This window comes from Diabrotica virgifera, chromosome 8 (assembly GCF_917563875.1).
Source record: "Diabrotica virgifera virgifera chromosome 8, PGI_DIABVI_V3a".
NCBI lineage: Eukaryota > Metazoa > Arthropoda > Insecta > Coleoptera > Chrysomelidae > Diabrotica > Diabrotica virgifera.
The window spans coordinates 10,640,401-10,712,489 of NC_065450.1; the positions used below are offsets into that span (position 1 = coordinate 10,640,401).

Below are 72,089 nucleotides of genomic sequence, written 5' to 3' on the forward strand. Positions count from 1 at the left end.
TTATTAAAATCCGTGCACTCAAAAAATGAAATTAACTTTTCAAAGATATGTTGCGCTTAATATCTCCGGAGTTTGTTGATGGACTTTGATCATTATTTTTTTAATTTATATATACCTGTAGTTTTGTAGAGTATGTTATGTACACATATACCCACCTAACAATACAAAATGTTATGTATACATATACAAGTATATGTATACATATATAATTTCATAAAAATCGTTCAAGCGGTATCGGAGGATTATGGCAACTAACATTACGACAGGAGAATTTTATAGATGTAAATAAATAGATAACTATTAAAAAATAGGGATTGGTGGTAGAAAGGTGAAAATTAAGGGTTTTATATATTTTTAATGGTACATAATATAAAATGAAGGTAGACAATTTTCTCCAAAACAATAAAAAAGTGGCAGGGGGCAACCCCCCTTATAACGTATGGGTGTAAATAATAGATTACCACCTATTTTCAGTCCTACAGAATATACGTGTAAAATTTCATAAAAATCGGTCAAGCCGTTTCGGAGGAATATGTTAACTAACACTGTTACAGGAGAATTTTATGTACATAGAAGTAACTGTGAATTAAATAAGTAATAAAAGTGGCTAACTTTGCTCGTAATTAACCTAGGCGAAAAGTTTTTTTTTGAAAATTCGTGTAAAAATATCAGCTTTTCAAATCCCAACGCAGATTTAGTCAATATGTTAATATGGTTATTAAAATTGTTTAGAAGCCAAAAATGATTCTACTTTCGTAAAATGTTTTCAGAATGCTAAAAATGACTTCTTATTGATTTTTTAAATAAGTTAAAAATATAAGTATTCTTCTTTCCTGTGGTTTCCATAGAATTGCTGTATTATTATAATTTTCTGAACAATAACATTGCAAAAATTTTGTGATTTTTAACTCTTTGTGATAAACAAATCGAATAAAATTTAAACTAATTGACAAATCGTCTTCAAATTTATTGTGCATTATGGACTGTTTGACTCAACATTTCATGCAATATCAAAGTCTTAATTTCATTTTTATAACAATTTTTTTATAAGTTATAACAATTTTTTTATTTTCGAAATTTAGTTTTATTTTGCAATTTCCGAAGTAACAAATAATCGGATCAAAATTTAAAAAATTTTAAACCTTTGCTTATCTACTAAAAGGTGAATAATCTAAATAAGATATTTAATTACCTTATTTTTACCTGTAGCGATTTAAACGAAAAACTGTCATATTTGACCCTTATTTGTTAATTACTAAAATTCTCGTCCGAACTGTGACGGGCATTGTTGTATTTATAATGTAATAGGTATAACTCCAAAAAACCCATTTGCAACCTGGCTGGTCAAGTGTCCCGACAAAAACCTTATTTTTCTGGACTATTGCAACTAAGAGAAGAAAGAAAGAAACTTAAAAAAAATGTTACAAAAGAAGCAACCGAAGAAGGAAAAAGCAGTAGAAAGGAAATACAAAGAAAAAATATAGCGGTTAAAAAGCAAGCCAGGAAAGACAAAAGATACTATGTATATGATATGGTAAAAATGTCAGAAAAAGCTGCGCAAGAAAACGACCTGAAGATACAGTACAATATCATCCGAAATTTGACAGGGAAAACACTAAACAGTAATAAACAAACCAAAGATAAACAAGGAAATATAATTAAATCAGAACATAAAATAATACAAAGATGAAAACAACACTGCGAGGAAATATACTCCAAACACCAGATATAGACGAAGATAACGTAATACAGGAAATAAACATTAGAACAATTGAAATTACGAAAGAAGAAATACAAAACACACTGAATCAACTAAAAAAATGGCAAAGCCGCTGAAAGCGACAACCTACCGATAAATTTAATAAAGGCGGGCGCAAACAAATTAGTAGAAATGTTACACAAACTCAAGATATGGGCCGACCAGGAGCTCCCACAGAAATGGAACGAGGGTGTAACCATTAAAACACCAAAAAAGGGCGATTTAAATAAATGCGAGAATTGGCGAGCAATAACACTGCTAAGTGCCACATTCAAACTAATGTCAAATATCATATTGAATAGACTGAAGCCAGAAATAGACAAGAAACTAAGACTAAGAAGCAACCAAGAAGGCTTTCGCGCAAAACGCTCCACTATCGACCACATTTGTACTCTATCAGCACCTCTGTATCTTGTACCTGTACCGCTGTATCTCCTGTACTCTATAATTATCTTGGAACAAGCTAGCGAATGGCAAAAAAATATAAACATAATGTTTACTTTGACTTTGAAAAGGCATTCGATAGTATTAACAGAGAACAAATGTGGAAGATTCTAAAACTATATGGACTACCGATAAAATACATCAACTTAATCAGACTATTTGACAAGAAATATACAGCCAGACTAGAACATGCAGGAAAAATGGTAGTAGATGTAGTTATACAAAGCGGAGTTAAGCAAGGATGTGTGCTATCCCCGACATTATTTCTAATAATAACGGACTGGATCATGCAGAAAGTAAGCAATAATAAAACAGGTATTAGATTGAAATTGCATGACTAGTTGGAGGATTTGTAGTTCCCAGATGACATTTTTCCCCTAACCGAACATAGCAGCCATAAGCAAAAGAAGCTTGCAAAATACTCCAGGGTAATGGGCCTGAAGATAAAGACAAAAAAAAACAAAACTTAAAAAACAGCAACCAAGAAACTAAAATTAAAATACAAGGAAGACAAACACAGGAGGTAGATAACTTTACATATTATCTGGGATCAACCATGGAAAAAAAGGCGCTAGTCGATCAGATGTAGAAAAAAGGATAGTAAAGGCACAATATGCACTCATTATATATTCATAATGCATTAAGGAAAATCTTGAACACACGCGATATATCAGAATTAACCAAAATCAAAATATTTACAGGAAGAGACAGGAAGAAACAACTAGCAAAAAATTAAAAACCTTTATAAATAAATCGTTGAGGAAAATCCTAAAAATATACTGGCCAGATAAAATAAAAAACATAGATCTACGGAGAAGAACAAAACAAGAGAAAATAACAGTCACGATTAAAAATAGGAAATGGAAATGAATTACACGGACTCTGAGGAAGGATCGAAATAATATAACCAAACAAGCACTCGAATACCAACCAGACGAAAGAAGAAGAAGAGCAAGACCTGATAATAGCTGGAGAAGAACTGTAATAAGTGATCATGAAAGAATTGGCCTGAGATGGAGAGAAGTCAAACAGAGAGCGAGAAACAGAGAGCAATGGAAAATACTTGTATAGCCAATTTCGAAAGAATAAAACAGATAAGGATGCGCTGGGAAGGGATTACAGGAAGAGAGAGAGAGAGAGAGAGAGAGAGAGAGAGAGAGAGAAACAGTACCGATTATTATCAAAATAAAATTTAATAATATACCTAACCTAATTATCGAAAGGCTCATCAAACAATTATTAACTTTAAAAAATAAAAATTTGTCAAGGGTATATAGTGGTATTGTTAAGTATATTACAATATAACTTATTCCATCGAAATCTTCCGAAATCCATAATCTTCTTCCATCGAAATAAAATAGAAAATCTAAAAGTTTAGAAAATACATCATTCATAACTACACCCAAGAAATAAGTTTTTCTAACCTGATTTAAGAGTATAAAAAAACGAAAACAAACAATGTACAGCAAATCCTTATCGTATATCCGAGCAAAACCACCTAATTGGCAAAAGTTATAAATAGAATTTGTCTGGGTTCTACAACTAAATTTGCACTTAAACACGACCAAGGTTAAATATTTTACTTGATATTATAAGTACGTTGTTGCCAGTATAACGGATGCCAAAGCGAGCGCTAACTGTATGAAATTATTCTTGTTAATATACACGCTGTATATTGATCGGAAGTCACGAAGAGTCAAAACTATACAGAAGCCACGAGGGACGCAAATACAATATATATATATATATATATATATATATATATATATATATATATATATATATATATATATATATATATATAGTTGAATAAAAATCAATTTTATGTTCGCATATTTTTTATTTGTTCCACAGCAAGTTTACATAAATGGCAAGATGCTTGAGAGCCGGCTGGTCCATCACAATGAGTCCTCCAATCTGGCCTGTTGTAATGTACGAAGCACGGAAGTAGTATCTGCAAGTTCCATTCTCCTCGATATTCCCCCGGCAACTTATGCCATATATATAACAATTCTATAGGTTCTACAGTTCGTATAATATAATCTAGCGGTATTAATTGTAGTTCTTCTTTACTGAATTCCTCAAAACGTTTTTTATGAAACATGTGATCCATAAGCAGTTCCATGCCTTTAATATGCTCCATTATATAAAAACTTTAAGCATAAATGTCCACAAATGATTTGATTATAAGTTTGATACTGATGATTATTGTAGAAAATTCTGGCACGTGCACCCAAATATTTCACAAGTTCTTTGGTCGGCTTCAGATTACCAAATGAATCGAAATACTCTACATCATCGTTTATCTTTCTATATGCTACCCAATGTGTTCCGTTATGTGTTGACACATCCAAGTTAACTATTGCACATTCTCGCTGTCGAGGACCGTCTCTAGGCAGAGTGTCATTCATGAAAACTCCTCGAAAATGTGGTATTTTAAGCATTTTTGCGTAATGTGCAATGTCCAAGTCGTACAACGGACGATTGGGTAGCTTTATTGGAAGTTTTTTTCAAATACAAGCCAAATCCACCTCTGGGTTTCTTACGCAGGTACAGACCTGATCCGATGTGTTCCATCGCCTTGTTATGACGTATGTCTTCATCCAATTTCTTTTGAGCTTTCTTTGCGTCAACCACAGTCTTCGCCACCCCAGCTGCACCACCGGCTAAAGCCCCCAAAGCAGAAAGACCGGCAAATAGAGGTATGAGGGGTAGGAAACCTCCAGATTTTAGTGGCAATACTCGTGGGACATCAATTTCTTTGCGACCACCAAGTCTTTTAATTACCGATTTTGCTATTCGTACAGCCGTCAAAGCAGTATCTCTTAACGATGCTCCTCTCTTCATGGACTTTGTGATTTGTGAGACAACATCTCGATTGAAAGAATAACGTCCCTTTCTTCCACGATGATGAGGACATCCCATTCCCAACTTTCTTTTGGTTTTCATTCCACCGGTTACAAGTAAAGCAGCACTTTTTTCACCAAAACTAGCGTCCTTAGACTTGAATCGCTCCCAAGCCCTATCTTCCAATTCTTTATCAGCCTTGTGACGTTCTTCGAGAGATGTATGATGCGAATAAGCGATATCGTGCTGTTTACAAGCTGCGTCTAATGGATTAATTCCTGGATCTCCGCGTGCAAGACGTTTTTTTAGTTTTGTTCCAGGCCCACAATACTGATAACCACCAGGAATATGAAGCTCAATCGGCAGTTTATTAATGAGAGTGTTCAAGAGACCGCCTCCTTCGAAGACCAACATTGGACTGATGACATGCAAGTGGCGACATCTATAATATATTGCCGTACTTATTTACTACACATGTCACACGATGAAGGTCGTTCAACAAGAGCAGACGCTGCCAATTGATAATCTAGACATTGTCCAGAAAGTGACAACCCGTAAACATGGAAAATTATTACCAAACTCATTCAGAGCCATTATTTGTGGTCCAAGCGGATGTGGAAAAACTAACATCATGCTATCACTTTTATGTAATCCAAATGGCGCCAAATTCAAAAATGTCTATGTTTATTCGAAATCCCTCTTTCAACCGAAATACCAACTACTGCAAGATGTAATAGCGCAAGTTAAAGGTGTTGGGTATTTTCCATTCAAAGACAATGATGAAATTATTGATCCCAACGAAGCTCAACCAAACTCCGTGTTCTTATTTGACGATGTTGCATGTGATGGACAGCAGAAGATTCGCGAGTATTATTCCATGTGCAGACATAAAGATATCGATGCCGCCTATTTATGCCAAACATATTCAAAAATACCGAAGCAGCTAATAAGAGACAATTGTAACATGATTGTATTATTCAAGCAAGACGAGATAAATTTAAAACATATATTTGATGAACACGTATCACCAGACGTGTCATTTGATCAATTTAAAAAAATGTGTTCAGAATGTTGGCGTGACAGGTATGGCACGCTGGTAATTATGAAAGATTTTGCCCTCAACAATGGCCGATACCGCAAAGGATTTGATAAATATATAAAATTGTAAGCTAATTGTTTAGTCGTCAACAACACGTCAGATGATACGGTTGCCATTGCCATGCGCAAGAAGAAAGTCGCCGAGTTGGCTAGAGCAATTCGCAAGAAATATTTGGCATTGAAATTAGGCAAGACTGAACGAGATGAGTCACTAAATAAACTTTTTAAACCAATCTCGACACCTCTCAAGGATATTGCTCAATCATCAAAAACGTTACATCATGCTATCGATAACAAGTTTAGACAAGTTAATAAAGAAGAGGTGAAAAAGGAGGAGCAGGATGAGGAGGATGTATTTCTTGATGCACCCGATATAGCGACACCTGATGAAAACATTATTCAAGAGCCACTCTCCGGTTCTAACGAGATTCCGATGGATGCTACAGAAGAATTTATCGGCCGCTATCCTCCACTAAGTCACAAGTACATAAAAGAATATTTGAGAAAAGATGACAAAATCGATAGAAACTATGGTCCATTTTATGATGCTATTAGTGGATGGATATTGGGAAAACGTCGAATAAACTTTGACAAAACCAATGGAGACATAGTAATAATTGGAGAACGTGATTTTGAAGAACGTAGGTTAGGTGGTACGCCAGGCCTATACCACCTGTTATTTTATGCCAGCCCAGAACAGTATAATGAAGACGATTTACAAAAGTATAAAACACTGTTGATTAACACAGAAATTCATCTGGATGCCTTAGGACGTCTTAAAGGTTCAAGCGGAGAAAAATACCATGCAATTATTAAACCTCTATTCAAACCATCTGAGACAACAATGAAAAAGCATGCAACTCGATCACAAAAAGAACTTGAACCCAGAACGAAAACAGCTCGGTCAGCATCTTCATCTACGGTCACAGGAACGGGGTTGGATGACTCTCGTTTAACATACAACGCTGCACCCTTAGAGTATATTTATAGGGATGACGTCAATGAGTTAGTTGATCGGCTGAAACTCTTGGTGGCTTCAAAAGACGCCGGCAACACATCTCACGACAACGAAATCGTGGCTATCATCAATGAACTAAAAGAAGCTAATATAATAGAGTAACTGGGAATGACAACATCATTTCCATTATGAGCGTCGACAAATTCGGTCATCATTCTCGTGGTGGTGGTGGTAGCGCCCAAAAGGTGATGCGAGTTACATTTCCACATACTTCTGACGGTAATATTAATGCCGAACATGCAAAAATTTGTAATGTTAAGGACCCATCGGAAAATGGTGATGCTGCAACGAAAAAATACGTTGATGCTCAAATAAGGGAGTTGCGTAACGTACACCTGCCATTAATTCAAGCACATGGTGTGATATTGGAGCAAAAAACTGATGATATACATAATTTAGCCATCGGCCTTAATGAAGTAAGAAAAGAGCTTCATAAAACCACAGTCCCACTTCTCGAGCAAAAGTTGCAAAAAATAATCAAAGATGATTTGAATACAGTAAAAAAGGATACGGAGAATAATGTAAATAAGTTGTTGCAGCAAAAAACTAATGATATACAGGATTTAACCATCGGCCTTAATGAAGTAAGAAAAGAGCTTCATAAAACTACAATTCCCATTCTACAGACACATGACGCTTCGATGCAAATTAAAATAAACGAAATTAATGGTACTCTTGCTACAATTAAACAAGACATCATCAACAATTCGGATGATATAGATAAAAACGTTAGCATGGCTGCAGATAAAGTTGCAAAAAATTCGTTGAAAGTAGACCGGATGGAGAAGACGATAAAAGAAATGAACGCGGCATTACAGGGTGTAGTAGACAATCTTCATTCGATGAATATAGATACTCGCCTAAAAGCAATTGAAAGTCGTATATAAGAATGTCTAAAGAACAGGTGGTGAACGAATTGCATAAACATGCACGCAAAAACTATCCTCGTCGCCGAACAATAATCAAAGGACTCGATGACTTGTGGCAGATGGATTTGGCTGAAATGCGTCCTTATGCGCACCAGAATAAAAATTACAAACTAATACTAGTTGTCATTGATTGTTTTTCAAAGTTTGTTTGGACACGCCGTCTAAAGACTAAAACCGGTGAGGAAATTACTCGGACATTTTCGGATATTCTCGCCCATACTCGACGAGTGCCGAAGAACCTACAATCCGATCAGGGAACCGAATTTTACAACAAAAAATTTCAAAATTTAATGAAAAAACACGAAATTAATCATTACAGCACCTACACGATTAAAAAGGCTGCCATTTGTGAAAGAGTTATTAGAACGTTGAAAGCAAAGTTGTACAAATATTTTAGTTTACATGGATCATACAAATGGCTGGATGTCCTACCGATAATCACCGAGGAATACAACAATACGAAGCACAGTAAAACGGGATTCAAACCATCTCAGGTCAACAAATCCAACGAAAAAGCTATTTTACACAAAAGTTATAGTTACTTAAAGATTGCCGGCCCGCGAAAATTTAAAGTTGGTGATATTGTACGTGTATCAAAGGCAAAACATTTCTTTGAAAAGGCCTACACACCCAATTGGACTACAGAATTATTTAGAATTGTACAAGTGAAGATAACAAATCCTATAACGTATTTGCTAGAAGACATGCAAGGTGCGCCGATTAGCGGTGGGTTTTACGAAGAAGAATTGCAGAAAACGAAAAATCCCGACATTTACTTGGTTGAAAAAGTACTTAGACGAAAAGGCACCAAGATGTATGTTAAATGGCTAGGACTGGATAGTAAACACAACAGTTGGATCAATAGTTCAGATGTAGTTTAAGGATCTACCTTTTAATCCACCGCATAGCAATACATTTTTTTTTTTTTTGGAAAGGATTGCCCGCTGTGGTGCTATATTCTCCAGAATGTAAAGAAGCGGACCAGAGCATAATATCCCATAAAGTGGTGCTGTTGAAGAGTTTACAATTTCGCGAATACTATATAAACATTTCAACTTTCATTAAGAAAAATTTGTGTGTCAAAGACTCTTTGTATGGCCCAGTTGAAGCCTTTAACGCATATTGTGCTATTTGTCCAGATACTTTGTTAAGTTTAGCTTTAAGAGAATATGTATTTTATTATAAAATTAGAATGATTTAACAGATTGCATGTAAAACATAAATGGTATTATTATTAAATATGTTGTCTTTTATTTTTATTAAATACAACCAAAACCTGGAAAAACATAATTTTTTGCGGTTAACGAATACTGATAACAGTTTATAATACTAATATCTGTGGTTACATGTTATCATCTGACTACATCCGGTGCTGGTAACAAACACTTTGTTTAAACATATTTTTATTTAAAATATTTATATAAAAATAATTCCAAGTCTTTGATTATTAGTTTTGTACAAATATGATATATTTTTTTAAAACATTCATTTTATGTTGGTGACGTTCGGCCTAGGATATACGAAGAATGCGTTGATGCATTTCGAATGCTTCCTCTTCTTCCTCTTCGTGAGCACATTTGACAGCATCCAGACCTCCATATTTCCAGATAAATTTTATATAGATATAATGTGTATTAGTATGAGAGTAGTGAGAATTTATCGTTTTTAGTCATAAATAATGACCGTAACACACTTGGTCAGTGATTTTCTTAATATACATGAAAATACCTTTCTACTGATATTTTGCACGGAGCACTTGGTGCAAAATTGAGCGAATTAGGATTTGCTAGAGATCAAACTGCGATAAGAGATTTTTCTATGCTAATGGCTTTGTTTTAACGTCAATAACAATAAATAAGCATTTACAGTTCAACCAAGTTATCCCTTAGGCCGTTATGGCAATGTACCATGTATCTTTGGAATGGATAATCAGAAATCAATGTGTGACCCATCAAATTAAAGGATTTTGAATGATGAATTACGTTGTGGTGTCTGTTTTAACGCCATGTCATGTATAACGCCCTTTTGACACATTATCGTTTATTATTAGCATTGTATGGTGAATCTCATCGTATGACACCTCAAATTACAGGATTTTGAATGACAAATTACGTTGTGATGTCTGTTTTAACAACATGTCACGTATAACGCCTCTTTGACCCTCTATCTTATATTATTCGCATTATATGTAGAATCTTATCATGTAGCACCTCAAATTACAGGATTTTGAATGACAAATTACGTTATGACGTCTGTTTTAACAACATGTTATGTATAAGACCACTTTGGCACTCTATCATATGTTTTATGGGATTATATATAAATTGATGCTTACACAAATATAGGTTAGTCTATTTTTGTATGTAAACAATGATGGAGGTGTTTTTCATGTGTATGCTACTCCTGCGTTTTATAGCAGCAACCGACGCCTTTTCCGAAGACGATGCTATGAGGTTTTTTCATCAGTATGGGTATATAGAAAATGGTTCTCTAGCAGATTTCAATACAACGCTCCTACATTTCCAAGAACGATATAATTTATATGTTGATGGTACATTAAACGATGATACCATAGCATTAATGCAAAAACCTCGATGCCAAACTGGTGAAAACGATTACTCTCTTACTGGAAAATGGTATAAACATAATCTACGATGGTATTTTCCTCAGGCTGATCGAGCGCACCATATAATTCAAATAGTTGAACGAGCCTTTAAAATGTGGGAAGATGTTTCAAATTTGCATTTTAGCAGAGTAACTCTTCCTGTTCCGACACCAGATATCACTATAACAGCCGTTAAAGGAAAGCATTATTTTCGCTCCAACTGTATGGGTAACCGAGAGTGTGGACAGCAGTTTGATGGTCGTGGTGGAAAATTAGCACATGCATATTTTCCCCTCATTAATGATACTTGCGTAGAAATAAATACATGTAGACTTGGATGAAAAATGGAGTTATAATGTGAACGATACAGATTATGATTCTGCCAATCTCTTTATGGTTATTCTTCACGAAATTGGTCACAGTTTAGGTTTATCGCATAGTAACGATAAGAATTCTGTAATGTATCCCTGGTATTCACATAAATTACTCACTATTACTCAGGATGATATTAACGGTATGGAGGCTTTATACGGACGCAAAAGTACATATATTACTACGCAGCAAACTAGTGCATCAACCCAGGCAACACCGCGAAAAAGTACATCTTATATTCCTACACAGGCTAGTACATCAACTCGATCGCATAAATCGAGGGTGCATACTACAAGACCCCGTCCTATACCAACCGAGATTATACCTCACCAAACAACGAAAACTGCACCGCCTTTTTGTGCTATTGAATATCCTAATATTCTCTTTCTGGCATATGATCCTCAGTTTAAGAACCATCATATGTATATAATACATGACGGATTTGTATGGAAGAATGATCTAAATGGTCACATGGTACCGAATAATCCCGAACATTTGAGTACTTATTTACCTAAACAAATAAGAAATATTTCGTATGTGTTTCAGAACACGGCTGGTAACTTAATTGTTACATCAAATAATACTATGTACTCAGTATCATTTCCCAGCATAACTATTTCAAGAGATATACCTCTGTTTATATTACCACCCCATGCCGAGATAAACGTTGTATTTCAGACTCATACAGGAAAGACATATATATGGTATGACAATACATCATTCATTGAATATGACGACATAATAGACCTAGTCATTAGCAGAGGACTTATAAAGGACATATTCCCTGGAGTACCGACCACCGTTAAATCGGTATTTAAATATATAGATGGACATTTATACTTTCTAGATGGTAGCACGTATTACAAATATAATGAATTTACAAAGAAGATCATCGAAATTGGCAGATGTAATTGGAACTTATTCGGAATTCCTTGTCCAGATGACAGCCTGATTACACAGTTGAAATATTTACTGAATAAAGTTGGCTCTTTTTATACATAACTTTGTAATATATAACATGAAATAAAAACTTATGGGGATGTAGAATTGTCCAAACTAAATGAAATACTTGAAACCAAGTTGTTGTATGCCGCTGATTACATATATGTCCGAGGAGAACAAAAGGCCGAATTTTTAAGCAAGAAATGCCACATTTTTGGAGTTTTTCCCCTTCTTATTGATGTTTGCAAGTTTGATGGTACGCCTCTTGCTACTGGAAACGTTGGTCCTGCTACAAACCCCTGCCACGCTGTTGGACTATTTTCATGCACCGAAAGAAATGTGGATCGTCTACGACACTGGTTTTCTTCTACTGTAATACCGTTGTAATTTTTTTCTATGTATAAATAAATAATTTAGAGATTTTTTTTTTGTTTTTATTTAAACACCTTATTTACTGATCAAGTCTTATATTACATGAAGATTGAAATTTTCTTTTTACAATTTCAAAAATAATTTTTAAAATTAAAATAAATACAGGTGCTAATATTACACAAGACATTGTCTATTTCACTTTTCATATTCTCGCTGTTGGTGTTGTTGCTGGCTCCCATGGTGTAGGCTGAATACGTCTTAACGGATATGTAGCTTGTGGTAGTTTTCTAAAGGCGTAAAGACCTTGCTGCTGCTCTTCAGACCTCCACGTTTGCCCCTCAATATGCAGACTATCGAATTGCCTATTAATTTGTTTTAAATCCTCATATGATTTAATATCTTTATTTAACAGGCTGAGTTTACTTTGAAATTCCATTACCCTATGTATGTACTCGATGGGATTCATACTAGTACTGATCATGTTCTGCGTGAAATGTCTCAATAAATTCCAACTTTGGAGCACACCTCCTGCGTCGAACGTCGTGTAAATGTCACATCATTCACGTTCAAATGTCACGTTATTTTACGTCACGTTATTTTACGTCACGTTATTTTACGTCACGTTATTTTACGTCACGATATTTTACGTCACGTTATTTTACGTCACGTTAGGCACTGTCATGTTCTGTTAGGCATTATACGGAAAAGAAGAAGAAGAATTGACAGTTAATATTGAACGTTGACAAAAGAAGAATTGACAGTTGGCTTCTGTGTCGCCACCGCTTTCATTTGACACCCCATACGTCAAAATCGGACCATTAGCAAAGAAGATATGATAGAGTGCCGTTTTGGCAATTGCGCTGCATGTTTACATTCTCCTGGTTACGTTGTTAATTTCAGAGATAAGATTTCCATGTTTTGCAAAAACAAGACCTTGTGGTTTTAAAAATATGCGATAACATTTACACACAAATAACAACTGTGGTTACGTATTATCAGTTTCTTCATCCGGCCTTTTAGCATTGAGGTTTGTCATATCTTTAGCGGTTTCCTGTTGTTGCAAAAATAGTTTCCTGACAAACATGAAAACAAGACCTTGTGGTTTTAAAAATATGCGATAACATTTACACAAATAACAACTGTGGTTACGTATTATCATCCGACTCCATCCGGCCTTTTAGCATTGTGGCTTGTCATATCTTTAGCGGTTTCCTGTTGTTGCAAAAATAGTTTCCTGACAAACAAGAAAACAAGACCTTGTGGTTTTAAAAATATGCGATAACATTTACACAAATAACAACTGTGGTTACGTATTATCATCCGACTCCATCCGGCCTTTTAGCATTGTGGCTTGTCATATCTTTAGCGGTTTCCTGTTGTTGCAAAAATAACGTCTACATTCTTTCTTATCAACCATACGCATCCGGCATGTTAACAAACAACTTAAAATATTTTTGTAAATATTTCAAAATGTTTGATTTTTCGTAATTTTGTACAAATATTATATTTTCATCTCTATATATGATGATCGTATAGCATTTCACATTTTATACATGTTCAGAATGGCCCATTGTCATGCTCTTCATCCAAGAATGGCCCATTGTCATGTACTTCACCCGAGAATGGTCCATTGTCATGCTCTTCATCCCAGAATGGTCCATTGTCATGTACTTCACCCCAGAATGGTCCATTGTCATAATCTTCATCCCAGAATGGTCCATTGTCATGCTGATGATGATTATATTGCATTTTTATACATGTTAAGCATGGCCCATTGTTATGTACTTCACCCTAGAATGGCCCATTGTCATGATCTTCATCCCAGAATGGTCCATTGTCATGATGATGATTATACATGTTAAGCATGGCCCCATTGTTATGTACTTCACCCTAGAATGGTCCATTGTCATGATCTTCATCCCAGAATGGTCCATTGTCATGATGATGATTATATTGCATTTTTATACATGTTAAGAATGGGCCATTGTCATGATGATGATTATATAGCATTTTTATATACTTTCAGAATGGCCATTGTCATTGCCATGTTGCCTTTTCAAAATCAACAATCTTCTTACGATTCTCTGGTCATTGATGGTCTTTTACTTCTTCTCATGTTCAGAATGGGCCATTGTCATTGCCATGTTGCCTTTTCAAAATCAACAATCTTCTTACGATCCTCTGGTCATTGTTGATCTTTCACTTCTTCTCATGTTCAGAATGGTCCATCGATGCCAAGGACCCTGATGGCTCATCGTGAGCGAGAACCCGCATACCGATTCTGGCTCATCGTGAGCGAGAACCCGCATACCGATTCTGGATCATCGTGAGCGAGAATCCGCATACCGATTCTGGCTCACTTTTTTCCCACGGTGAGCGAGAATCCGCATACCGATTCTGGATCATCGTGAGCGAGAATCCGCATACCGATTCTGGCTCACTTTTTTCCCACGGTGAGCGGGAATCCGCCTTATTTATCTACTGACAAGGGTATAATTTTACAAATTTCGAAAAAATATCCACCATCACCAAAATGTGCTTATTTCGACGGGGAGTTCTTATCAGTTCGCTCAACATATCTATGGCTACTAGATCTAATTTTTGGCCAGATGTTATATTCTTAGGTATGTTTTCATTTTTTAAGTTCCTCGATTTATATTTTTGGCAAACCTCGCATCTTTTCACAATGTCTTTTGCCAACTTATGATCGCCTTTGCAAATATAATTTTCTCGGAATACCAGAAAGCTTTTCCTACTTCCAACGTGTCCATTGTTTCGGTGTATATCAATCAATATTTTGTTAGCCAGTTCGTTTGTAATCACATACAGTTTCCTCCTTTCTTTTTATATAAATTCCATTTTCTTGTATTGCTCTGTTTTTTTCCTGTTCTGCCAGATTCTCTTAGTCTCTCATGACCTCCTCTAATGAATAGATTCCGTCGTCGTCTCTTAGAATGTTCATTCCAACCTGAAATTCCATTTTTTCTTCTTTATTAAAGTATTCGTCTCTGGTGAGAGCATCGGCGACGTATTATCTTTTCCTTTGATATATTTGACTTCAAAATCATATTCTTGTAGTAATAAAATACCGCGGTGTATTCTGTTGTTTACTACTCTATTGTTCATGATGTTAACGAGAGCGGCGTGATCTGTTTCTATGGTGAACTTTGATCCCAATAAATAAAAACGTAGTTTATTCACGCAGAAAAGAATACTGGCAAATTCTAGCTCGGTCGCGCTATATCGTCTTTCGTATGTTTTTGTTACTCTGGACACAAAGCATATTGGAACTTCTATTTCTTCTTGTATTTGGGATAACACCCCTGCAAACTTATTCATCGAAGCGTCTGTTCGTAAAATAAACGGTGCTGTGTATATCGGATAGTATATCTTACTTCCACTTGCAAATTCTGTCTTAAGATTTTGAAATGCTTCTTCCTGCTCTTTGCCCCATTTCCATCTCTCATTTTTCTTTAAAAGACCTATCAATGGCAGTTCCTTTTGGCTGATGTCTGGAATGAGCTTAAAATAGTTTATCATTCCCAAAAATCCTCTCAGTGTTTTTAAATTTGTTGGACGTAAGTATTCTTTTATGATCTTGACTCTCTCTTCGTCTAGGCTTATGCCTTGCCTGTCTAGTTTGAAACCTAAGTAAATCACGTATTTTTGAAAGAACTTGCATTTTCCTATGTTTAATTTTAAACCTGCTTTATCTAGTTCTTTGAGAACTATCTTTATGTGATTCATATGGCTAGACATATCATGGGAATAAACCAACAAGTCATCGATATAATGTAAAACAAAATCACCGTGTTTATTTAAAATCGTGTGCAATGCCCTTACCAAAGCCGCGCATGCACTTTGTAAACCAAATGGCACTACCCTAAACCTATATACCACTCCGTCGATAGAAAAAGCAGTATAATCCCTACATTCATTTGCTAAAGGAATTAACCAGAAACTATGTTTTAAGTCCAATTTGGTAAAAAAACTAGATCCTGTGATTCTACCAAAAATTGAGTCTATATTCAACGGGGCCTCGTATTGGGGCACTGTACATGAATTCAAATTACGTGCAGCTAAACAAATCCTTATGTCCCCATTACTTTTTTTAACAATAACTACTGGATTTATGTATTGTGAATCACATCTTTCAATTATTTTATCCCTCAACATGTTATCTATTTCTTGACCTACATCTTTTCTATATTTAAATGGAATAGGATATGTCTTCGAGCGGAAATTAGATAAGTTTTTCATTTTAATCGTGTGTTCGTATTTTGTCGCTGCTCTATTTTCTTTGTTGATTAATCCCGTATGTCTTGCCAGTAATTTTTTTAAGTCATACGTCATTTCTTCTCCACAAACTATTGATGTCTCTTCTTCACTTTCGAAATTCCTTGTCGTTGTACACATATTGAACTCCAATTCTCTCTCTTCCTTCTCCGATTCTTCTTCTTCAAAAACTACAGCTTCTTCCTCATCCAATATTTCAACTTCCTTTTCCGTCATGTTTGTACCCACCTTTTGCGGCGCAGTATTGACATTCTGATCATCTTTTTTTCCTTTAAACCTTCTTCCATTATGTCCTCTCCAAATTTTATATATTTGTTTGCAAAATTAATTTTCGTTCCATACTTATCCAATTCATCCACTCCAATGACAATATCATACTTCATGTCCTCAATTATAAAACAATTTATCAAATATTTTTTATTTTTAAATCTCAATGTCAAAACAATAGCCTCATTCGTAGTCGAAATTTTTTTTGAATTAGCACTCACTAACCTTATTCGAGAAATAATATACCTTTGGGAATCTAGTCCTATTGTTTATTAACTAATGATACCTCTGAACCAGTGTCCAAAAGTATATCAACCTTTTTATTTTTAATATACCCCTGTACCATAACCAAATTATTGCGCACGTATTCAATCTCTTTTCCCGCTAAAGTGATAAATTCCCTAGGGTGAATATATATTCCTGAATTAAATTTTATCCCTGTTTTTAGTGAGTGCCCTCCTGAAAAGACGACCCTGCTCTATTGATTTCTACCTTCACATTGTCCATTTCTTGGTGTCTTTGTTCATTTTCTCCTTCTCTAATGAAACTTAGGCTGTTTATTTCTCTGTTCTGTTCTCTTCCTTGTCCATTGTTGTTGTTATATTGGTTTCCTCTATTAAAATTTTCCCGATCTGCATTTGGCTGATATGGTTGATTGTTATAATTTCTCCCATTGTTTTGAAATCTATTTTGATGATATCCATTTCTATTCTGTTCATATCTATTTTGGTTAAAATTGTTTGTATATCTTTGTCCCTCATTATCCTTATGTCCATTGTATCGGTAAGGATTTTCATTACGAGATTGTCTGTAGTTATTTGTGCGGTTTGTTTGGTTGTTCCCATTGTTTTCCGTTTGTCTACCGGTCCTTCTTTCTTTTCTTCGAGCCTCTCTTACAATTAAGAACTGGCATAAACTGTCCATGTCCCTATATCCTTGCAAGGTGACATAGTCTTCCATTGTATTGTCAAAATGTCTAGCTATCAATTCAACTAGCTGTTCTTCCGAATAAATATAATTTAAATATTGCCCACTGGCGTATACTTGCAATGCATATTTCTCTTCGGATATTCCTAGTTTCTCATCACATTTTGTAGTTCACTTTCACGACCATCTGTTTCTCTTTTCCCCAATAATATCTCAAAAATTTTCTTTCAAATTCTTCCCAATCTTGCAACTCATTTTGCTTACTCTCGAACCATAATGCTGCTCCATCATTCAAATGATTCCTTATCATATCCTTAGCCTCTTCAAAATCTTCATATCCTTGTTTTTTTTATTTTTAAGCATCCTAATAAACGGGACTGGGTGTTGTTTCTTTATATCCCCGCCAAATTGGACCTTATTTTCTGCTCCATTGTGTATAATTACTTGTCTTCTTTCTCCAGTATTATGTTGTGTTTTTACTTCCAATAGTTTCTTATCCAATTTTTTAAATCTATCCTCTATTTCCTCTTCTCTACCTTCTACATGTTTCTCAAAATTATGTAGTTTTTTGGTAAGTTTTTCTAAATTTTGGCTAATTTCCTTTGTTTTCTGCTCTACTTCATGTTAAACCTGCTGTAAATACATTTGTACCTCCTCTTTATGCTGTTCTACTCTCTGCTCCATTTGCTTAAAACCTAGATCTTGTCGTTTACTGTTTTCGTCTATACTTTTTTTTAATTTTTCTGCTTGTCTTCTACTGTTCTCTTCCTGCCTTTGACTGTTATCATTTAATTTTTTATTATTTCTTCTGTCTGTATCTGTAGCATTTGTAATATCCTATCCATTGTTGACATTTCTGTGCTACTCTCCTTGATTGTTGTTTCTGTAATACTAATTTCTTCGTCTACATTTTCTATTCCTTCCTCGCTATAACGTTCTTATGTTTCCTTTTGTTTTTTGTTGAGTCTTGTCTCCATTTTCTTTCCTTTTTCTGGACTTAACAATGTGAACGTACAAACTAACCGAACTATTATCTTTGCCTATTCCACAAAAATGTTGATCAAATAAAAATATCTAGTTATGTAAAAAATTGTTCCAAGATTATTTAAAGCGAAAAAGGTTTGAATAATAAAAATCAAAAATACTTGGTTGAAATTTGGCAGAGAGAAGAAATTTGAAAAATCCTGTAAGAAATTATATATTTTCCAGTACACTTTGTCTGGGTATTGGTGTTTCTGCTTTTGCCTCACACGCTTGGGCGACAATATTGTTTTGATTCTACTTATTGATATCTACTTTGATTGGGCTAGCTCAAATTAATAAATTTATCTCAAGGTTTTACATCATCCAATCGCAGAAATGCAAAACCAATACTCAGAAAAAACTCATGGAAAAATAAAAATCAAAAAAAATTAAAATATAACCGTATATTAAAGAAAAATTAATTATACCAAAAAAATATTAAAACACAAATTTTTAATAATAGAGTAAACTGAAAAAAAAACAGACAATCTATGAAATGCTTGTGCAAAATAATGAAAACAAATCTGAAAAATAACGCAAATTATTTTGAAATCGAAATTACCCAGTATGAATACAACTTGAATTATAACTACCTAGTAAACAAAAGTCCATTTAAAAATCACGAAAAAGTTTATATGAAAGTTTATGTCCTACTTCACTGGAGTCTTTACGTATAGGTCGATGCAACCAAATGAAACCAAAAGCGTGGCAAACAGAGACTATTTACGGAGAGAATAATGTATATGTTTGGATACCTTCGTACAGCTGTGTTCACTTGACACTGAATTTACTTTTGACTTTTAAAATAACATTTTACTTTGTACTTTTATATACGGGTGCCTATAAGGCTTTTTTATTAACGAAGACCGACATTCTTGTTACTTATTCTTCAACAGTACCTTCTATTTCAGCTCTCTAAAACACACCCTGACTCTCGTTCTTTTCTTGTCAAAAAAAATTAAAATTTCTGACATCCTTCAAACTATATCCTCCCTTCAGTTACATTCGTCCAAACAAATATCCTTACTACGTCATATATCAACGCCTCCAAACGCTTTTGCTGCTAATTGTTCGTAGAAACACTGTCTATTGAATGTAACCGCACTGTTAACATGATAAACGCATTTGTCCAAAATTCATAGAATTATTTTAACATTATGAAAAGAAAAACTAATACCTTACAATACAATACTGGGTAATTGAAATCGGTATCTAATTTACAGGGTGAATGAAAACATTAAATAATCAAAAAAAATTATTTTAACTTAATACAAATTATCATACAATTAGATAATTAGATTTTCTTCTTTTTCCTCTCTGCTGTTCTTTATCTATGACAATATATATATATATATATATATATATATATATATATATATATATATATATATATATACCCAAAAGAGGATAACGGGTACTAGTAAATATTCTTAGAAGGAAGAGATAACACTGGGAGATACCCTTTTTATTACTGAGGAAGCAAAATAAAACTCGGGTGCTTCGTAGGATGTGCCTTTTTATTAATGGTCTAAGCTTTCGTCTATGCTTATAGACTTCATCAGAGTAACTAAAAAATATAGAACAAACAATGACTGATGGAACTTACTATAAATTATAACAAAACTCACCCAAATAATAGCAAAATACTCAGGGATTTGGGTGGAAGACAAAGAAACTAGTAACAATGTACATGTATATACACAACATATTTTTAAAATTCATAATAGATCTAAGTATATACAAACAACACCTAACCAACAATTTTATTCGAAATACATGGTTGTTTAAAACGATATAATTAATTAGCAATTACCAACGGTGTAATGACACTAGTTCTATGAAATAGCGGGATAATTTAAAATACATATTATGAAAACGATAAATAGTACAATGTTACAAACAATTAAACGTAAATATTACAAACAAATAAATAACATTAGATTTAAAAGATTAAAAATTTCAAAACAGGTAAATAAAAACTTAAAATTATTATTAAAACAGCGCTGATAAGGCCAACAAAAATGCAGATAACAACATTTTTTAATTATAATGAAGATGTGGTATTTTTATGTTAGATTTTGTGTTTTGGAACTATATTACAATAGTTAAAAATCTAAACTATATCACTCACATATATGGCCGGCAATTTTTTGGTTCCCGAAATATTTTGTTTAAGCAGGAACGTATAGATGGTGCTTAAATTATCCACATCCTTTTTGTGATTGATGGAATTTTTGGCGTTGTAAATGTAACACATCTCAAGTATTTTTCGCTGGAAATCTTTATCAGATGCATCCAAGATGAATGCATCATTATAAAGAACTCTGTGGTCTTTACTATTGACATGAATGCTGAGACTTGTAGATTGCGGTTTAAGTTTGCAATCACTTTTATGAAGGGACAATCTTTTGTTTAATCGTTGGCCGGTTTGACCAATATACACTAAGCCACATTCACATGGGATGCCATATACTACGTTGCACCGTTGTAAGGTAGGTGTAGGATCTTTTAGTCGGCTATAAAACAAGTTGAGTGTTTTTAGGTTGTATAAAGTGGATTCAATATAAAAGTGTTTCGTGGATTTAATATAAAAATAGCTACATACAACCTAAAAACACTCAACTTGTTTTATAGCCGACTAAAAGATCCTACACCTACCTTACAACGGTGCAACGTAGTATATGGCATCCCATGTGAATGTGGCTTAGTGTATATTGGTCAAACCGGCCAACGATTAAACAAAAGATTGTCCCTTCATAAAAGTGATTGCAAACTTAAACCGCAATCTACAAGTCTCAGCATTCGTGTCAATAGTAAAGACCACAGAGTTCTTTATAATGATGCATTCATCTTGGATGCATCTGATAAAGATTTCCAGCGAAAAATACTTGAGATGTGTTACATTTACAACGCCAAAAATTCCATCAATCACAAAAAGGATGTGGATAATTTAAGCACCATCTATACGTTCCTGCTTAAACAAAATATTTCGGGAACCAAAAAATTGCCGGCCATACATGTGAGTGATATAGTTTAGATTTTTAACTATTGTAATATAGTTCCAAAACACAAAATCTAACATAAAAATACCACATCTTCATTATAATTAAAAAATGTTGTTATCTGCATTTTTGTTGGCCTTATCAGCGCTGTTTTAATAATAATTTTAAGTTTTTATTTACCTGTTTTGAAATTTTTAATCTTTTAAATCTAATGTTATTTATTTGTTTGTAATATTTACGTTTAATTGTTTGTAACATTGTACTATTTATCGTTTTCATAATATGTATTTTAAATTATCCCGCTATTTCATAGAACTAGTGTCATTACACCGTTGGTAATTGCTAATTAATTATATCGTTTTAAACAACCATGTATTTCGAATAAAATTGTTGGTTAGGTGTTGTTTGTATATACTTAGATCTATTATGAATTTTAAAAATATGTTGTGTATATACATGTACATTGTTACTAGTTTCTTTGTCTTCCACCCAAATCCCTGAGTATTTTGCTATTATTTGGGTGAGTTTTGTTATAATTTATAGTAAGTTCCATCAGTCATTGTTTGTTCTATATTTTTTAGTTACTCTGATGAAGTCTATAAGCATAGACGAAAGCTTAGACCATTAATAAAAAGGCACATCCTACGAAGCACCCGAGTTTTATTTTGCTTCCTCAGTAATAAAAAGGGTATCTCCCATTGTTATCTCTTCCTTCTAAGAATATATATATATATATATATATATATATATATATATATATATATATATATATATATATATATATATACATCCCGCTATCATTATGTCATCTTTTCATGTTGCAGTCATTTGGCATCACCAAGAAATACTATCATTTTCGAATTTTAATTCGTGTATGTTTGTTGAGCGCATTTTTTAACGCCCTGTATCGTTCTCAGTTTTCTAAAATTTTAATTTTAAAAATTTAAATTATATACAAAAATTTTTACACTTCATAACCATTTTGACTTCCACCACATAAAAATGTGTATTTCCCATCATTTTGCCGCTTTTCGACGTTGCCACGAGTTAAAAATACCGATCTTTTGAGGACAGGTAGAAAAGGTCTATTGTAAACTTAGAGGATGGAATATTTTGGTAAAATATTCCATCCTCTCAGATTATAAACTACATAAAAGGTAGGTTCTTTACCTGTTCAGCTGGATTACCAAGCAAGGGTCTAAATATTTTACGAGTTGAATTGTGTTTATTTGATTTCATCTGTTAAATTAAAATTTCTCATACCGACTTAAAATATTTGTTTGAAAAATTCATTTTATATTTTCGTTTAATTTACTTAGGGTTTTTGGTCAGAATTTTGAAGAAACGCTTGGTTTGACATAAAATTTGGGACACGTACCTATAGCTAATATGTTAAAGAAAAAAAGTGATATTGTGCCGATATGTGCTTTTGATCTGGAGGTGAGTTTCGTCGGTTATAGGGTATGAAAACAAATACGTTCAAATAAGTCCGGAATTGGATAAACTGACTAATTCTAAGCAACTTCTATTTTATAGCGTTTTTCACTAAGTTCATACTTTTAGAGATATTTGCGAGTGAATATGTTCATTTTTCAACAAAAAAAAAAACGTTTTTATACGGTTTTTCGCAAATAACTCAAAAAGTAGGTACTTTATTGAAAAAAAATTAGCAAATAGTAAATATAGCTTATAAAAAAGTGAAAAAATGGTATATGTGTCAGGTCTGTAGACCCAGTAGAAGCAGAGTTATTGCTAAGCTTTGTTTTAAAACCAAGAGGAGTAGGTAAACTAAATGGCAGATTCACACCCAAGAAAGTCACTAGAAATATCATCAGATAAATCTTCTTTTTTGGTTGATCATATCGGCCTTTGACGGTAATCTTGACTAAAAATCTAAAAATAAAAGGAAGAACGCAGAAAATACAAAAATTGCTGATAAAATAAATAAACTGACCTATGAAATGCCAATAGTGTCAAAATTTGATATGAGTAAAATTGCCTGAGGTTGTACCAATTACAAACAAGGTGTACGGCGCGGGAAATTTGAATGACTCCTCTTGTTTAAAAACAGACTATAGTGAAAAATAAGCTCTTATATCTCAAATTCCAAATCGAATATTTTAACGTGAAATAAAAAAAATGAAACACTTTTCTGGGAAAACTTATTACAACTTTCTTAAAGTGTTTAAGAAAACGTTTATTTTTATTTTTTTTTTAAGTTTCCAGCAGCAAGAGTAAGCAGGTTACGCTCAAAATACAGTTGTTCCTTTTTTTTTGGTTAAAAATATTCTAAAAACTCCCTCTAATTAACAGCCCAAATGGAATTAATCGTTACCACTTCACAAGTAACTTTATGTATTGTTTGTGTTTGTAAGTTTCATCAGTTCAAAGTGCTTATTTGTGGAAAAATTTGGTTTTAAAGTAAATTTTTTTAAATCTTTAATTTTGAAAAAAAGACTTTTGTCAAAATAACTTAAAAATTATTAGTGATACCAAATATCTTAAAGAGTAAAAAATGTAGGTGTTGCTTTTTTAAATATTTGGAATTTTTTGATTTTCTGGAAGACAAAAATTGGTTAAGATATGGCTGTTCAAAATTTGCATATACATACTCGTGACTAGTGATTCGTTCGAGGCCTTTCAACAAAACCCCTTTCAAAAATAAGCATTTTGAACCAATGCAACTTACAGATCATATACAGGGTTTCCCCGAAAATAGTGCGTTCCTTAAAGGTATAGATAGAAAGCACAATGTAGAGCAAAAAAGTCTTATAACATTTTATTCTAAATTCAGCCGTTTGACCAAAAAACGAAAATACATTTTGATATGCAAATTGATACTCAATTAGTAAATAAACAAGGGGTCCCATTAGATTAAATTTCACAGTCACAGGTTCTTCTACGCCATGTTGCCAGGTCATATAAATTTATGAAAATAAAAATTTACTCTTATGGAGAACAACGTAATTTTTGTTGAAACGGTTAACTTTAGGAAAAAATGTTACAACACCTTTTTGTTCTAAATTGTGTATTATATCCACACCTTAAAGGAACGCACTATTTTCGGAGACACCCTGTATAAACAATACATTTATCTAAAGTAACGTGTGAAGCGGTAACAATTAATTTTCATGACTTTCTTTTGCCAAAAAAAAGGGAACGATTTTATTTTCAGCGTAACTTGCTTACTTTTCACGCTAGAAACTGTTTTAAAAACACCAAAAAAAATTTTTTTTAAACACTTTAAAAGAGTTATGATGAGTGTTTCCCGAAAAGTGCTTTATTTTTTTGGTTATTTTACGTTGAAATATTCGATTTGGTATTTGACGAATAAGAACCTATTTTTCATTAGCTGCAACCCTGCTTCTACTGGGTCTACAGACCTTATACTGACACCTCTTTTTCATAAGCTATATTATTGCTAGGAATATTTTCTTCGATAAAATATGTACATACTTACTTTTTGAGTTATTTGCGAAAATCCGTCCAAAACGTGTTTTTCTATGAAAAATAAACATATTCACTCGCACATACCTCGAAAAGTATTGACCTAAAACTATTATAGAACAAAATTTGCTTAGAATTAGAATTAGTCAGTTTATCCACTTCCGGACTTATTTTGCACGTATGTTTTTTCACCTCCAAGAAGGGGTGAAAGTCACATCCAGGACAAGAGAACATATCGGCATAATCTCACTTTTTTCTTTGGCATTTTAGCTACGTGTGTGCCAAATTTTATGTCAATCCAAGCGGTTCTTTAAAATCTGGAGGTTTTGCGATATTTTATCGTGAGTGAATGGAATAATAATTATTACAACGGCAATTATTGCCGTTGTCACTTTTAGATAAGAAGTCATTATCACAATGATATAGTCAGGTTAACTGAATTGTATAATTATTGTTTTTATCATTAAATGTGAAAACCTAGAATTATCCATGTCTGTCCGTCAATAAACACAACTCGTCTATTAGTAGGACAGAAAGAATGACAAATAAGGTGTCAAATGAAAGCCTATAACCAAAATATGATATTACATGTGAGAAGTTTGACCTCGGACTGCCTGTTCCAGAGTTGCAACCGAAAGCACTGTTTTAAATTCGTCGAAATAGTACAAACTATTGGTCAACACGACTAAGAAAGACCAGAACAAATACATACTTCCGGTTTCATGCCTGTCTGTTCGTCCATATCTGTAGGTGAACAAAATTCATCCGTCATATCAGCTGACAAAAAGTTACACGAAGGGTTCAAATATCGACTGCCGGTTCAACTTCCGGTCACTTTTTGTGAAAAATTAGAACTTACGATGTCCAATTGCTTGTTACAATTTTTTTTTATAAGTGTTCTACTCTATCTATTCTGACTTTTCATTAACTTACTTAGATCACATATAATTTAATACAGTTTTGATGTCAGGGTCTTCAAAATTTATGTGGTGAGTTCCGGTATGTGATGAATGAAAAACGACTCCATAAGCAGAAGAAAAAAGTGTTCTCAAGACCTAAGACAATACATCGACTCACAAGAGCGTTGTGACAGTAGCAAAAATTCGAGTTGGGGTTCTAATTACTTTCTCATGCGGCTTACTCTCCTGACTTGGCCCCCTCCGATTATTAAGAGTTCCCAAATCTGAAGAAATGATGGGCGAGTCACAAAGTTTCACAAAAAAGCGAATATTTCGCGAAATGAACGTCAGATCGAAAAACTAAAAAATGCGTGTTCAATATTTTTCAAAAGTCTATCGAATGATACCAAAAACGAACCCCCACGGAAAGGGGTGAGGAGTAAATTAAAAATTTTAAATACGAACCCTGCGATATTTCGCGAAATGAACATCAGAGTGCCAGTGTGTGCTTTTTTTCTGGGGATGAGTACCACCCCCTTCTCGAGTGTGAAAAAATATAGGTCCAAATAAGTCCGTAAGTGGATAAACTAATTAAATTCCTTGTAACTTTTGTTTTTAGATGGTTTTTCGCAAATAAATCAAAAAGTAAGTATTTGATCGAAAAACTATTCCTAGCAAATATAAAGCTTATAAAACAGTAAAAAAATGATGTATGTATGAAGTCTGGACACACAATAAAAACAGAGTTGGAGCTAATCAAAAGTTGGTTCTTATTCGTCAAATTCCAAATCGACTAGTTCAACGTAAAATGTCCAAAAAATAACGCACTTTTCGGGGAAAACCCGCCACAAATTTTTTAAAGAGTTTAAAAAAAGTTTTATTTTTGTTATATAAAAAGTATCTATTCTATCACCATCAGCATCAAAAGTAGACCGGGCAGTATCGTCGCCCCCGCTAGCGAAATTATTCCGATTCGATTTTTTTGCACAAACTTACTCAAAAAGAGGTCCTTATAACATATCCAAAGGGTGCCGGGCGGTGCATTGGTCGAAAAATTGTTTAAAAAATTTTTTTGAAACAAATTCACAAAAACAATTTTTTCATTTCGAACAATTTTTTTTAGATAACTTGTGTCATTCTGGGCAAAAAAGGTGTCTTGCCATTTTTGTTTAAAATTGATTGTTGTCGAGTTATATGCGATTAAAAATTTGAAAAATGCGAAAATGGCCATTTTTACGTCTTAATAACTCGATTAAAAGTTATTATTATGAAATTAAAAAGTGAGCAGATCAAGTTTCAAACCCTTGCTTCAAGGTCCTTAAGAGATTTTTGTCATTATTTTATTACAAAGCTGTTATTTTTAATTATTAATAATTAGCGCTATAGTCCCGGATTTATCGTCGCCCCTGTTAGTGAAATTATTCCGATTCGATTTTTTTGCACAAACTTACTCAAAAAGAGGTCCTTATAACATATTCACAAGGTGCCGTGGTCGAAAAATTGTTTAAACAATTTTTTAAACAAATCCACAAAAATAATTTTTTCACTTTGAACAATTTTTTTTTAGATAATTTTGGACATTCTGAACAAAAAAGGTCTCTTGTCAATTTTCTGTAAAATTGATTGTTGTCGAGTTATACGCGATTTAAAACCTGAAAAATGCGAAAATGGCCATATAACTCGACAAAAATCAATTTTAGAGAAAAATCTCAAGATACCTTTTTTGCTCAGAATAACCCAACTTATCTAAAAAATCGTTCGTAATGAAAAAATTATTTTTGTGAATTTGTTTAAAAAATTTTTTAAGGTGATACAGTAGCGATCAACAGGTAGCCAAAACGCGTTCCAAGATTGCGGCTGTAATTTTGAATATTTTTTCAAGATATTTGGCACACGTATCCGTAATATAATAAAGAATGGCGGTACAGAGCCCAATTTGAAAAATATATTAGGTAATATTTGAAAATTATTCTGTAATTAAATACAATATTAAAAAAACGAGCCTGTACCGCCATTAAGAAGAACAAAAAAATACACTTTCTTCAAATAAACTTTTTTATCCGATGCCTAGATTTTGTGTCATTTTGGAACTACTAAAATGTTTTATTTCATTAGTCCAAAACAAAATTTAAATTTTTTAATTCGACAAAATATTTCCACGCACAGGCTGTGGTCTGTATTAATTCGAGAACCAAGAGAGACAGCTCATTAACCGCCTTTCATTTTTTCTTAGAAAATAAACGATCTCTACACAAAGTACTTATAGGATAATACGCCGCCGTTATGAAATGATTGTAGGATGTTAAAATGACGAAGGATGTTTTACCCGGAAATCCGAATTTTATATACTTTTGTTATATTTAATACCCTAATAGCACACGACGTTCTTTGGACGTCCAAAATAGGTCAAATTTTGGTCCTAACGTCCATGGACCATAAACGGACGTCCTTTGGACGTCCGACGCTGGACGTACTTCGGGTGTACTAAATATGTACGTCCTTTGGACGTCCGGCGTTGGACGTCCGGCGTTGGACGTCCTTCAGGTGGACTAAATATGTACGTACTTTGGACGTCCGGCGTTGGACGTCCTTCGGGTGGACTAAATATGTACGTCCTTCGGACGTCCGGTGTTGGACGTCCTTCGGGTGGAATAAATATGAACGTCCTTTGGACGTCCGTACTCGGACGAAATACGGACCTTTTCCAATCGTCCATATTGGACATATTCTACCAATAAGGGGATTAAACAGCAAAATTATTTAATAAAATATTAACTTAATTATGTTAATAAAATAGTTTAAATGGAAAAGATTATAAATCATATTTAATTCAAAACTGTATATGTAGTTTAATATCTAATACATGTTTTTGTTTTTATGTAAAGTGTGAAAATCTGATCGGTAAATTATTCGTTATGTCCACTCTACATCAACAATAAATTGAACAAGAAATTGACTAAGTTATTCAAGGCCAAATTTGACGAGTACAAAATGTATGATTTGTAAAAGAAAATGAAGGAATTTGATGAAATAGAACAATTGGATATGTTTTATTTTGTCAAATTTCTTTATTTTCTGTTTATTCACGGCAAAATTGGAAGTAGAATTGTGTTTTGTATAAGCCAAATTTGACCTTGAATAACTTGTCGTCAATTTCTTGTTCAATTATTGTTGATGTAAAGTGGACTTTATAATGTTTTATTATTCCCGTTACCAAGATGATAGAAGTTTGGTGGTTAATTCTAATAAGCAAAAATATAATTTTTATCAATGTATCCTTACTACAGATGAATATTGAGAGCATCTTTTTGAAGTTGAGCGTACGTGTGCCCAAAATAGGTCCAGTTTTAGTCCTAATGCGGATGGAATATAAATGAACGTCCTTCGGACGTCCGACGTTGGACGTACTTACGTGTTGAATAAATATGAACGTCCTTTGGACGTCCATTGGACGTCCGTGCTCGGACGTCCGTTGGACATTGACATCGATCCGTGAGCGTCATCTGCAAAGAAGAAAATCACAAGCCAGGACAACCAATCCAAATAGTGAGTGTTTCAAACTTTTGTGTTGTGTTGTCAAAAGTTTATTTAATTATTTATGTTTTTCCTTACATACTTACATATTTTTTCAAGCTTTTTGGTATATTTTTCATATTTTTTACTATATTTCGATTAAAAAATTCTTCGCAGTTTTATCCTAATCAACATCATCATCATTCTATCCAAAAAGGCAAATCGCCAAAATCGCAATTTTATCATAATATGATATGTATATTTGCATTTTACCACATTTTTTCGATGTTTTGAAACATTTTTGTATATCTTTTGTGTATCTATCTATATTTTGTATATCACCCCTCCTCGGGGTGAAACTCACCCCCCAAATTCACATACTAATTTGTAAGTACACATACTTTGTAAGTATGGAATAAAGGTTGCTTAATATTAATCAGTTTATCGAAGTCCGGACTTATTTTGAACGTTTTTCACCCCAGAGAAAGAGTGAAACTCACCCCAGGGCAATAGCACACATTGGCACAATATCACTTTTTTTCTTTGGCATGTTAGCTATGCGTATGCCAAATTTCATGTCAATCCTTTAAAATTTACAGCAAAAACCATCAAAGAATGTAGTAATACTTGTTTTCATGAAGTCGGTGATAGAGTTTGACAAATCTTTATGGTTGTTAAATATCTTTTAATTTGTGTATTCGATTTTTAAAGGTAGGTACTATATACGTCCATTTGGCACAATAAAAAATAACCTTCGACCGGTACATATTGCTTGTATCGATGCTCGGTGCATTGTTCAGTCATAAATTTTACCTGTCCCTATAGCGTCGGCCGTCGGTCGGGTCCTATTGTAAATTATTATAATAATAGTCCGTCTCGGTATTTTATTATTTCTGTCATAAGTATCTCTGTGGAAATGCAAATGCTGCTTGTAACATCCCAAAAACCAGCTCTACTATTAATTGTACTCGTATAAATAAGTGTATAATATGTACCTACCTACTTATTTATTGTATTCATTTATAGACCTGGATCCCGCGTAATAAAAAAAGTTGATTAACAGCAAGCTGAAAATTTGTTAATAGCTTCACGGTGTCTAGTCATACAAACTTTGATGTACGGGAATACTGGAACCGGGGAAGTTTTAATTGTGGAACAGGTTAAAAACTTGGAACATCAGACTACCGAAAACGTTCCATGTATTTTGTCGGACAGAACTTCCAATTGATTTGTTCCCATTTCATTAAACTCTTATGCAAAAATCAGACTGCGTACCAGTCTACTTTTATTCCCTTAATATTTTTACTTAAAAAAAGTGTACTACAATCATCTCGCTAAACTTAATATAACAGTTTTCGAGATAAACCCATTTTAAATCTGCGATATAACATAATTTTTTGCATAATATTGTAGTTAAATCCGAAAAATCAACTTAAAACCATAATAATAATTGTGCCAATTCTCATTTATGTCATTTATATTTTTGGAGATTTTTATGGTTTATAAGTTATTTTTCGAGTTTAGCGAGACGAATGTAGTATATATTTTTTAAGTAATAATATTAAGAGAATAAAAGTTTTGATTCGAAAAGTATATGTAATGTAGAGTTCCCTCAGCGATGTGATATAATATTATTACAGTATAGCTCCCCGTGCATGACAAGCTTATGGAGGTAGCCCATATAGCCTAGGCTATAATATTATTAAAAAAATCACTTAGATGGGACAATGGCTTTAGGAAATTCGAGACATCAAAAATGGCCCATTTTTAAGGTGGTGCGTTAATTTCTTGGAGAAATGTAATTATAATTTAATGTAAATAATCTAATATCCAATAATTGTAAATTAATATAAGATGTAATATAAGTTCCTTAAAAAATATATTTTTTATTTCCCACAATACATTCTCCACAGGTATAAATATCGTCTCTAGACGTCCACCGAACGTCCTCCCAGGACGTTAGATGGATGATCGGCAGCAATACATTGGACCAAACTGGGACGTCCTATGAAGGCCCAATTGACGTCCACCGAACGTCCCTTCGGACGTTAGGTGGACCTCCATTGGGCGTTTGGCAACGTGGAATTTGGACCAAAATTGGACGTCCTGTTAAGGTCCAATTCACGTCCCCTAAGACGTCCGATTAAGATCCAATTTACTCCGATTAAGGTCCAATTTACGTCCAATTAAGGTCCCATTTACGTCCGATTAAGGTCCAATTTACGTCCGATTAAAGTCCAATTTACGTCCGATTAAGGTTCAATTTACGTCCGATTAAGGTCCAATTTACGTCCGATTAGGGTCCAATTTACGTCCCCTAGGACGTCCGATTAAGGTCCAATTTACGTCCGATTAAGATCCAATATATGTCCCCTCGGACATTAGATGGACGTCCAATGGACGTTCGGTAGCGCGACATTTGGACCAAAATAGGACGTATAAAGGACGTTCCTCGGACGAAAACGGACGTCCAATGGACGTCCCTAAAGTCCGTGAAGGACGTCCATTGGACGTCCTTGTGCTATTAGGGTAGGTACCTACCTATAATTCTGGTGATTTTTTAAATCCTCTATTGTTAAGAGAATTTACATCTTTAGCCAAAGTTTTACGATTTTCTAACGGAAATTAACAAGTTATTTTAAATACGCACCAATTATCGATGTTGAAATGAGTTTTTCAAGTTATAAAAATATTTTGTCTGATCAAAGAATATGTTTCCTCGTAAAGAATTTGGAAAAACACATTGTAGTGAATTATAATCTAAGATATATTTATAGTGATATTGTTGTTTTATTTTAAATAGGTAACTATTGGTAGCAGTTTTTGTAAAAACTGTGAATAAATTGCATATATAAAAAATGATTTTATTTGAAAAATAATAAATAAGATTACTAAATAAGACAGAAAATTTGTGGTTTCCCGAAATGCGCATTTTTTGAATTTTTGTGCATATCTTGCGCATATTTCGTAATTTTTTACCGCATATATATGCGAATATTTCATCAAAATTGATCGCATATAAATCCGCTCCCTAGTCATTGTATTCTGTTGGCTGATTCCAATGATTTGAGCCGCCGTACGACACGTTGGGACCAATGGGAGTGAAGATACGTAACTAATACCTATCAAGAGGTTTACTCAAACTTCTTTTCTGTACTTATACCTACCACTCGGTATAAGTACAAAAAAGAAGTTTGTGTAAACCTTTGCACAACTGTGTAAATATTAAAGAAAAATCTAAAATATTAAAAAAAAATAGTGGAATCCGTTAATCTGTTCTCGAAAAAATTAGCTATGAAAATGAGCATAATTTTCTATATCCCTAACTTTTGACGAGCAGTTTAGCTTAAATGGGGAAAAGCGGTAAGCTTAGACCAAACACCAGTAGGAGGCATTCAATTAATTGAGGAAAAAAAATTAAATGGATAACAATATTCATTTCAGTTATAGAAAAGGCATTGCCCCGCTAGAATGGTTGAAATCACAAGTAACAATTAATAGTCCTACAAAAAAGACAGGCGCTTGAAAGTGATAAGACCATTGAACAATAAGCCTGCGAACTGCCTTTTAAACACATTCTTAAAAATAATCCATAACACAATTAAAAAAAGGTTTGTTAAGAAATTCTTTTATAGACTTCAGAAATTCAACAACTTCTCCTGATTATGTTTAAAAAACGTACGGAATGCACTAAATGAAAAAAAGAAGAAAAAGATTTATCATACCGTTATACTCTAATATATTCTTACGTTGAATATTTGATGCTTCCCTGTAGAGTATAAAACGGACAGTTGTGTTTTTCCCGTGAGCTGCCTTGTTTAGTCTTCTTTGTCGTTCTATTCGTTAAATCCTATCCTCTCAAGTCACAGCGTCAGAAAGCAGTGGGTATATGCAGTGAACGGGAGGCCTATGTCGAGCAGTGAACGTTGGGGCCCTTTCGCGTTTATCATATGTAGAGAAGTCGCTTGTCAAAAACTGGACGTATGTAATCGTATTCTATTTGTTAAATACTCTCACCTAATATGTCATACCATGTGTGTTAATCCATTTTATTTCTACAATTTTAAAGTGTTATTACATGCCGTCATTTTCATTTGTCTACACCATCTTATTCTGCCAGTTAAATCCCATCATTTCAGACGCTGTACGTCACGATTGAACCAATAGAACCGTAGATACAAGACTAAGGCCCTTTTGACATGATGCTGTAATTGATTTTCATACGTCATTGTATTATATTAGTCAAATCCAGTTATTTTAGGTGCTGTACGCCACGATTGGACCAATAGGAGCGAAGATACGTAAATAAGGCCCTTTTGACATATTGCTGTATTTGATTTTTCTGTGTCATTGTATTCTGTTCATTAAACCCTACCATTTGAGCTGCTGTACGTCACAATTGGACCAATAGGACTAGATATACATAACTAGGGCCCTTTTGACTTGTTGCTGTATTTGATTTTTCTGTGTCATTGTATTTTATTTGTCAAGTCCTATTATTTGAGATGCCGTACGTCACGATTGGTCTTATAGGACCAAAGATACGCGACTAAGGCCCTTTTGACATGAGGTTGTATTTTATTTTTCTCTCATTGTATTCTGTTTGTCAAATCCTATCATTTGAGGTGCTATACATCACGATTGGACCAACAGGACCGAAGATACATAACTAAGGCCCTTTTGACATATTGCTTGTTTGATTTTTCTTTGTCATTGTCTTCTATGATGTCTAAGGCATATCTCTGATATGCCCTATTTTTAAATTGGACTTCGTAAGTCCTAGGTTTTCACCCACAAGCTTTTATTTGACACCTCATTTGTCATTCTACCCGGTATAATGGCGGAGGAGTTATATTGGCGGTCGTACGGACCGACAGAAAGAGTACCCAGCTCAAATATCTCACCTTTAGTACCATCCTTGGATTATAAGCTTTCATTTGACACCTCATTTATTATTATAGCTGGTATAATGATAGAGGAGTTACATTCGCGGTCGGACGGACCCACCGACAGACCGCCTAGGTCAAATATCTCACCTTTAGTACCATCCTTGTATTACCAGCTTACATTTGACACCTTATTTGTCGTTCTACTTGGTATAATGACGGAGAAGTTATATTCGCGGTCGTACGGACCGACAGAAAGATTGTCTAGGCCAAATATCTCACTTTTAGTACCATCCTTGGATTATAAGCTTTCATTTGACACCTTATTTATCATTCTACTTGGTATAAAGACGCAGAAGTTATAGTCGCGGTCGTACGGACCGGCGGAAAGACAGCTTAGGTCAAATCGCTCACCTGTAGTACCATCATTGGATTATCAGCTTTCATTTGACACCTCATTTGTCATTCTACTTGGTATAAAGACGCAGAAGTTATAGTCGCGGTCGTACGGACCGGCGGAAAGACAGCCTAGGTCAAATCGCTCACCTGTAGTACTATCATTGGATTATCAGCTTTCATTTGACACCTCATTTGTCATTCTACCTGGTATAACGACGGAGAGGTTATATGCGCGGTCGTACGGACCGACGGAAAGACAGCCTGGGTCAAATATCTCACCTTTAGTACCATCCTTGGAATATAAGCTTTCATTTGACACCTCATTTGTCATTCTACCTGGTATAATGACGGAGAAGTTATATTCGCGGTCGTACGGACCGACATAAAGATTGCCTAGGCCAAATATCTCACCTTTAGTACCATCCTTGGATTATGAGCTTTCATTTGACACCTCATTTATCATTCTACCTGGTATAATGATTGAGGAGTTATACTCGCGGTCGGACGGACCGACGGACAGACCATGTAGGTCAAATATCTCACCTTTAGTACCATCCTTGGAATATCAGCCTTCATTTGACACCTCATTTCTCATTCTACATGGTATAATGACGGAGGAGTTATATTCCCGGTCGTACGGACCGTCGGAAAGACAGCCTAGGTCAAATATCTCACGTTTATTACCATCCTTGGAATATAAGCTTTCATTTGACATCTCATTTGTCATTCTACCTGGTATAATGATGGAGGAGTTATATTGGCGGTCGGAGGGACCGGCGCACAGATCGCCTAAGTTAAATATCTCACCTTTAGTACCATCCTTGTATTATAAGCTTTCTTTTGACACCTCATTTGTCATTCTACCTGGTATAATGACGGAGGAGTTATATTTGCGGTCGGAGGGACCGACGGAAAGACAGCCTAGGTCAAATATCTCACCGTTAGTACCATCCTTGGATTATATGCTTTCATTTGACACCTCATTTGTCATTCTACCTGGTATAATGATGGAGGAGTTATATTCGCGGTCGTAAAGACCGACAGACAGACCGCCAAGGTCAAATATCTCACGTTTATTACCATCCTTGGAATATAAGCTTTCATTTGACATCTCATTTGTCATTCTACCTGGTATAATGATGGAGGAGTTATATTGGCGGTCGGAGGGACCGGCGCACAGATCGCCTAAGTTAATTATCTCACCTTTAGTACCATCCTTGTATTATAAGCTTTCTTTTGACACCTCATTTGTCATTCTACCTGGTATAATGACGGAGGAGTTATATTCGCGGTCGGAGGGACCGACGGAAAGACAGCCTAGGTCAAATATCTCACCTTTAGTACCATCCTAGGATTATCAGCTTTCATTTGACACCTCATTTGTCATTCTACCTGGTATAATGACGGATAAGTTATATTCGCGGTCGGAGGGACCGAGTCACAGACCGCCTAAGTCAAATATCTCACCTTTAGTACCATCCTTGTATTATAAGCTTTCTTTTGACACCTCATTTGTCATTCTACCTGGTATAATGACGGAGGAGTTATATTTGCGGTCGGAGGGACCGACGGAAAGACAGCCTAGGTCAAATATCTCACCGTTAGTACCATCCTTGGATTATATGCTTTCATTTGACACCTCATTTGTCATTCTACCTGGTATAATGATGGAGGAGTTATATTCGCGGTCGTAAAGACCGACAGACAGACCGCCAAGGTCAAATATCTCACCTTTAGTACCATCCTTGGATTATCAGCTTTCATTTGATACCTCATTTGTCATTCTAGCTGGTATATTGACGGAGGAGTTGTGGTTACAGACAGACGGACAGACGGACGTGGATAATACAAAGTTTTCACATTTTTTCAAAATTGGGTGAAAACAATAAAACATGATGCCAGACTGATTTCTTTATGAAAATAATATATACATTCTCAAATTGTCTATTTTTCGTTGTGAATAATATTGTATTCAACAGTGATGCCAAATTTCTGATGCCAAAATGATTGATAATGAAAGTGGGATATACGTTTTCATGTATATAACGGCAGCGACAAAACGGTAAAACACTGAACTAAATGTATATAATATTTTCACTGTACGATCATTTTTGACTCAAACATTTTATGGAATAAACTTATATAACTTAATAAAAGGTAAACAAGGAAAGCTGATATATTAAAGTAACATCAAGGAATCAAATCTCTAACTACCGAGCTGATTAGACTTCTGGTAGCAAGTACAGGAATAAAGTTATTAAGGTAGTGTAAAGTGGCATCGATATACAGATGCCACTTTGCAAGACGATGCCAAATCGATGGTAAATGCATAATGTATCGATGCCAAATTGATAGTAGGATGTATATATATATATATATATATATATATATATATATATATATATATATATCTATTCAAAAAAATTTTCCCAGCCCGAAATGGTGGATGTGTGAATTGTTCGTAGGGGGATTTTTCCACATTCTCTATTTCATCTATTTTATATATATATATAGATATATATATATATATATATATATATATATATATATAAATACTTTTTTCTTTTTGGGTGTGGTAGTCAAAATAAAATAGGGCTGTGCTAAGGCGTACTATTTATTCTATTCCAAGCTTTCGGAGGCAATTTCCTCCTTTTTCAAGGTTCTACAAAGAAATTACTTGCTAAGTACTCAAAAAGAAATACAAAGTTTTAACTTACCAAGAATGCTAGATTAAGCAAAAAACCGACATACGTTGAAAACGAACTGATTAAATAAAACATTTAAAGTAGTTAAAAAGTTAAAAAAACACTGATTTTATAATTAAAAAATATGAAAACGACATGATGCATGTCGTCTTAAGTCTGGATCAAACCATTTCACGAACAGAAAGAGAGTCAAAAAGCGAGATTTACTGTTTAAATAAGTAGATCCTGACTATCTCCAACATGATTTAAACATTCTACGCAATATTTTTGTGGAAAACTCATATCCTCCAAGACTGATTAATAAATTGATTTGCAATGTTCCCTTTGTCAATAGGAACATTCTCACTGCTAGTACCATGTCACAACCACGGCCTTTAGCTCAGAGTAACTCGGCGCAGACTAGTGTGTACTTTTATGCCCTTCCTTACATTCCGAAACAAACTATTGAACTTAGTAAAATTTTCAAGGAATTTAAAAACATCAAAATAGCTAACAAAAACATCAAAACTATACGTCAGTTATACAGTAAAATCAAACAACCTTTAACTACATTAGAATGCACAGATGTGGTTTACCGCATTGAATGTACTGAATGTCCAGCATCATATATAGGTGAAACCGGAAGAAACTTGTCTAGTCGAATAATCTCACATAAAAGCGACTGTAGATTAAATAAACCTACGTGTGCTTTGGCAGAGCATACAATCAATCTAGACCATAAGATCGATTTCAACAATGCTAAAATATTAGCCAGAGAAAGTAATAAATTCAAAAGAACGTTCCTGGAGATGGTACATATCAGCAAGAGTGATGACAACAATCTTAATAAGAGATCTGAGATCCAGAATCTTAGTAAAATTTATAACTATATATTGACTTTCGACTAGTCTGATTCTGCATCTTAGTAATCTCTTTTAATTTTCTTATTTATTTGATCAAGTTAATTATTAGTTCAGTATATTTTTTCTTAACATATTTGCTAAATACTGTTTTCTTTTTGATGAATAATAAAAACTTTTTTCAAATTTCCCGCTCAAATTAAGTTGGTATTACAGTTGGTAGTATTTGCAATCCGTTACAACTGCCTTTCATAGATATTACTTTTAAAAGTGTTTTCATAACTTCTACTTATTTAAACAGTAAATCTCGCTTTTTGACTCTCTTTCTGTTCGTGAAATGGTTTGATCCAGACTTAAGACGACATGCATCATGTCGTTTTCATATTTTTTAATTATAAAATCAGTGTTTTTTAACTTTTTAACTACTTTAAATGTTTTATTTAATAAGTTCGTTTTCAACGTATGTCGGTTTTTTGCTTAATATAGCATTCTTGGTAAGTTAAAACTTTGTATTTCTTTTTGAGTACTTAGCAAGTAATTTCTTTGTAGAACCTTGAAAAAGGAGGAAATTGCCTCCGAAAGCTTGGAATAGAATAAATAGTACGCCTTAGCACAGCCCTATTTTATTTTGACTACCACACCCAACAAGAAAAAAGTATTTATATATTTTTTCCAAACTAGTCAAAAAACTTGGACTACCTTTTTTTACTATATATATATATATATATATATATATATATATATATATATATATATATATATATATATATATATATTATATATATAAAATGATGTTGGATAATCGAGTACAAATATAAAAATAAATAAACAAAATTATTGGCTAATACTCGTAAAGTGAATGTGAATTTAGTTAATATATAAAATGATGAAGGGTCATCATTCCATACATTTCTGTGCAACTATATACACCGGTGTTTCGGCCTATTTGGGCCTCGTCAGTATAGTGTAGCAAGTTAAAAAAGTTGTTTGTTAACTTGTAAAAGGATTACTACAGGAGCAAGGTTACCATTTTTGGTCAGATTGTTAGAAGACCCGCAGTCGCAAGGCTACAACTAACATTGCCAAGGAGGTAAGGCTACCTGAGGAAATGAAAAGCCATAACGTTATTAAATAAAATGATGTTGGATAATCGAGTACAAATATAAAAATAAATAAGCAAAATTATTGGCTAATACTCGTAAAGTGAATGTGAATTTAGTTGGAAATATATAAAATGATGAAGGGTCATCATTCCATACATTTCTGTGCAACTATATACACCGGTATTTCGGCCTAATTGGGCCTCGTCAGTATAGTGTAGCAAGTTAAAAAAGTTGTTTGTTAACTTGTAAAAGGATTACTACAGGAGCAAGGTTACCATTTTTGGTCAGATTGTTAGAAGACCCGCAGTCGCAAGGCTACAACTAACATTGCCAAGGAGGTAAGGCTACCTGAGGAAATGAAAAGCCATAACGTTATTAACCCATTAACCACCAAGCAAAGAAATACTGCAATAATATGTAATATATTTGATTAACTAGAGTAAAATAAACTTAAACATTCGTAAAAAAAATTTTTTACACTTTGATAATGGCAGGTGTCACAACAACAAAATGGTTCGTTTTCGAACCTTTGGCGGAAATGAGATATAAAAATTGAAATACACAATTTTATTTGTTGTGAAAAGTCTCAAAACATTTAGAGTGTAAATGGACCTGGAAGTTTTCATAAACAAAAATAATATGGTTAGAACATTGCCTACACCTTCTTCAGCTTCTTTGTCAAAAATGAAGACGAACGGCCCTCTATCCTTTTTAGAAATTATTTTAGATATTTGAAGTTTACACTTTCCAATCCTGTATCTTGCACTGTGCCAGTTGCATAAATTCGACGAATCGACATATTGTCTACTGTCTACAACACTATACATCCTCCCTTATGGAGCCCCCCCTCCCCAACCTAGATTATAACAAAACTGAATACCAGAATGCCAGTCTTTCTAAAGGTACGTATCCACTATGTTCGTAATATTGGACAACCGAGGCACTGCCGCACGGTCTTTGGCGCACTGTTGCACGGTCCGGGAGCGCCAACCATCCACTATGTTCAGGAACCTCTTGCACTCCGCGCTCCCTGCAACTGCTCCAATCGATACGGTATGCGTTCCTCTACATATAAACCGACACCAATTGGAACGCCGAGACGGAGCGCGCACTGTTGCACGGTCCGGGAGTGCCTACCATTCACTATGTTTACAAACCTTTTGCGCTCCGCGCTCCCTGCAACTGCTCCCATCTACATGCATGCGCTCCTCTACATATAAACCGCCACCTATTGGACCGTTGAGGCGGAGCGCACACAGTTGCATCGTCCGAGAGCGCCAACCATCCACTATGTTCACGAACTTCTTGCGCTCCGCGCTCCCTGCAACTGCTCCAATCGATACGGTATGCGCTCCCTTACATATAAACCGCCCCAGATTGGAGCGCCGAGGCAGAGTGCGCAAAATTGCACAGCCCGGGAGCGCCAAACGTGTCCACTATGTGGAGCAGTTGCAGGAGCTCGGAGTGAAAGCATAGTGGATACGTGTTTTTACACATAATAAAGAAATATCCCAACAAATTACTGCATGTGCATCACCTTGAACTTATTCCTGATCAGACAGGATTATATGTCGACTTCCGCCAATGGTTCGTTATCGAACCATTATTTTCAAACACGAGATTTGATGACTCAGAAATTATTTTTTTTGTATTATTATAACAATTGGTGTACAAATAGGTTAAAAAAATAATGTTTTAATTTATTTGACCACAAAAGTGTTATGCCGATAAAATTACTACAGTAAAAATAAAGTTGCGTCGAAGTATTGAAAATGTCGGACATTTAGAAAATATTTTTGTGATGAAAGCATGAGTTTGGAAATTAAACAAAATTAAATTTAGTTACACTTATATCTTCTGGTTGCTTAAAAAATACAAAGATTTAAAAAAAATTAACGAATTGCCAAAAAAAATTCTACAAAAAAATGGTGCGTTTTCGCACCTTTGGCGCTAAATGGGTTAAATAAAATGATGTTGGATAATCGAGTACAAATATAAAAATAAATAAGCAAAATTATTGGCTAATACTCGTAAAGTGAATGTGAATTTAGTTGGAAATATATAAAATGATGAAGGGTCATCATTCCATACATTTCTGTGCAACTATATACACCGGTGTTTCGGCCTATTTGGGCCTCGTCAGTATAGTGTAGCAAGTTAAAAAAGTTGTTTGTTAACTTGTAAAAGGATTACTACAGGAGCAAGGTTACCATTTTTGGTCAGATTGTTAGAAGACCCGCAGTCGCAAGGCTACAACTAACATTGCCAAGGAGGTAAGGCTACCTGTGGAAATGAAAAACCATAACGTTATTAAATAAAATGATGTTGGATAATCGAGTACAAATATAAAAATAAATAAGCAAAATTATTGGCTAATACTCGTAAAGTGAATGTGAATTTAGTTGGAAATATATAAAATGATGAAATATATAAAATACTTGCTACACTATACTGACGAGGCCCAAATAGGCCGAAACACCGGTGTATATAGTTGCACAGAAATGTATGGAATGATGACCCTTCATCATTTTATATATTTCCAACTAAATTCACATTCACTTTACGAGTATTAGCCAATAATCTTGCTTATTTATTTTTATATTTGTACTCGATTATCCAACATCATTTTATTTAATAACGTTATGGCTTTTCATTTCCTCAGGTAGCCTTACCTTCTTGGCAATGTTAGTTGTAGCCTTGCGACTGCGGGTCTTCTAACAATCTGACCAAAAATGGTAACCTTGCTCCTGTAGTAATCCTTTTACAAGTTAACAAACAACTTTTTTAACTTGCTACACTATACTGACGAGGCCCAAATAGGCCGAAACACCGGTGTATATAGTTGCACAGAAATGTATGGAATGATGACCCTTCATCATTTTATATATTTCCAACTAAATTCACATTCACTTTACGAGTATTAGCCAATAATTTTGCTTATTTATTTTTATATTTGTACTCGATTATCCAACATCATTTTATTTAATAACGTTATGGCTTTTCATTTCCTCAGGTAGCCTTACCTCCTTGGCAATGTTAGTTGTAGCCTTGCGACTGCGGGTCTTCTAACAATCTGACCAAAAATGGTAACCTTGCTCCTGTAGTAATCCTTTTACACAAGTTAACAAACAACTTTTTTAACTTGCTACACTATACTGACGAGGCCCAAATAGGCCGAAACACCGGTGTATATAGTTGCACAGAAATGTATGGAATGATGACCCTTCATCATTTTATATATTTCCAACTAAATTCACATTCACTTTACGAGTATTAGCCAATAATTTTGCTTATTTATTTTTATATTTGTACTCGATTATCCAACATCATTTTATTTAATAACGTTATGGCTTTTCATTTCCTCAGGTAGCCTTACCTCCTTGGCAATGTTAGTTGTAGCCTTGCGACTGCGGGTCTTCTAACAATCTGACCAAAAATGGTAACCTTGCTCCTGTAGTAATCCTTTTACAAGTTAACAAACAACTTTTTTAACTTGCTACACTATACTGACGAGGCCCAAATAGGCCGAAACACCGGTGTATATAGTTGCACAGAAATGTATGGAATGATGACCCTTCATCATTTTATATATTTCCAACTAAATTGACATTCACTTTACGAGTATTAGCCAATAATTTTGCTTATTTATATATATATATATATATATATATATATATATATATATATATATATATATATATATATATATATATATTGTTATGATCTGCTTTTTATTAATTTTATATTAATTATTATTTATTTGATTAATTATTTAATTGTCGCAAATCATACATAAAAATTGAATAAAAAATCTCAGTCTCAGGGTGCCTTTTTATACTATTAAAAAAAATCCAATTTATCTCACGTTATACTTATCATCTCTCGTGGGTTCAGTATCTCTTAGTTGATCCTAATTGGGATAAAATAGGGAAAAGAAATAAAGCAAAGTATTAAAATAAAAATACAGAATTGTCTTTTTTTTATCAAAATCAATACTCTGAAATCTATCGAATCTAAAAACCTGTGGACACAGATGTTCGAATGAAATTTTTACCACTTAAATTCATTATAGTTAAAAAAAAAACAATTTATCGGTTTGTTCCCGATGACTTTGGTAAAACAAACTAAACAAAACAAATTTAGGTATTCGCAAGATTACCTATATTTACTATTTACTTTTTTAAATATTGGAATTTTAATTCATATGCTTTTTACTCAAAAATTTAGTTTCTGAACATAAAAATCTCTTTCACATAAATTGACTGACCTTTTGCTTCACTCACTCTAATGTCTTCTCGTGACACAAAACAGCTCTCCCTCGTTGACTATGTTAAAGGTTACTCATCAAAGCCTCTCTCCGTTGTCCAGCTTCAAAACTATCAGCATACCAGCACCAATTCTCCAACAAGCCGGGTCTCTTTTGACACGTACTCGATTCAAACAAAACTCCAAAAATTCTCTGCTCTCCTTCTCACAATAATACAGAATCAAAGAGGTATTTCGTCTCAATTTGATCTGTCTCTCGTTCCGCTTTTCAACACTATTCTCCACTATCAAACAGCCACTGGTATCTGCTAACTATTTATCCACTAACACGTCGAACCGCTCCTTAGCGATGCCAAAAACATAATGAATTCTTTTTCAAACTCCTCAATCATTGTAACTACTTTTTCCCTTCCACATTGCCAAGCATCAGAAACCTCGACTTTTCCATTCGACAAACAAAACAGTCATTTTCAAAATTATTCCGACAATCCTAATTACTTTCGGAAAAACTCTCCAACATATACTCGTGTTGAAATAAAGATATTAAAATTCCAACTTTTTTTTTCAATTATCAATTTCGAGAAATTTATAATTACCTATACCCTAAACAATCTTTTTCCATTTTAAATCTACATATATCGTTATTTTCACTTTAATTATTCACAAAAGTCTTTAATGGTTCATCGGAAAGCTCATTAAAAGAGAAATCTACTTACATCCAAACTACATTCCAAGAAATATCTACAGCTTAATATACAGGGTGTATCAAATTTATGTGCCCGCGTTATTTAAAAAAAAATTAATTCAATTTTTATTTTGCTTTTGATTGATAAAATTGAAAACACAATAACATCCCCGCCTTGTTTTGAAATAAAATCAGTATTAATAAGTGCAACCAAAATATGATTTTCTCTCGACAACAACACTTTTCTATTGTGTCAAAATATGGAGTCCCACCTGAAAAACAATTGCTTTCTCTTTCCCAGAGTCTGTACTTAGATGGGATAGGGTAAGTTTTCGATCGAAAATTTCCTAAGTCTTTAGTCTCAAATGAATTTTCATACTTTTTGGCTACTCTGTTTTCTTCATTTATTAAATTTTCACATTCCCTCAATATTACACGCAGTTCCTTCTCCTTTTCTTCTCCACATATCAATTCTCTTTCTTTCTCCTCCGATTCTCTACACATGTTTATTGTGTATTCTGTCTTCTCCATTTTGCATATTTTTTCTTTAAATACCGCAGTCTCAATTGTATCTTTTCCGCTTCCTTTTTCTATTCTGATCTCTTCTTCTTCTGGGCTCATCTCATCTTTTGAGGAATCCCAAGCTTCATTTTCCTGTGTCAATCTTCTTTCTTCCTTTTCTTTTTCTGGGCTCATCTCTTTTTTCGAGGAATTCCAAACTTCATTTTCTTTTATCCATCTTCTTTCTTCATTTTCTTCTTCTGGGCTCATCTCTTTTTTCGAGGAATCGCAATCTTCATTTTCTTTTATCCATCTTCTTTCTTCTTTTTCTTCTTCTGGACTCATCTCTTTTTTCGAGGAATTCCAATCGTCAATTTCCTTTGTCACTCTTTTTTCTTCTTTTCCTTCTTCTGGGCTCATCTCCTTTTTTGAGGAAACCCAGGCTTCATTGTTTTTATTTATCTTCTGTTGCTTTCTCCTCTTTCTTCTCTGTCCTTGCTTCATTGCCAAATTCATTTCCATTGTTTGTTTTTTGTCTGCATTATCCTTTTTTCGTTTCTCCTGTTCCTTGTCCATTTCCAGAATGTTCGGTTCTTCTTCTTTTCCATCTGTGATTTTCATCGTGTTATTTTTGAAATCTATCACCACATGTTTTTCTGACAACTCATCCACTCCTACGATCATATCATGAATCATGTTTGGCATTATAACACATTGTAGTGCATAAAATTTCTTCCCCAATCGAACCTTTATTCGTATTCCTTCATTTATTGTTGCCTAAGTCCGTTTATTTGCGCCCACTAAATTTACCCTGGGAATTTTGTAAATCAAATTCGTCAAATCAACCTCTTCTATTAATTTCCTGTTAATCAAAGTAATTTCTGACCCAGTATCAATCATAATTTTAATCGGTTTCTCATTTATAAAACCATCTACAAATTTTAAATTATATCCACTTCCTTTATCATTATTTCCTGCTAATTTAAGAAATTCCTTTGGGTGACAAAAATTTCCTGTTTGTTCTTTTGTTTTTAGTGAGCGCCTTCGTGAAAAAACGATTGCTGTTCTTCTTCGCTTCTTCTTTCATCGCTTTGTCTCTCATCCTCATTTTCGCCTATTTGCGTATTGTTTACCGCTCTTCTATTTTCTCTCGGTCTGTTGGACCCGTATCGGTTTCCACGATTTTCCTGTTCATTCCTTCTATTATCATTTCTGTCTCCTTGATTTGTGCGGGTGTTATTTCTATTCTGGTTTTCTCGGTATCTGTCTTCGTTCCATTGCCGATTTCTTTGTTCATAGTTTCCTCTTCCATTGTCTCTATTTTCGTTTTCACTCCTCGGAATAAATTCTCTTCTTGTATAGTCTCTCCTAAAGTTTTGTCTTCTATCTCTATGGTCTTGATTTTCGCGTTGTCTATAATTTTCTCGCGATCTTCTTATTTCTCTTTCCCTCATTTTTGCTTTTCGTATTTGTAAAAATTGGCACAAACTGTCGATATCTTTGTAGTTTTGTAACGTTATGTGATCTTCTAAGGTATAGTCAAAATGTCTGGCTATTAGTTCTACTATCTGTTCGGACGAATAATTGTAGTGTAGGTGTTTTGCATTGTTGTATAATTGTAGCGCGTATGTTTGTTCTGAAATACCCATTCTATCATGGTACCTCCCATTTTGCAATTCCTTGTTTATTTCTAGCTGTTGTATTTTTCCCCAGGAATAACTCAGGAACTTTTGTTCGAATTTATGCCAATTGTCCAATTCTTCTTCTTTGCTATCGAACCATAAACTTGCCTCATCTTTAAGATTGTTCCTTATCGTTTCTTTGGCTGTCTCGAAGTTACCGATGTGTCGTATTTTCTTTTTTAAAGTGTTTATGAAAATTACTGGGTGTAATTTTTTTACATCCCCGCCAAATCTTATTTTCACATCCTCTGTACTATGGATAATCGTTTCCCTTCTTTCTCCGGAATTTTGTTGATTCTTGATTTCCTCCATTTGTCTTTCTATTTCTCGTCTGTCCTCTTGTAAAGCATTTTCAAATTTGGTTTCCAAATTTTCTAGTTCCTTTTTCTGGCAATTTTTTATCTCCTTTATTTTGATTTTGATTTCTTTAATCTCTATCTCCTGTTTCTCGCTCTTTTCTGCAGTATCTTCGATTTTTTTAATCATTTCCTTTTTTATACTCGCTATATTTCTGTTGTTTTCTTCTATCGCTTGTTTTGTTTCCTGTTGATTGCCATCCATTTTTTGCTGTGTTTCATCCATTTTTTTATCCACTTTATCCATTTTCTTTGATGTTTCTTCCATTTTTTGTTCCATTTTTTGTTGTGATTCATCCATTTTTTGATTTGTTTCTCTTTGATTGTCATCCAGTTTTTGTGACTGGAGTTGCATCAGTTGGAATAGTTTATCTATTCCTGATAATTCCTGATTTTCTGCTGCCATGATTGTTGTTTCGAAAATGTCTTCTTGTTCTATAAGTTCTTCTTGTTCCAAATGTTCTTCTTGTTTTTTGTTTTCTTTGCTTTTGCTTCTGGTTGTTATCGACATGTAGTTAAAATTTATCCCCGCCTAATATGAAATTCGAAAATACCTTGTATGCTGTCGAGACGAAAATTTTTCTCTCCCCAAATATAATCAATTTATCCCACAAATTTTTAAATATTTCAAATCTCAAATTAATCAAAAATAAAATAAATATGTAAAAACTGTACCTAGATAAAAAAAATTAAGTCAAACAAATATTTCAAAATTTTTAAATATATCAACTTTTTCCGACGGGCAAATAAATTTTCCTTCACCTGTTTTTCGTTTCATATTCCCTTCAAATTCACAACCAGAGATACTTTAATGCCCTAACGTTGGCTCGCCATGTTGTTATGATCTGCTTTTTATTAATTTTATATTAATTATTAGTTATTTGATTAATTATTTAATTGTCGCAAATCATACATAAAAATTGAATAAAAAATCTCAGGGTGCCTTTTTATACTATTAAAAAAAATCCAAATTATCTCACGTTATACTTATCTTCTCTCGTGGGTTCAGTATCTCTTAGTTGATCCTAATCGGGATAAAATAGGGAAAAGAAATAAACCAAAATATTAAAATAAAAATACAGCATTGTCTTTTATTTATCAAAATCAATACTCTGAAATCTATCGAATCTAAAAACCTGTGGACACAGATGTCCGAATGAAATTTTTACCCCTTAAATTTATTATAGTTAAAAAAAACAATTTATCGGTTTGTTCCCGATGACTTTGGTAAAACAAACTAAACAAAACAAATTTATGTATTCGCAAGATTATCTATATTTACTATTTACTTTTTTAAATATTGGAATTTTAATTCATATGCTTTTTACTCAAAAATTTAGTTTCCGAACATAAAAATCTCTTTCACATAAATTGACTGACCTTTTGCTTCACTCACTCTAATGTCTTCTCGTGACACAAAACAGCTCTCCCTCGTTGACTATGTTAAAGGCTACTCATCAAATCCTCTCTCCGTTGTCCAGCTTCAAAACTATCAGCATACCGGCACCAATTCTCCAACAAGCCGGGTCTCTTTTGACACGTACTCTATTCAAACAAAACTCCAAAAATTCTCTGCTCCCCTTCTCACAATAATACAGAATCAAAGAGGTATTTCGTCTCAATTTGATCTGTCTCTCGTTCCACTTTTCAACACTATTCTCCACTATCAAACAGCCACTGGTATCTGCTAACTATCTATCCACTAACACGTCGAACCGCTCCTTAGCGATGCCAAAAACATAATGAATTTTTTTTCAAACTCCTCAATCATTCCAACTACTTTTCCCCTTCCACATTGCCAAGCATCAGAAACCTCGACTTTTCCATTCGACAAACAAAACAGTCATTTTCAAAATTATTCCGACAATCCTAATTACTTTCGGAGAAACTCTCCAACATATACTCGTGTTGAAATAAAGATATTAAAATCCCAACTTTCTTTTCAATTATCAATTTCGAGAAATTTATAGTTACCTATACCCTAAACAATCTTTTTCCATTTTAAATCTAAATACATCGTTATTTTCACTTTAATTATTCACAAAAGTCTTTAATGGTTCATCAGAAAGCTCATTAAAAGAGAAATCTACTTACATCCAAACTACATTCTAAGAAATATCTACAGCTCAATATACAGGGTGTATCAAATTTATGTGCCCGCGTTATTTAAAAAAAAAATTTAATTTAATTTTTATTTTGCTTTTGATTGATAAAATTGAAAACACAATAATATATATATATGTATATATATATATATATATATATATATATATATATATATATATATATATATATATATATATATATATATATATATATATATATATATATATATATATATATATGAAAAGTGAAAATAATTATTCTCTCGGTAGCCCGGCGAATAGCAAAATCAAGCTTTATAACAATAAAGCTATGAAAGGCGATGTAACGGAATCCTTTTTCCGAAAATACATCATGCAAACACCGTTTGGGCTAACCAATTCGTCTCTTACTGGAGAATACAGTAAAATGAAAAATAGATAATTGCATTTCAGTTAGATTCGAACCCCACCGGTACCCCGACTAGTTTCGACTCATGTCAAGTCGTCATCAGGAGACACTAGGTAGGTGTTCGAAGCTAACTGATTTGCCGCTATTCCTTGGTGTATTTATAAACTAAACCCACCAGAGTATACTTAGTACGACCTCTATATGTGAAAAGAGAAAATAATTATTCTCTTGGTAGCCCGGCGAATAGCAAAATCAAGCTTTATAACAATAAAGCTATGAAAGGCGATGTAACGGAATCCTTTTTCCGACAATACATCATGCAAACACCGTTTGGGCTAACCAATTCGTCTCTTACTGGAGAATACAGTAAAATGAAAAATAGATAATTGCATTTCAGTTAGATTCGAACCCCACCGGTGCCCCGACTAGTTTCGACTCATGTCAAGTCGTCATCAGGAGACACTAGGTAGGTGTTCGAAGCTAACTGATTTGCCGCTAATCCTTGGTGAATTTATAAACTAAATCCACCAGAGTATACTTAGTACTACCTCTATATATGAAAAGAGAAAATAATTATTCTCTTGGTAGCCCGGCGAATAGCAAAATCAAGCTTTATAACAATAAAGCTATGAAAGGCGATGTAACGGAATCCTTTTTCCGACAATACATCATGCATAAAGCTTGATTTTGCTATTCGCCGGGCTACCAAGAGAATAATTATTTTCTCTTTTCACATATAGAGGTCGTACTAAGTATACTCTGGTGGATTTAGTTTATAAATTCACCAAGGAATAGCGGCAAATCAGTTAGCTTCGAACACCTACCTAGTGTCTCCTGATGACGACTTGACATGAGTCGAAGCTAGTCGGGGCACCGGTGGGGTTCGAATCTAACTGAAATGTAATTATCTGTGTTTCATTTTACTGTATTCTCCAGTAAGAGACGAATTGGTTAGCCCAAACGGTGTTTGCATGATGTATTGTCGGAAGAAGGATTCCGTTACATCGCCTTTCATAGCTTTATTGTTATAAAGCTTGATTTTGCTATTCGCCGGGCTACCAAGAGAATAATTATTTTCTCTTTTCACATATAGAGGTCGTACTAAGTATACTATGGTGGATTTAGTTTATAAATTCACCAAGGAATAGCGGCAAATCAGGTAGCTTCGAACACCTACCTAGTGTCTCTTGATGACGACTTGTTATGAGTCGAAATTAGTCGGGGCACCGGTGGGGTTCGAATCTAACTGAAATGCAATTATCTATTTTTCATTTTACTGTATTCTCCAGTAAGAGACGAATTGGTTAGCCCAAACGGTGTTTGCATGATGTATTGTCGGAAAAAGGATTCCGTTACATCGCCTTTCATAGCTTTATTGTTATAAAGCTTGATTTTGCTATTCGCCGGGCTACCAAGAGAATAATTATTTTCTCTTTTCACATATAGAGGTCGTACTAAGTATACTCTGGTGGATTTAGTTTATAAATTCACCAAGGAATAGCGGCAAATCAGTTAGCTTCGAACACCTACCTAGTGTCTCCTGATGACGACTTGACATGAGTCGAAACTAGTCGGGGCACCGGTGGGGTTCGAATCTAACTGAAATGCAATTATCTATTTTTCATATATATATATATATATATATATATATATATATATATATATATATATATATATATATATATATACGCTATATGTGCTTTCTGTTGTTTTCCGGGTTTGACTCCGCGTTGAATAATTTTGGTTTTGAGAAAAACCATTATTTTGACGACGTTTCGGCAAGATCTCACCTGCCATTGTCAAGTCAGGTAGTTCCGCTTCTCGCTGTTGCTTGAAGTAGACTGAATTTTTATTCACGATACCCTAACTTATATAGTTGATCCTGATGTATTTGCTTGATCTGCGCGTCTCTTGGATCTTGTGATTGGTCCAGTATATGTTGGGGGGTCTGGAAGGGTGACACGCGTAGATGTCGCTGCTTCATTTGTTTTGGTCTTTTTCTTCAATACCGTTTTCCATGTTGTAGGAAGCCGTTGCGCATCATGTCTTTGGTTTAGACCGTTGGGATTTCTTTCGATTTCTATCGATTCTCTGATTTCACGTTTTCTTTTTATTTCTATGTTAGCTAACATCGTTGTTTGGTTCAGGTTTATTTTATGTCCTGTATTTGCGACAGGTTGTGCAAGGTATGACGTGGTTTCTCCCCTTTCGATGGCATTTCGGTGTTCTTCTCGTCTTACATGGATTCTTCGGTTGGTATGTCCAATGTACGACTTTCCACAATCCCCACACGGAATCTCGTATACTCCTTGACATTCTAACGATATTTTGGATTTTGGTGTTTGGTAGAATAGTTGAGATCTTTCTGTCGGTGTTAAATATCGTTTCTTTGTTATGTTTTCTCAGCACTCTCCCTATTTTCTCTGTTGTACCCCTAACACATGGCAGAATGGTTTTGCCGATCGGTTTTTCGTCTTCTGTTGGGTCCTTCATCCTTCTTCGAGCATTTTGAGCTTTTTCGATGGTGTATGTTGAGAAGCCGTTTTCTCTTAACGCTGTTTTCACATTATGCATTTCTTCATTTTGATGTTTTTGGTCTGTCAGTCTTTCAGATCTTGTAATCAAGGTTTTGATGACTGAATGTAATTGTGCAGGATGGTGGTGTGAAGCAGCATTTAGATATATATCGGTATGTGTCGGTTTCGTATACACTGTATGGCCTATGTGTCCGTCTTGTTTCTTTATTATTAACACATCTAGGAATGGTATTTGATCGTTTTCTTCCAGTTCCATAGTAAACTGAATTTAATGGTGGATATTGTTGATGTGTTCTAAAAATGCCTTTAGTTTTTCTTCTCCGTGGGTCCAGATGATAAAAGTGTCATCCACGTATCTAAGCCAAAGTTTAGGTTTGTATTCAGCTGTTTCTATTGCCCGCTGTTCTATTTCCTTCATAAACAAGTTCGCTATTACTGGTGACAGTGGGGAACCCATCGGTGCTCCCTCAACTTGTTTATATCTTTGCTCCTTATAGATGAAATATGTGTTATTTAAACAGTGTTTGGTTAGGTTTAGAGTATCCGGTGATATCGGGTACATTTTGCCTATGATGTCCAGTGATTCATCTATAGGAACATTCGTGAAAAGTGAGACTACATCGAAGCTGATTAGTAAATGTCCCGGCTCAAGAGTCACACCTTTTATACGCTCGATGAAGCGGCTCGCGTTCTTGACGTAAGAATCCGCTTCCTCCGCGTATGGTTGCAGCTGTTGAGCCAGAAATTTTGCCAGCGTTTGTAAGGGAGATCCGATGGAGCACACAATTGGTCGCAGTGGTAATCCTGCCTTGTGTACCTTGGGTAGGCCGTAAAATTTTGGGCATCTTGATGACTTCTCTCTAGGTATGAGATGGACCTGTTGTTCTTTCTTGATATTTGAGGCTTTGATCTTGGCTTTTGTTATTTTCTCTAGATATGTTGTCGGGTCTGACGAAATGCTTTGATATGTTGTATCATTTAAGATGTCGTTTATTTTTGTTTCGTAGTCTTGAATATTCATCACTACCGTAGCGTTGCTTTGTCAGCTGGAAGCACGATGATTTGTTTGTTGTTCTTCAAATTATGTAAGGCTTCTTTCTCTTCCCGTGTTAAATTTATTTTTGGTGGTTTAGCTGTTCTTAATATTTTTGATACGTCTTGGCGTATGATCTCGGTTGTTTCTGTTGGGAGACTAGTAAATGTAGTCTCTACCTCAGTAATGATATTTTCTACGGGTATTTGTGTAGGTGCAACAGCAAAATTAATACATTTTGCAAGAAAACTATTCGTGGCTTCATCCAGTGTCAGGTTTGAAAAGTTATATACTAATTTGTTTGTTACTATTTGTGATTTTTCTTTCTTTTTCGGCCGCTGTTGTAGTAACAAATTTTCAAACTTTTTAATTTGTTTGGTCTTAGTGAGATCAGCATCTGTTTCTGCTCGAAAGTTTGTCAGTTGTTCAAAGAAATTCCATAATGTTGGATGGATTTTGTTACTTATCCAACATTATGGAATTTCTTTGAACAACTGACAAACTTTCGAGCAGAAACAGATGCTGATCTCACTAAGACCAAACAAGTTAAAAAGTTTGAAAATTTGTTACTACAACAGCGGCCGAAAAAGAAAGAAAAATCACAAATGGAAACAAACAAATTAGTATATAACTTTTCAAACCTGACACTGGATGAAGCCACGAATAGTGTTCTTGCAAAAGGTTTCAATTTTGCTGTTGCACCTACACACATTCCCGTAGAAAATATCATTACTGAGGTAGAGACTACAATTACAAGTCTCCCAACAGAAACAGCCGAGATCATACGCCAAGACGTATCAAAAATATTAAGAACAGCAAAACCACCAAAAAGAAATTTAACACGGGAAGAGAAAGAAGCCTTACATAATTTGAAGAACAACAAAGAAATCATCGTGCTTCCAGCTTATAAAGGCAACGCTACGGTAGTGATGAATATTCAAGACTACGAAACAAAAATAAACGACATCTTAAATGATACAACATATCAAAGCATCTCGTCAGACCCGACAACATATCTAGAGAAAATAACAAAAGCCAATATCAAAGCCTCAAATATCAAGAAAGAACAACAGGTCCATCTCATACCTAAAGAGAAGTCATCAGGATGCCCAAAATTTTACGGCCTACCCAAGGGACACAAGGCAGGATTACCGCTGCGACCAATTGTGAGCTCCATCGGATCTCCCTTACAACCGCTGGCAAAATTTCTGGCTCAACAGCTGCAACCATACGCGGAGGAAGCGGATTCTTACGTCAAGAACGCGAGCCACTTCATCGAGCGTATAAAAGGTGTGACTCTTGAGCCGGGACATTTACTACTCAGCTTCGATGTAGTCTCAGTTTTCACGAATGTTCCTATAGATGAATCACTGGACATCATAAGCAAAAAGTACCCAATATCACCGGCTACTCTAAACCTAACCAAACACTGTTTAAATAACACATATTTCATCTATAAGGAGCAAAGATATAAACAAGTTGAGGGAGCACCGATGGGTTCCCCACTGTCACCAGTAATAGCGAACTGGTTTATGAAGGAAATAGAACAGCTGGCAATAGAAACAGCTGAATACAAACCTAAACTTGGGCTTAGATACGTGGATGACACTTTTATCATCTGGACCCACGGAGAAGAAAAACTAAAGGCATTTTTAGAACACATCAACAATATCCACCATAAAATTCAGTTTACTATGAAACTGGAAGAGAACGATCAAATACCATTCCTAGATGTGTTAATAATAAAGAAACAAGACGGACACATAGGCCATACAGTGTATCGGAAACCGACACATAGCGATAGATATCTAAATGCTGCTTCACACCACCATCCTGCACAATTACATTCAGTCATCAAAACCTTGATTACAAGATCTGAAAGACTGACAGACCAAAAACATCAAAATGAAGAAATGCATAATGTGAAAACAGCGTTAAGAGAAAACGGCTTCTCAACATACACCATCGAAAAAGCTCAAAATGCTCGAAGAAGAATGAAGGACCCAACAGAAGACGAAAAAACGATCGGCAAAACCATTCTGCCATATGTTAAGGGTACAACAGAGAAAATAAGGAGAGTGCTGAGAAAACATAACATAGAAACGATATTTAACACCGACAGAAAAATCTCAACTATTCTACCAACACCAAAAACCAAAATATCGTTAGAAAGTCAAGGAGTATACGAGATTCCGTGTGGGGATTGTGGAAAGTAGTACATTGGACAGACCAACCGAAGAATCCATGTAAGACGAGAAGAACACCGAAATGCCATCGAAAGGGGAGAAACCACGTCATCCCTTGCACAACATGTCGCAAATAAAGGACATAAAATAAACTTGAACCAAACAACGATGTTAGCTAAGATAGAAATAAAAAGAAAACGTGAAATCAGAGAATCGATAGAAATCGAAAGAAATCCCAACGGTCTAAACCAAAGAGATGATGCGCAACGGCTTCCTACAACACGGAAAACGGTATTGAAGAAAAAGACCAAAATAAATCAAGCAGTGACATCTACGCGTGTCACCCTTCCAGATCCCCCAACATATACTGGACCAATCACAAGATTCAAGAGACGCGCAGGTCAAGCAAATACATCAGGATCAGCTATATAAGTTACGGTATTGTGAATAAAAATTCAGTCTACTTCAAGCAACAACGAGAAGCGGAACTACCTGACTTGACAATGGCAAGTGAGATCTTGCCGAAACGTCGTCAAAATAATGGTTTTTCTCAAAACTAAAATTATTCAACGCGGAGTAAAACCCGGAAAACAACAGAAAGCACATATAGCTCCCGCGGAAACTTCAAGTGTAACATAATTAACTTCTACGGGGAGGAAATTCTACCAGACATCAGAAGATACGAAAAACTACGATCGAAACGAAGGACGCTGTTATGCAACCTTACGTTTTTAGAACGCTGCCGTGACGAAAGCGTTATACCGACTTTTATGAAGCTCACGTTTCACGAAAACAACTATAAAACGAAAAACATTATAAGAAGGGCAAACTTGGCTCTTATTAGAAAAGCGATCCATGATACCAGACGAGACATCGACAAAATGAATTCAGAATCATTACAGCTGCATCTCAAAACTAAGTAACCCAATCCATCCAACATTATGGAATATTTTTGAACAACTGACAAACTTTCGACCAGAAACAGATACTGATCTCACTAAGACCAAACAAATTAAAAAGTTTGAAAATTTGTTACTACAACAGCGGCCGAAAAAGAAAGAAAATCACAAATATAAACAAACAAATTAGTATATAACTTTTCAAACCTGACACTGGATGAAGCCACGAATAGTGTTCTTGCAAAAGGTTTCAATTTTGCTGTTGCACCTACACACATTCCCGTAGAAAATATCATTACTGAGGTAGAGAATACAATTACTAGTCTCCCAACAGAAACAGCCGAGATCATACGCCAAGACGTATCAAAAATATCAAGAACAGCTAAACCACCAAAAATAAATTTAACACGGGAAGAGAAAGAAGCCTTACATAATTTGAAGAACAACAAAGAAATCATCGTGCTTCCAGCTGACAAAGGCAATGCTACGGTAGTGATGATTATTCAAGACTATGAAACAAAAATTAACGACATCTTAAATGATACAACATATCAAAGCATCTCGTCAGACCTGACAACATATCTAGAGAAAATAACAAAAGCCAAGATCAAAGCCTCAAATATCAAGAAAGAACAACAGGTCCATCTCATACCTAGAGAGAAGTCATCAAGATGCCCAAAATTTTACGGCCTACCCAAGGTACACAAGGCAGGATTACCACTGCGACCAATTGTGAGCTCCATCCGAACTCCCTTACAACCGCTGGCAAAATTTCTGGCTAAACAGCTGCGACCATACACGGAGGAAGCGGATTCTTACGTCAAGAACGCGAGCCACTTCATCGAGCGTATAAAAGGTGTGACTCTTGAGCCGGGACATTCACTAGTCAGCTTCGATGTAATCTCACTTTTCACGAATGTTCCTATAGATGAATCACTGGACATCATAAGCAAAAAGTACCCAATATCACCGGATACTCTAAACCTAACCAAACACTGTTTAAATAACACATATTTCATCTATAAGGAGCGAAGATATAAACAAGTTGAGTGAGCACCGATGGGTTCCCCACTGTCACCAGTAATAGCGAACTTGTTTATGAAGGAAATAGAACAGCGGGCAATAGAAACAGCTGAATACAAACCTAAACTTTGGCTTAGATACGTGGATGACACTTTTATCATCTGGACCCACGGAGAAGAAAAACTAAAGGCATTTTTAGAACACATCAACAATATCCACCATAAAATTCAGTTTACTATGGAACTGGAAGAAAACGATCAAATACCATTCCTAGAAGTGTTAATAATAAAGAAACAAGACGGACACATAAGCCATACAGTGTATCGGAAACCGACACATACCGATAGATATCTAAATGCTGCTTCACTCCACCATCCTGCACAATTACAGTCAGTCGTCAAAACCTTGACTGACAAGATCTGAAAGACTGACAGACCAAGAACATCAAAATGAAGAAATGCATAATGTGAAAACAGCGTTAAGAGAAAAGGGCTTCTCAACGTACACCATCGAAATAACTCAAAATGCTCTAAGAAGAATGAAGGACCCAACAGAAGACGAAAAACCGATGGGCAAAACCATTCTGCCATATGTTAAGGGTACAACAGAGAAAATAAGGAGAGTGCTGAGAAAACATAACATAGAAACGATATTTAACACCGACAGAAAGATCTCAACTATTCTACCAACACCAAAAACCAAAATATCGTTAGAAAGTCAAGGAGTATACGAGATTCCGTGTGGGGATTGTGGAAAGTCGTACATTGGACAGACCAACCGAAGAATCCATGTAAGACGAGAAGAACACCGAAATGCCATCGAAAGGGGAGAAACCACGTCATCCCTTGCACAACATGTCGCAAATACAGGACATAAAAAAAACCTGAACCAAACAACGATGTTAGTTAACATAGAAATAAAAAGAAAACGTGAAATCAGAGAATCGATAGAAATCGAAAGAAATCCCAACGGTCTAAACCAAAGAGATGATGAGCAACGGCTTCCTACAACATGGAAAATGGTATTGAAGAAAAAGGCCAAAATAAATCAAGCAGCGATATCTACGCGTGTCACCCTTCCAGACCCCCCAACATATACTGGACCAATCACAAGATCCAAGAGACGCGCAGGTCAAGCAAATACATCAGGATCAACTATATAAGTCACGGTATCGTGAATAAAAATTCAGTCTACTTCAAGCAACAGCGAGAAGCGGAACTACCTGACTTGACAATGGCAAGTGAGATCTTGCCGAAACGTCGTCAAAATAATGGTTTTTCTCAAAACCAAAATTATTCAACGCGGAGTCAAACCCGGAAAACAACAGAAAGCGTATATATATAAATGTATATAAAAAAAGGAAGAAATTTAATCTTTGCAGATAAGTTAAATAGTAAACTCTTAAATATTGGGGAAATCTGCAAGAAAGACTCTAATGAGTATCAATTGTTTCGCCGAACGTTTTCGCCAAAGAGAATTAATTTGGCTTCTTCAGGGCTGAAAGAGAAGAAATTATAATTAGCTACCATATATTACCTATTAAAAAACACTGGAGATCTTACCGTAACTTAGAATTGTAGAGTTAGGATGTTAAAAAAAATTAGCTAGTAACAACATAGTGGTTTTTTTGTTACTGTTAGAAAAAAGTTACTGTTAGAAATGTATGGTAGCTGTGAACTTGAGACGCAGAAGTGTACCCAAGGGTAACCGAAAAAACCCAATGCAACTACATTTTGAAGGAATTAATTCTTTGAGTTGTCGGCAGTAACTAAATTTTTGATCGTTAAAAAGTTCACATGTGAGGTTCTGTTTTACCAGAACGCATGCGTTGACATGTCAAAGTAGTTCTTATGATTCTTTATAATGTCGTTAAGGTTCATTGGTGTAACAAGATGAAATTAATTACCAGTTTAGGGTAATATTATTATTTCAGATTTTTCTTATTAAAAAATTGTTTTATATATTATATTGTTCATGTGATGTTATTCTAATATCTTATTGAGATGTATAGAAGAAAAGCAAGGGAATGTTATCTTTTTTTTAAATTAATGAAAATTATTATTTAAGTAGGTTAGTTATTAATGGATAAATCAGTCAAGTTAGTTCTCTGTGATGTTACACTTTTCTTGGTATCGGATTTAAGTAAGAAGTGGTATATATTGCTTAGATTCTTAATGTTACTCTTAACATTGATGGAAAAATCGTTAAGGAAAATATATGACATTTCAATGAACTCTCTTTTCGATTTATTGTTCTCGCGGTGGAGAATTGTAGTGTTATTATAGTTCATGAGATGACCAGTGGAATGTACATGTTTGGCTAAAGCACAACGGTCTGGGTGAAGTCGAGAATCACTTTTGTGTAGTGTGATACGTGATTTCAATAATTGAGTGGTTTGGCCGATGTAAGAATTGTTGCAAGAGTGGCATGGAATGTTGTAGACAATGTTACTAAGCATATCTATAGGTGTCTTATCTTTGATCTTAGAATAAAGATTATTAATTGTTAGGGCTGATCTACAAGCCACATTAAGTTTAATATTGTTATTGTTATTACCAAAGCTATTTTCAACACTTTTCAGAATCCTTGTTAACCCCGGAGTGATATCACTGAAGTATGGTAATGAAAAATATTTGTTTATAGGAGTATCCGAGACTGGGTTCCCACTTAAGACATCAGGATCAGCATTGTTAGTCGCGAAGGAAGGTGAAGTACCCTCGTTTTGGACAGTGTTAAACAAAATCTTATTTACTAATGGTGTTGGATAGGCATTTGAAATGAAAAGTTTCTGTAGGATTTGTAGGTTTTTTGTATGAAAAGAAGGATCTGATAGTTTTATTACTCTATTTTTCATCTGTTTGACTAAATTGACTTTGGTAGAATTATTATGGTAAGAGTGGTAGTTAAGGTATCTACCAGAATGGGTCGGTTTTTGATACCAATCTATTTTAATGTTGTTATTTTCCCTGATCATCCTTATGTCGAGAAAGGGGACGGACCAATTACCATCTTCCCTCTCTATGGTGAACTGGATGTAGGGGTCATAACTATTGAAGGTGTTTAATAGTTCATCTACCTTGTCATTGGGTATAGCCAAGATGATATCACCAACATATTTTTTAATGAATGGAATTTGAAATGATAATAAAGGAATGACAGAGTCTAACACATAATCCATAACGTTCGTCCCATAGTAGCTTCCATTGGAACTCCCACTGAAAATATATCAGCTTTTGTTACAGACATCCTTACTAATGCATATGATTATGAAATTCAGTATTACATTAAAGATTCTTTTGACATGGTAAATAAATATAATGGTTACATACTACCATCAAATTATGTCCTCGTTAGCCTTGACGTTGTATCCTTATTCAGCAACGTTCATCTAGGAATTTGTTTGACATCAATAGAGGTCAATTGGGACCGTATTAGAGGTTGTTGTTCCATGTCTTATGACAGATTCATCAGCATCGTCGAATTTCTCTTTAATAACACATACTTCTCATTTAATGGAAAATTCTATCAACAAACTTTCGGTGCCCCTATGGGAGCAAAGATTTCTCCTATAATTGCAACTTACGTTATGGATTATGTGTTAGACTCTGTCATTCCTTTATTATCCTTTCAAATTCCATTCATTAAAAAATATGTTGATGATATCATCTTGGCTATACCCAATGACAAGGTAGATGAACTATTAAACACCTTCAATAGTTATGACCCCTACATCCAGTTCACTATAGAGAGGGAAGATGGTAATTGGTCCGTCCCTTTTCTCGACATAAGGATGATCAGGGAAAATAACAACATTAAAATAGATTGGTATCAAAAACCGACCCATTCTGATAGATACCTTAACTACCACTCTTACCATAATAATTCTACCAAAGTCAATTTAGTCAAACAGATGAAAAATAGAGTAATAAAACTATCAGATCCTTCTTTTCATACAAAAAACCTACAAATCCTACAGAAACTTTTCATTTCAAATGCCTATCCAACACCATTAGTAAATAAGATTTTGTTTAACACTGTCCAAAACGAGGGTACTTCACCTTCCTTCGCGACTAACAATGCTGATCCTGATGTCTTAAGTGGGAACCCAGTCTCGGATACTCCTATAAACAAATATTTTTCATTACCATACTTCAGTGATATCACTCCGGGGTTAACAAGGATTCTGAAAAGTGTTGAAAAAAATAGCTTTGGTAATAACAATAACAATATTAAACTTAATGTGGCTTGTAGATCAGCCCTAACAATTAATAATCTTTATTCTAAGATCAAAGATAAGACACCTATAGATATGCTTAGTAACATTGTCTACAACATTCCATGCCTCTCTTGCAACAATTCTTACATCGGCCAAACCACTCAATTGTTGAAATCACGTATCACACTACACAAAAGTGATTCTCGACTTCACCCAGACCGTTGTGCTTTAGCCAAACATGTACATTCCACTGATCATCTCATGGACTATAATAACACTACAATTCTCCACCGCGAGAACAATAAATCGAAAAGAGAGTTCATTGAAATGTCATATATTTTCCTTAACGATTTTTCCATCAATGTTAAGAGTGACATTAAGAATCTAAGCAATATATACCACTTCTTACTTAAATCCGATACCAAGAAAAGTGTAACATCACAGAGAACTAACTTGACTGATTTATCCATTAATAACTAACCTACTTAAATAATAATTTTCATTAATTTAAAAAAAAAGATAACATTCCCTTGCTTTTCTTCTATACATCTCAATAAGATATTATAATAACATCACATGAACAATATAATATATAAAACAATTTTTTAATAAAAAAAATCTGAAATAATAATATTACCCTAAACTGGTAATTAATTTCATCTTGTTACACCAATGAACCTTAACGACATTATAAAGAATCACAAGAACTACTTTGACATGTCAGCGCATGCGTTCTGGTAAAACAGAACCTCACATGTGAACTTTTTAACGATCAAAAATTTAGTTACTGCCGACAACTCAAAGAATTAATTCCTTCAAAATGTAGTTGCATTGGGTTTTTTCGGTTACCCTTGGGTACACTTCTGCGTCTCAAGCTCACAGCTACCATACATTTCTAACAGTAACTTTTTTCTAACAGTAACAAAAAAACCACTATGTTGTTACAAGCTAATTTTTTTTTTAACATCCTAACTCTACAATTCTAAGTTACGGTAAGATCTCCAGTGTTTTTTAATAGGTAATATATGGTAGCTAATTATAATTTCTTCTCTTTCTGCCCTGAAGAAGCCAAATTAATTCTCTTTGGCGAAAACGTTCGGCGAAACAATTGATACTCATTAGAGTCTTTCTTGCAGATTTCCTCAATATTTAAGAGTTTACTATATATATATATATATATATATATATATATATATATATATATATATATATATATATATATATATATATATATATATATATATATATATTCCGCTTCCATACAAAGTCAGTCCAGTAATAGGTAAATGAATGAACAATGTCAGACCAGTGTAACAATGTGAGACCATATACGTGGCTCCGGATTGTTTCTCGCAGTTTTCTACATCAATTTGCATATTTTATTGACTATTGCGGAAGAAAATGAAAGAGTATGGCATTATCTACTGCAAATGATACCAACATGCCTATATTTGAGCCACATATAGTCAAAAAGTGCAAGGCAAAACTGAAGTCAAGTGGCTCCACATTGTACGAAGGATTGTTTTGTTAGTTCCAACTAATTCCGCCTAAAATTATATACAAGCGCTGTTGCATCTATTTGTATATATGTCTTAAAATTAGCAATTCCGAACCAACAGAAGTGGCAACAGCGTTGGTTGTAACTATCAATACAGTATATCGTTTCGTGTCACCTCAGGTAAAAAAAGGATATTATTGAAACGGTCGACCCGAGGGAGTGACAATACAATGATAAATTTGTCGTTCTTAAGTTTAAATGGATTCTGGTTATTTGGAATACATAACAGATTTTCATAAAATGTATATTTATTGTAAATTATAGTAGAAAGAACAATATTCTTTAATTGAGTTCCAAATTGTAAAGAGAACAAAATTAAGAAACTAATGTGGAGATATTTTGAGATATTTTTATTTTGTTTTATAATGTCGTATAAGGTATATTTTCTTTTGTTTTTTGTTACTTTTTTACAGACAAATTGGCTGTCTTAATTTTAACGTAGATTATAGTTTGGAAAAGTAATTAATTCTTGTAAAATGTTGAGAATGTGGCGATACAATGCTCTCGTCTCTTGTCATGTCCGACCGATCTTTGTGACTTTATTATTTTAACTATACCTGGTTAGTCATATAAGTGCTGGTAGGTTCCCACTTTGTACAGTTCTCTGGTGTCATCTTTAACTGCTCCATATATTCCTGTAAGAATTCTTCTTTCTGTGATTTTTAAGCAGTTCTCGTATTGTTTTGTCATTGTCCATGTTTCACAGGCATACGTCATTATAGGCCCGAACGGTAGATTCTTATTTTGTACAGCCGGATACATTTTTGGATTTTATTATTTTTTGTAACGCAAACCAGCAACGATTTGCACTTTGTATCTTGTCTTTAATATCTGTTTATGAGTAATGATGTTGACAGAGCTGATCGTAGCTCCCAAATGTTTAAAATAATGAACCCTTTTAAAGTTGTACTGGTCCATTGTAACGTTTTACTCTAATATTCTGTCTCACTGTTCCGTTCGTATTATAGCCATAAATTTTGTATTATTCTTATTTATTCGGAGGCCTATTTGTTTTGCGGTATTTTACAGTCTAATAAAGTCTTCCTTGATACCTATCGTTGTATTTTCTACTATCGGCCAAAACCAGTATAGTGTGAAGCCCTTGTGTTATAATATGTAATGTGAAGATAGTGTAATATTATGCGAGGAGTGTTTCTGTGCTCGTTTTGTACACAATACTCTCCAATACGGCATTTGCTCTAACCCTTCAACGCCCAACATTTTTTAGGTTCCATGTATGCCCAAGGGTGGGTAAAAAATGTTCACCTCGAAAATAGCTAATATATTTATTGAGAGTTGTTGCAAATGGATTAAACTTAAGAATCTTATGTTATGCTTAATTAACACACCATCTTCTAAAATATTAATATAAACAATTTACAAACCTTACAACAAAATTACAATGTACATCAAAATTAAAATACGAGTAAAAACCAGTAATTCAGATTTGTCGATTTTCTCCACATTATTCTTTTCAGCCTCCTCATTGGCGGATAATTATGTCGATTATGTAATTATACGTAGATAATTATATGGATTTTGTTCCTTCTTCTTCTTTTAGTGCCTATTCGTTTCGAATCATTCTGGCTTTAATTATTTTATTAACTGATGCTTTAAAAAGATTAGTTGTTGTTGTGGAGAACCATTTCCTCAGGTTCTTTAACCATGATATTCTTTTTCTCCCAATTCCTCGCTTTCCGAATACTTTACCTTGAAGGATTACCTTCAGTAATCTGTATTTGGTGCCCTTTCTCATTATGTGTCCGAGATATTCTAACTTTCTCCTTTTAATGGTATACATCAACTCTCTTTTTTTGCCCACTCTTCGTAATACGGTCTCGTTGGTTATTTTGTCAGTCCATGATATCCTTAGGATTCGCCTGTATAGCCACATCTCGAAGGCTTCAAGTTTTATGTTCCTACCAACGAGAAATTATATAGACCTTTAGTAGCAAGTTTTATCAAGGGTGTATTTTTTGTGCTCACCCATATTTAACTCAAGATATTACTTTTACTTTCAAAAATGTCGGTAAAACCAAATTAACATTCGATAAAGGGCTGTCTTTTTAAAAATAATAATCTAAAATAAATAATCTAATAATGACTAAGAATCAGAGAGGTGTTATTTGCTTTTAATGTGTTAGCTCAAAGATGTATAGATATGAATGTGGATGTGCATGTTTGTTACGTTGATTTTGAGAAAGCATTTGAAAAAGTAAGACATGAACAATTAGTACAAATTATAAAGACAAAAAACATAGACCAAAGGGACTTCCGAATAGTAACAAACCTTTACAGGAATCAAAGAGCATAAATTGTAATAGATACAAACCCGGTCCAGAAATTGAAATCAGGAGAGAAGTTAAGCAGGGATGTGTTATGTCTCCATTACTCTTTAATGTATATAGTGAAGCCATTTTTGAAAAAGCATTACTTTCTCATAGTGAAGGAATAATACCAAACGGGAGATCTATTAACAACATAAGATATGCAGATGATACTGTAATTATCATAGCAAGCTCTGCTGAACAACTCCAACTACTACTAAACAAAACAAACAGTTTCTGTGAAGAAAATGGACTAAAAATGAATACAAAAGGACAAAATACATGATACTAACTAAGAAAACATACAACCAAACATTCATTTGGGATATGCACCGATAGAAATGGTGCATATCCCAAATATACATAGTCGTAGACGTTGAAGGTCAAATTTTGACTACAATTGAAGATAAATTAAGAAGGTGGAAAGAATATATGCAAGAATTATTCGAAGATGCTGCACGAAGTCCGTATAAAATAGACAATCCCTACGGCCCAGAAATAACAAACGAAGAAGTAACTATGGCCATTAAGCGGATTAAAGATGGGAAATCACCAGGACCTGATGAGGTGCATGGTGGAATTTTAAAGTTATTAGAGGCACAACAAATTACAGCTCTTACGAAGTTATTCAACAACATATACGAGACTGGTTACTTACCAAAAGACTGGCTACTATCAATATTCATTCCACTTCCCAAAAAAGCCAACGCTAGAAAATGTGAAGAACATAGATTAATTAGTATGATGAGCCTTGTACTTAAAGTACTCCTTAGTATCATTCACTCGCGCATATACACCAAATTAGAAGAACAGCTGAGTGAAGTTCAATTTGGATTCAGATCAGGACTCGGAACGAGGGAAGCACTTTTCAGCTTGCAAGTTCTAATACAGAGAGCCAGGGATGTCAATTGCGATGTGTATGCATGTTTCATAGATTTCGAGAAGGCATTTGATAAAGTCCCACATGGAAAACTAATCGATATCCTAAAAACATCACGACTCGATGGTAAGGATATAAGACTCGTTTCAAACTTATATTTCCAACAAAAAGCAACAGTTCGATTCGAAAATGAACTGTCCGAAATATTCACGGTTGAAAAAGGAGTCAGACAGGGTTGCATACTGTTACCAACATTATTTAACATATACTCTGAAAACATCTTTAGAGAGGCCTTGGACGAATCAGAAGATGGTATTGCAGTAAATGGACAACTTATAAATAATATTAGATATGCAGACGATACAGTATTGCTGGCAGATAGTGCGCAGGGGCTCCAAAGGATCATGGATAATGTTGTAGAAGCATGTAACAAATACGGCCTAAAATTAAACTGTAAGAAGACAAAAATAATGATCATTAGTAAAAACACCAACATAAACGCCCAAATTACAGTAAACAATACACCCCTAGAGAGAGTACAGAAAATATGCTACCTGGGCTGCAACATTAAGGATACTTGGGATCATAGCTACGAAATAAAAACTCGTATTGAAAAAGGCAGATCAATATACGCATAAGAATTCTTAGATGTTACGTCTTTAGTGTCCTCCTATACGGAGTTGAAAGCTGGAGCCTGACAGAAGATGCCATAAAACGGTTAGAGGCGTTTGAAATGTGGTGTTACCGACGTATGTTGAGGGTCTCATATATACACCACACAACTAATATAACTATTCTCCAGAGGCTAGGAAAAGACAAAGAAATAATTAACACCGTAAAGAACAGAAAATTGGCTTACTTCGGTCACATTATGCGTAATGAAAAATACCGACTGCTGCAGTTGATTCTACAAGGCAAGATTGAGGGCAGGAGAGGCCCTGGACGTAGACGTATATCCTGGCTGGCCAATCTTAGGAAGTGGACTGGTCTAACGTCAACTGATCTATTTCGAGCTGCCGTAAATAGAATACGATGGGTCAATGTGGTCGCCAACATCTCCAGAAGATAGGCACTTTTAGAAGAAGAAGAAATGGTCGATACATACAAATACCTAGGAACCTGGATTTTATAGAATAATGACAAAACAACAAACAACAGAAATAAGGACCAGGATAGAAATAGCAAGAAGTGCGTTTGTAAAAATGAAAACAGTTTTCTGCAACAAAGACCTTGGATTGGAACTGAGAGTAGGAGCTTTGAGATGCTACGTGTTCTCGATACAGCAATATGGACTTAAAAGTTGAACATTAAAGCAAGAACATATAAATAAGCTACAGTCATTTGAAATGTGGTGTTACAGAAGGATGCCTAGAATAGCATGGACACAGAAGAAAACGAACACGGAAGTATTGCGAGAATTTGGCAAATAATGCGAAATAATGTACACAATAAAAATAAGAAATTTATAATATCTGGGACATGTAATGAAGAGACAGCGATATGAAATGCTAAGACTGATATTACAGGAAAAGATAAGAGGCAGAATGAGTATTGGAAGAACGAAAGTGTCATGGTTGAAGAATTTTTAAGGAACTGGTTTAAATGCAGTTCTGTAGAACTCTTCAGCGCAGCGGTAGATAGAGTAAAGAGAATGATGATAATATCAAAACCACCGCACCGATTGGTAGACGGCACTTAAAGAAGAAGAAGCAAAATCGCAGAATAGAGTTAAAACATTTAAAAGTACCTTTTGACGATAATGGGAGATATTTATTGGACAAAACTATATTTAGTCACATTATATTAAATTTTTTAGAAGTTATTGAATGACTTATTCAGATATTCATGGTTGTATTTTATGTATTCGTATACTAACATTATTTAACATAAGAAATGCTGATCTTTTGTTTATTATTCCAATTGTAAAAACAAACTATTTAGGTACAAAATAACACAATATGTATAATAATTCCAACTATGAAATTATTAAAGGACTAAACTAAAGGAAGTGATTCATAGGATAGGTACCGATATTTTTTATGGCTAAGTCGGGATCGTAAACATGGGTAATAATACCTATTGTAAAATTTTAAGTGAATGCGTCCCGGACAAGGCTTCCGGGCCATCCGAATTTTCAACGTTTTGGTAAAATAATTTTATTTTGAAATTTTTAGTACATTATGTATTCTTCTAAGAATTAGAGGTTTTCTTCTCATTGTTAAGCAAATTAAGTTGTGCGACAAATATGATAGTAAGAAGTAATCAACACAAAAATGTTCTGAAGTTGTTTTCTTGTGGAATTTTTGACAATTACATTTTGATGGGATTAATTTACAATCAAAAACTTGAAGCCTTTGAGATGTGGCTATACAGGCAAATCCTAAGGATATCTTAGACGGACAAGATAACCAACGAGACCATACTAAGAAGAATGGGGAAAGAAAGAGAAGTGATGTTTACATTTAAAAATGGATAGTTAGAATATCTCAGACACATAATGAGAAACGGAAATAAATACAGATTATTGAAAATAATCCTTCAAGGCAAAGTATTCGGAAAGCGAGGTATAGCGAGAAGAAGAATATCATGGTTAAAGAACCAGAAGAAATGGTTCTCTACCACAACAACTAATCTATTTAAAGCATATGTTAATAAAATAATTATAGGCAGAATGATCGCCAATATTCGATACGGATAGGCACCAAAAGAAGAAGAAGCCACAATTGTATGACACTTACATTTTTATATTAACCTAAGGTTATAATACCTATTTACATGAAAATTCAACATCAGTTGATCTTTCCTTTTTTGAGAACGATTTCCGGATTTAAAAAAAACTAAGAAAAATGTAATTATTACAGCCAATTGTGGCTCCTATCAAAAATATAATTGACAACATAAAATGTTAAATAATCAATAAAATGATGATATTGAAGTTCTGACAAAAAAAATGGCCCGATTTTTATTGAAAAGTCCCGAATTTCTGGTATTTTTTTCAGCCTTGTCCCGAATTGCACTGAATTCGAGTTGGTCACACTATGTATGCTTCACAAAATCAGTATGGTACATTCCATGTCAAATCACTCAGGCAAAAAATTTTGGATCTCCGATTTGGCTGAAAATTGGTATATAGCTTCTGCGGGACGTAAACATAAGATATTTAAGGTCAAAAAATCTTCTTCTTCTTTTTTCTCAAAATGTTATTTTATGCGATTTTACAGTGATTTGGTGTTTATTTAAACAAATTTGCATTTTCTGTCGTAAAGTATCAATGAAAAACATAATATTTTAATAGAAAGGACTCAAAAATGTCATTATATGGCATTATAACAAGTTATTTTAAATCAAAACAAGTTTTTGATCAAATTTTATAGTGTAAAAAACGTTAAAAACCGGTTTTTACATTTTCCTCCATTCCCAAAATACATCATCATCGATTTGGCTGAAAATTTGCCCACGGATAGCCAAAAGATAGGACTTTAAGTGGTTAGAAGGATTTGAATTATATTACAATACCAAAAAAGTTACATGCAGTAATATCAGATTCAAAAGTATATATTAGTCCAGTCGGGATAGCATTTGACCTTGAATGCCGAGCTGCCCAAAATTTTATTTTTCTGATCTTTAGGAGAGTCAATAGTAGCCTAAATGTAAATCACGAATGAATTCTTCTGTTACGTTAGCCGCCATCTTGATTTTAAAGGAGAACCTGTTTTGCTCAATATCTCCGCCATTTTTAACTTTTCGACAAAAATGGGAGGACCTGAAATTGTTCCAAATAAATCGTATTTACAATTATTACAATTTCTTTTTAACAATTTTTGTCGTGAGGTCGATATTTTTGAGTTAATTGTACTTACAGTAGAAGCCTATATTTTTGAATATAATATTGCATGTGCCTTTTTTGGTATTGTAATATAATTCAAATCCTTCTCATCACCTAAAGTTTCATGCTTTGTCTATCTGTTGGCAAATTTTCAGCCAAATCGATTATGATGTATTTTGGGAATGGATAAAAATGTAAAAAACGGTATTTTAACGTTTTCTACGCTACAAAAATTTGATCAAAAGCTTGTTTTGAATCAAAGTAACTTGTTATAATGCCATATAATGTTTTCCATTGATATGGAAAATCAATATATCAAAAATATTATGTTTTCCATTGATACTTTACGATAAAAAAATGCAAATTTGTATAAATTAACATCAAATCACTGTAAAATCGCATAAAATAACATTTTGAGAAAAAAAGAAGAAGATTTTTTGACCTTAAATATCTTATTTTTACGTCCCGCAGAAGCTATATACCAATTTCCAGACAAATCGGAGGTCCAAAATTTTTTTTGCTCCAAAATTGAGTGATTTGAAATGGAATGACCCGTATATAAAAGTAAATTTATGATTTAAATCTCGTAACTCGAACAAGTTCTAATTTAAATCTCGTAACTTTTACTTCCCATTTCAACTAAGTACGTTGTATTTAAAATTTCTAGGCGTGAAATTTGTAGACGAGACTGTGAAGTTGATTTTGTAGACGAAAACGGCCAAATGTAAAATGATTTAAAAGTCTGCACTTTTTACGCGTTTTAATATTACGGCAACACTGCCTGGCTCGGGAATTACCGTATGGTAGTATTGTAGTATAAAGATGGACTGGGTTTGTATGAATCTGCTATCGGCTCAGGATTGTTAGAAATTTTTAGGTGATATATTTTTTTTCTACAAATCTTTTATTTGCAAACTATGTCAAGTATATATTTCATAATTCATTACGTCACATATCACCTAAGTTTAAATTTGAAAGATATACTCCTCTAACTCTATCAGAAATCGATGGCTCGGGATAACTGTTTTGTCTAATGGACTGACTTTGTACTACGAAGGATGTATATATATATATATATATATATATATATATATATATATATATATATATATATATATATATATATATATATATATATATATATATATATATATATAAAGATATATATATCTCAAATTTATATATATATATATATATATATATATATATATATATATATATATATATATATAATATATATATATATTATATATATGTATTTAAAAACATAAGATGTAGATCTTTGAAACACACTCAGTGATCAAAATATCCAAGGTTAATGGTTTAACGACCACTCGTACGAAATCAAACAGATGAAATAGAGAATGTGGAAAAATCCCCTTACAAACAATTCACACATCCACCATTTCGGACTGGGAAAAATTTTTCGAATAGAATCAAAGATCCAAACACCAGTCCTTAGAAATGTGTTTCGCCCTCTTCAACCTCTCTGGGCTCATCAGTAAAGATGAGAGGTTGAATATCTTTAGACACATTCCAATCAAAAAACCACATTCGAGACCTAGACATAGAAGGAGCGTAAATCTACGGCACATCCGACAATGTAATTCTCAAATTTTAATTCCCTAATTACTTAAAGTAAATAAAATATATGTTTAAAAACAAAAGATGTAGATCTTTGAAACACACTCAGTGGTCAAAAGATGCAAGGTTAATGGTTTATCCAGGATCTTTGATTTTCTATTCGAAAAATTTTCCCAGCCCGAAATGGTGGATGTGTGAATTGTTCGTAAGGGGATTTTTCCACATTCTTTATTTCATCTGTTTGATTTCGTACGAGTGGTCGTTAAACCATTAACCTTGGATCTTTTTATCACTGAGTTTGTTTCAAAGATCTACATCTTATGTTTTTAAACATATATTTTACTT

At 34.2% G+C, this 72,089-nt stretch overlaps 3 protein-coding genes and 2 long non-coding RNA genes across 5 annotated transcripts; 3 read left to right on the plus strand and 2 right to left on the minus strand.

Annotated features, from left to right (window-relative positions):
• The first annotated feature begins 11,038 nt into the window (after positions 1-11,038).
• LOC126889450 (matrix metalloproteinase-18-like) lies at positions 11,039-12,074 on the plus strand. Its single transcript, XM_050657764.1, has one exon. It carries the CDS (start codon positions 11,094-11,096, stop codon positions 12,072-12,074), a length of 981 nt encoding a protein of 326 aa, XP_050513721.1. The 5' UTR covers positions 11,039-11,093.
• An 8,324-nt stretch (positions 12,075-20,398) lies between these two features.
• On the minus strand, positions 20,399-20,948 carry LOC126890732 (uncharacterized). Its single transcript, XR_007700434.1, has 2 exons — positions 20,528-20,948; positions 20,399-20,466 (listed from the first exon to the last, which is right to left on the minus strand). It is a non-coding gene; the product is annotated as an uncharacterized LOC126890732 (long non-coding RNA).
• Positions 20,949-22,000: 1,052 nt separating this feature from the next.
• Positions 22,001-22,550, plus strand: LOC126890734 (uncharacterized). The gene is made up of 2 exons (XR_007700436.1): positions 22,001-22,421; positions 22,483-22,550. It is a non-coding gene; the product is annotated as an uncharacterized LOC126890734 (long non-coding RNA).
• A 15,556-nt stretch (positions 22,551-38,106) lies between these two features.
• On the plus strand, positions 38,107-38,637 carry LOC126889451 (uncharacterized). Its single transcript, XM_050657765.1, has one exon. It carries the CDS (start codon positions 38,107-38,109, stop codon positions 38,635-38,637), a length of 531 nt encoding a protein of 176 aa, XP_050513722.1.
• A 20,787-nt stretch (positions 38,638-59,424) lies between these two features.
• On the minus strand, positions 59,425-60,531 carry LOC126889452 (uncharacterized). Its single transcript, XM_050657766.1, has one exon. It carries the CDS (start codon positions 60,529-60,531, stop codon positions 59,425-59,427), a length of 1,107 nt encoding a protein of 368 aa, XP_050513723.1.
• Positions 60,532-72,089: the final 11,558 nt, after the last annotated feature.

Coding starts and splice junctions, on each gene's coding strand:
- LOC126889450 (XM_050657764.1), top strand. CDS start 11,094: ATGGTTATTCTTCACGAAATTGGTCACAGTTTAGGTTTATCGCATAGT.
- LOC126889451 (XM_050657765.1), top strand. CDS start 38,107: ATGTCACAACCACGGCCTTTAGCTCAGAGTAACTCGGCGCAGACTAGT.
- LOC126889452 (XM_050657766.1), bottom strand. CDS start 60,531: ATGGATTATGTGTTAGACTCTGTCATTCCTTTATTATCATTTCAAATT.